Source organism: Macaca mulatta, chromosome 14 (genome assembly GCF_049350105.2).
Source record: "Macaca mulatta isolate MMU2019108-1 chromosome 14, T2T-MMU8v2.0, whole genome shotgun sequence".
Lineage (NCBI taxonomy): Eukaryota > Metazoa > Chordata > Mammalia > Primates > Cercopithecidae > Macaca > Macaca mulatta.
Window position 1 is genome coordinate 123,165,722 of NC_133419.1, and position 72,089 is coordinate 123,237,810.

The window sequence follows — 72,089 nt, forward strand, 5'->3', positions numbered from 1 at the left end:
CCAGCATTCTGGGAGGCGGAGGCAGGGGTATCGCTCGAACCTAGCCTACACAACGTATTGAGACCCCATCTCTACCAAAAAGAAAAGGAAAACCTTAGCTGGGTGTAGTGGTGCATGCCTGTGATTCCAGCTACTCAAGAGGCTGAGGTGGGAAGATCTCTTGAGCCCAAGAGGTTGAGAATGCAGTGAGTCATAATTGCACCACTGCACTCCTGCCTGGGCAACACAGCCAGAATTTATCCCGCCCCCACTCCCCAGTAAACCTGGCCATGTGGAATCTGGCTTAGAAAATTACAAAATAGGCCAGGTGCAGTGGCTCGTGCCTGTAATCCCAGCACTTTGGGAGACTGACAGCATCACTTGAGCTCAGGAGTTCAAGACCAGCCTGGGAAACATGGCAAGACCCCACCTCTACAGAAAATAGAAAAATTAGCTGGGTGTGGTATTGTGTGCCTGTGGTTCCAGCTACTTGAAGAGCTGATGAGGCAGGAGGATCACTTGAGCCTGCATGGTCAAGGCTGCAGTGAGCCATGTTCATGCCACTGCACTCCAGCCTGGGTGGCAAAGTAAGACTTTGTCTCAAAAATAAATAAATAAATAAATAAATAAATAATATGTAAGATCACCATGGAAGAGGTTTTCTCAGTAATTCAGGGAAGAGATGGTGGTGCCCTCTACTAAGACAGTGGCAACGGAAATGAAGAAAAGTGGACAGATTTGAGAGAGTTTTAAAATTTGGAATCATCTGCACTTAGAAATAAGGATAAGGGAAGTGAGAGCAAGGAGTTAATAAAATGGCACTTAGATTTCTAATCTGTGCAACTGAATGGATGGGGCAGTTATTCACAGTAGGAGAGAAGGTTTAGGAGAAAAATAATGAGCTTGTTTATGGACACTGAGTTTGAGATGATTGTGGGATATCAACATGCAGATGTCCAGTTAGTTGCTGGATATGTGGATTGGAAGCTCAGGAGAGAGTTTGTAGCTGGAAACGTACATTTGGGAGCCATCAGCATAAAAATGGTAGCTGAAATCTTGAAGTGGATGAGGTCACTCTGGTACAGTTCAGTGTTCAAAGAGAAGACTCTTGGAGGCAACAGCCTAGAAAGTACGAACATTTAAGGATGACCAAAGACCAGGAGGCGTCAAAGGTGACCAGAAGAATAAACCAAGGGGCAGAGGATTAGGAGCCTAGTCTAAACGGGTGTTGGAAATAAATATTCAAACATGAATTTGGGAATTATAATACTTAGGATAGAAAATGAACAGAGCTCCTCGATATCCTTAGTGAGGGGAATGAGAGGGAGAAAACGGTTAAGAATGACTCCCAGTTTCTCATCTGAGTGACCAGTTGGTGAATCAGAAGGAGGAAGTTAGGTTCTAAGACAATTGTTTGAGTTGCTCATGGGATATCAAGGAAAAGACCTGTAGGCAGTTGGAGCTCGAGAGCATCTAGATAGTGGGCTAGCCTGGGAAGTGTCAACACAAAGGTGGTATCTAACATCAGAGGAGATGAGATGGCCCTGGAGGGGCTGTTAGTTGAGCTCCATTAATACTCTCATTGAAGGAATAGGCAGAGGAAGAACCTAGCAAAGGAGACTGTACAGTGAGAGCAGGGAGAGCTAAGTTTGTCCTCCAGAAGAAAGCCTCCTTACCCACAGTTCACGTAGAAGGGATCTTAGTCCTTGTATGGTTTTCAACCATCAATTTCCTCAGCTACTTTGAGCCTTAAGAGGTCAAATTACCTAATGATTCCATGTGCCTTCTAACTTTATCCCACAGCTTATCACAGGTCCTAGGACCCATAAGGAGTTCTTTATAGTTTCCTACCTTGCCTTTGAATAAAGGACTTTCATGGGTTAAAAAAAAGTGGACCACTTAATTCAGCAATGGCTTGAATTTACTTCCATATTTGGAAATACTTCAGTCATTAGGGTTGAGCAGAAACACACAGCATCCTTCAAACACTGTTCTTCTTTCTTCACATGGCATTGTGAATGGCTCAGCAAGTGGGCCCATCATTTTCTTGCTAATTAATTTAGGTCTAATTGGTTTCAGCCCACACAACAGTGCAGGTTGTAAGAGAGGGCAATCGCAGTCATATTCCACTAAAAGTACCTGCCAGCATCAAAGCCTCTACCATTAAGCAATTCACTACAGAGGGAAGAGCTCTTAAGAGCTAAACAAAGTGAATTAATTCCCCCCCCCACCCCACCAATTAACTTCGGAAAAAATCTCAAAGTGCTCAGAACTCTGTCAAAGCATCAGGAAACATTTCATCTTACTACCACTGTTCTAGCATAACACGGTCTTGCAAGGAGTTACCAAACATTTACCAGCCTGCATGCTGTGTATTGTTTAGAAGGATTTCAAGTTCTCCGGATGACTGTTATCTCCACAGGAGCCACAACCAGGACTAGTTTTAATTATTATTTTATCCCCAGAAGCTAATACAATGCAGATAGATGGTATTCAATTAACATTTGTTACAAGAATTAAAAAATGAGGAGAAAGAAGAAGGAAAGTAGGAAGAAGAAAGGAATAGAGAAAAGGAGGAATTGATCTGTGGTATTAACACCAATTCAAAAAGTCGTAAGAAAAGAGCATTTCATTTAAAGCCAGGGAGATAGTCCCATCACCTCTGAGCTGTGTGGCAATGAACAAGTCATTTAATCTCTCTAAATCACAGTTTCTTCTTTCATTTAATAGCAATGCTGTCTGCGGTGCATACTTTAAAGAGTTATAATGAAGCAAAATATAATTAATGAATTTGAAAGCACTTTGTAAACAGTAAAAGAGAGATGTTGTTGCTATTAAGACTGGGAATCTGGCTGGGTGCAGTGGCTCACGCCTGTAGTCCCAGCACTCTGGGAGGCCGAAGTGGGAGGATCACTTGAGGTCAGGAGTTCAAGACCAGCCTGGCCAACATGGTGAAACCCCATCTCTACTAAAAATACAAAAAAGTAGCCAGGTGTGGTGGTAGGCACCTGTAATTCCAGCAACTCGGGAGGCTGAGGCATGAGAATCGCTTGAAACCAGGAGGCAGAGGTTGCAGTGAGCTGAGATCACACCGCTGCACTCCAATCTGGGTGATACAGCGAAACTCAGTCTCAAACAAACAAGCAAACAAAAAGACTGGGAATCAAACTTTAAATTGTACTTTAGTGTGCCTATAGTTAGATCATGGTTTTGTGCCATATAATGATATTTTAGTCTGACAAAACTTTCGAGACAATTATCGTAGGTTTATGTCCCAAGTGTACAAAGAAAAATGCAACTCAGTCATTATCCTTAAGGAGCTCACAGCTTAGTGGAGGAGACCAACATGAAATTAGAAATTATAATACCAGCAGTATTAACAAGTAATGGAAAACCATATAAATGAGTGGCTGGAAGTCACAAAGGAGGAACAGTTACTCTGCTGAACAAGTCACAGACATGACAGGGGCGTGATATTTGAACTGAGCCATAAAGAATAACAGACATTTCCCATATGAAAACAGAAAAGGCTCTGGGTGCTTAAAAGTTTGCGTAATGCTAAATAATAATTTAAATGTAACTGCACATATTTTTTTCAACTTCCTTTTTACATTCAGTGTTATTTTTTAAATGTACCCACCTAGTTATATGATGGGTCCACAAGTGTCTATGTGTTTTCTAGCTGTTTCCTATGTTTGAAATGGGCCATAATCTAAATTATTTTATTTAAAGAAACAAAGAAAGATGCCTGGCTACCGCAAACGATCTGAGGTGATGGGAGGTGGACTTTGGTAGGTCTGAACCAGATGGAGACAGATGTTATGTGTTGGCATCAGGAATTTGTATTTCATCGTTTGAACAAAAGAAATTAACATTTAATTATTAAATAGGATCAAAATGATTTTTGTTGTCACTGTTGTCAGAAAGCTCAGTCAAGTGGTAGTACAGAATGAATAAATTGGCTGCAACCAGTAAAGACTTGAATCATTCTCACCCTTTGCTTGCTGTTTCCATGAACAATGCCCTCTAGATTCTATAAGTAAACCAGACAAGGAAAGATCATCAGAATCTGTGAGACTAAGCATGCATCTCACATGCTTAGGCTGGTGTCGGTGCTTTCAAGGCCAGTGTACAAAGTGCCAGCCAACATGGTCAAAAGGCCTCTGCCTCATATCAAGGTGGGAGGGGGAGAGAACCAAGCTAGGCATGCAGAAATATTTTTGTATTCACTTTTGTTTTCCCCAGCTTTACCAGTAAGTCATCTTTGCAACACCTTGTACCACATGAGGTCCCAGCCTCAGCCCCAGGATTGAAGGCCAATTGTGTGTTGCTGTGACAGCAAGTATTTAAAATGAAAATAAAGAAGCGACAAGCTGCGACATGCTATCATTAAGCAATCATAATTTCCTCCCCATATTACGACAATAGATGTCACTCTCTCATCTGGAAGGCAGGCCACGTATAGAAACACCATGTCACAAAGCTTTTCAGACAAAGACGGAGTGGGGGTGAGTTCGTTGGGTGCAGAATAGAATATTTTGATGGGTTGCATCCACCCCATTTCCCACCCCCCAACTCCTACATGCTCTGATAAAAGTCAGATCTGTAAAGAACTTCAAAGGCTCCCCAGTCTGACAAACAGTAATAAAACAAGAAATTGAAAAAAAAAAAAAATCTGCCAAAGTGCATGGAGGAAGCGGAGCTGACAAGTGCTATGATGGTTCTGTTTTAGTAATCAGCAGACTAACTGCAGGGCACTTCCTCCTAGCGGGAAGCCGAGTCTGGGCTGTCAACTGTGAAGGAGTACAGAAAGGTCAGGCAGCAAAGGGATTCTAAAGGCCTGGAATAAGCGATTGCACATTCTTTCTGGTGATTTTTCTTCTAGTCCACCTCCCACCCCAAGCCCACAGCCTGCCTCAGCCCAACTGCAATCTCAACTACTCCCTCACCTCCTTCCAAAGAGAAAGATGTGAAAAAGCAAAATCCGTCAGTCTGATCTCACCTTCCCTTCCTCCATTTAAAGGAGGGTTGGGGGTTGGGGAGAGCATGCAACAAGGAAATAGCTCTGGAATCCAGAACATCTGGCTTCTATTCAGACCCAATCACCAACCTTGGGAGCATATTGAAAACATTTGGCTGTCTCAACAGTCTAAAAGAAGCTATTTATTTCAGACTCAACAACCAGCCCAACCATATGCTTCCATTTGGAAACAATTGGAGGTAAGACAGAGTTTCTTTTTCTTTTCCTTTTTTTTTTTAAGGAGGAAGGTGGAAATAACACAGGACTTTGAGTCAGATAACTGACCTGCATTCCACTCACTGATCTGCCACTTGCTTGTGTGTGACTTTATTTGACTCCCTTACTCTCTCTGCAAACTTAGTTACTCAGCTATCAAGCCATGATTAAGCTTCCCTCTCATGGAGTTATTGAAAGGATTAAAAGCACAGGGTATCCTAAGGGTGTAGTATAGTGCCTGGTATATGGTTCCTTCTCTCCTCAGACAAACCACTTACCCATAATTTATTCACTGGGCATCAAAGAGCTTGTCTGTCTTGTCTGTACCTCCCGTGGTACTGCAATAATCCGAGGAACAGGGCACACCTAAGTGTTCGGTAACTGTAAAGTGTCTTGCAGATATCAGGGATTACAGTTGGGATCATTATTACACCAATAATGTCTAATAATGTGTCAAAGCCAAATACTTTGATTCCTAAAACCAATCCAGGAAAAACAGTTAATGAAAACTTTCCAGATGGCCACCAGCCAATTATTTGTCCAGGTTGATGACTAACGCTGGTGAGAATTCTTTCCACCTCTTCACCTCTATGGTTTAGTCCATTCCCTAGGTGCTTTCAATCCCAGGTACATGTAGAACCTGAGGCTCCTTTACTTTGGCAATTAGTGAAGCCCCTTTTGTTTCTATATGCTTGGCCTCATTTCCAGGACATTTCTAAACTATCCGGTCTCACTTCTCTCATTTCTAAGACTAGGAATCTCTAAACCCTAAGAATAAGAGCTATCTACATAGTAATTTATAATTTATGATACTTTCACAAATGTACTCCCACCTGCTCCATACAATCACCCTGTGATTGTGTCTAACATTGCAGATGAGGAACTGAGGCTCAGACACTTAGGTGAGCCCAGAGCTCCTTGCTCAAAATCCTCGATTTCTATCACAGCCTTCAAGCAAGGCAGTATAAGGGAATCCCAGAACAGGAAAGTCACCAGTAGGAACCAATATTAGGTCCTCAGGAACCTTGGAGGACCGGGAACCTTGGAGAACACTAGGAAGCACAGATATTCAGTGAAGACCTCATGTGACCTCAGAAAAACACCCTCCCAACTGAGGATTTTGGCCAGGTGAAATTATTCCCCTGTCCAATCCATACTAAACCTTTCACACAAAACAGAAGATATCGCCTCTTAAAATTGTGGAGGATGAAGCAGTCCTACATAGAAATATCTGGTCTCCAGACTCAGCTGCAGTGCTCCATATTCAACCCCCACATCTCTTCACATTTCTGGTTCTGTCTTCCAGCTTGGGTCTCAACTTGTCCATGACACCAGCGGACCTGTTGACTGACCATGTGCCCCTGAACCAGCTCACGCCTCAGCTAGACAGTTTCAGAGTCTCCTACGAGGTAACCAATCAAGCGTTCTGGAAGGACTTTTAGTGTCACGAAAGTGTCGTTGGAGTCCACTATGACTTTCAGCTAAGTGGAAAAAGCAAAATAAGAAAGTATTTCTCCATCTTAATTTAACTAGATGCTGGCTCCTCTGGGAGGCCTTTTCGGAATGTTCCTCTTCCCCTGCAGTGCCCTCCCAGTCTGTGTTAGATGCCACTCCTATGTCCTCCGTGGTGCTTTTCACTTTCCTCCAAGGCAGCATTCAGTGGGTATTATAATTGTGTACACATTTATCTACCACTGTTTCTAATTTGTGAAACAGGTATTCTCTCTTTTACTGCTAAGTCCATGGTACCTGCTGTAATGTCTTTAACATGATAAGTTTTCAGTAATGAATGAACTAGGTAAAAAATGTATCTGTAAAGACAGAGTCATAATAGGACATAGAAAAATGAAAAGTTCCATACAATGCTGATATTAAGTGATTTTGTTTTCTTTTTGTGATTTGAAATATTATTTATGCTGTTCCAAATAAAAATAAGATACACTTCTAAAAAATTTTTTAAATTAAACTTTTATTTTAAGTTCAGGGGTACATGTGCAGATTTGTTACATAGGTAAACTTGTGTCATGGGGGTTTGTTGTACAGATTATTTCATCACCCAGGTATCAAGTCCAGTACTCATTAGTTATTTTTCCTGATCCCTCCACCCTCTACCCTCTTATAGGCCCCAGTGTGTTGTTCTCCTCTGTGTGTCCATGTGGTCATGTGTTCTCATCATTAGCTCCCATTTATAAGTGAGAACATGTGGTATTTGGTTTTCTGTTCCTGTGTTAGTTTGCTAAGGATTGTAGCCTCCAGCTCTATCCATATTCCCACAAAAGACATGATCTCATTCTTTTTAATGGCTGCAAAGTATTCCATGGTGTGTATGTACCACGTCTTCTTTATCCAGTCTACCATTGATGGGCATTTAGGTTGATTCCATGTATTTGCTATTGTGAATAGTGCTTCAGTGAACATACGTGTGCATGTGTCTGTATTGTAGAATGATTTATATTCCTCTGAGTATATACCCATTAATGGGATTGTTAAGTTGTATGGTATTTATCTTTTTAGGTCTTTGAGGAATTACCACACCATCTTCCACATGGTTGAACTAATTTACAGTCCCACCAACAGTATATAAGCATTACTTTTCCTCAGCAACCTCACCAGAATCTGGTTTTTTTTTGTTTTTTTTTTTACTTTAATAATAGCCATTCTGACTGGCATGAGATGGTATCTCACTGTGGTTTTGATTTACACTTCTCTAATGGTCAGTGATGTGGATCTTTTTTTCATATTATTGTTGACCATATGTATGGCTTCTTTTGAAAAGTGTCTGATCGTGTTCTTCGTCTACTGTTTAGTGGGGTTGTTTGCATTTTTCTTGTATATTTGTTTTAAGTTCCTTAAAGATGCTAGATATTAGATCTTTGTCAGATGCAGTTTGCAAAAATTTTCTCCCATTCTGTAGGTTGTCTGTTCACTCTGTTGATAGTTTCATTTGCTGTGCAGAAGCTCTTTAATTTAATTAGATCCCATTTGTCAATTTTTGCTTTTGTTGCAATTGCTTTTTGCATCTTCATCATGAAATCTTTGCCTGTTCCTAATCCGGAATGGTATTGCCTAAGTCATTTTCCAGGGTTTTTATATTTAAGTCTTTAATCTATCTTTTGTTAATTTTTGTATATGGTGTAAGGAAAGGGTCTGGTTTCAGTCTTCCGCATATGACTAGCCAGTTATCACAGCATCATTTATTGAATAGGGAGTCCTTTCCCCATTGCTTCTTTTTGTCATATTTGTTGAAGATGTGCAGCCTTACTTCTGGGCTCTCTAGTCTGTTCCATTGGTCTATGTGTCTGTTCTTGTATTAGTACCATGCTGTTTTGGTTACTGTAGCCCTGTAGTATAGTTTGAAGCTGGGTACCATGATGCCTCCAGCTTTATTCTTTTGGCTTGGAATTGCCTTGGCTATTGGGCTCTTTTTCGATTCCATATAGATTTTAAAATAGTTTTCTCTAGTTCTGTAAAGAATGTCATTGGTAGTTTAATAGGATTAACATTGAATCTATAAATTGCTTTGAATAGTATAGCCATTTTAATGATATTGATTCTTCCTATTCATGAGCACAGAATGTTTTTCCATTTGTTTGTGTCCTCTCTGATTTCTTTGAGCAAGGTTTTGTAGTTCTCCTTATAAAGATCTTTAACCTCCCTGGTTAGCTGATTCCTAGGTATTTTATTTTATTTTATTTTCATAGCAATTGTGAATGGGATTTTGTTCCTGATTTGGCTCTCATCTTGACTATTGTTGGTGTATAGGAGTACTAGAGATTTTAGCACATTGATTTTGTATCCTAAGACTTTGCTAAAGTTGTTTACCAGTGTAAGGAGCTTTTGGGCAAATAACCTGTTCCTGAATGACTTTGGGTAAATAATCATATTAAGGCAGAAATCAAGAAGTTCTTTGAAATTAATGAGAACGAAGAAACAACATACCAGAATCTCTGGGACACAGCTAAGGCAGTGTTACGAGAAAAGTTTACAGCACTAAATGTCCACATAAAAAAGTTAGAAAGATCTCATTTAACCACGTAATAACACAACTAAAAGAATGAGAGAACCAAGATCAAACCAGTCCCAAAGCAAGAAGAAGACAAGAAATAACCAAAATCGCAGCTGAACTGAGGAGATTGACACACGAAAAACTTGATCAATGAATCAAGGAGCTAGTTTTTTGAAAAAAAAATAATAAAATACATAGACCACTAACTAGACTAGCAAAAATTTTTATAATGTAAGAATAACACTGACACCTGGCAACAGATATAAAACAAAGCTAAAGAAGATTAAATTTTACAATTCTTCTCTAGGAAGGGCTCCTTCCAAAGCCCTGGCCCAAAATTTATACTAGTAATTCACTGTTCTTTTTCTTGGAGTGCCCCCCAAATTATAGAAGCATCAGGCTTCTTAAAACCTAGGTCAGGCCGGGCACAGTGGCTCATGCCTGTGATCTTGGCACTTTGGGAGGCCAAGGCAGATCACCTGAGGTCAGGATTTCAAGACCAGCCTGGCCAACATAGTGAAACCCTGTCTCTACTAAAAATACAAAATTTAGCCAGGTTTGGTGGCACATGCCTGTAGTCCCGGCTGCTTGGGAGACTGAGGCAGGCAAATCACTTCAACCTGGGAGATGGAGGTTGCAGTGAGTCGAGATCACACCACTGCACTCAAGCCTGGGTGACAGACTGAGACTCCATCTCAAAACAAACAAACAAAACCTAGGTCCACCTCTCCTAAAATCAAAACCCAATAAAAATAGCACAAAAATAAGAAAACCACAGTATGATTTTACTTATGAATATCAATACAAATAATCCCCAAAAACTGTCATTAAACAGAACTCAGCAGCATATAAAATATAACACATTATGCCCCAGTGGGTTTTATATTAGGAATTCAAAGATAGATAGAAATTCACTAATATAATTTATCATCATAATAGCTCTAAGAAGAAAAACCACACATCTTCATAGCTGCTGAAATCCATTAGTTAAATATAATAGTCATTTTTTAAATTTTAAAACCCCATTAGGAATAAATGGAGTCTTCCTTAACATGATAAAGGTACATCTAACTATACTAAAAAGTCTGCATTCCACTTGTCTATTACTATGTATCAAATGCATTTTTAAAATAGTGGTTTTACAAAGATATGGAGTCAACCTAAATGGCCATCAATGATAGACTGGATACAGAAAATGGTGTACACATATACCATGGAATACTATGCAGCCATAAAAAAGAGCAAGATCATCATGTCTTTTGTGGGAACATGGATCGAGCAGGAGGCTCCTTTGTAATCCTTAGCAAACTAACACAGGAACAGGCAAACAAATTTCACATGTTCTGTCTTACAAGTGAGAGCTAAAGGATGAGAACACATGGACACATAGAGGGGAACAAGCACACACTAGGGTTTTTTGGAGGGTGGTGGGTAGGAGAAGGGAAAGGGTCAAGAAAAATAACTAATAGGTACTAGGCTTAATGCCTGGGTGATGAAACAATCTGTACAACAAACCCCCATAACACAAGTTTACCTGTGTAAAAACCTGCACTTATACCGCTGAACTTAAAATAAAAGTTAAAAAAATAGTGGCTTTAAAACAATAACAATTATTAATTTTGCTTACAAATCTGGAGGTTGCCTAGGCTTTGCTAGGCAGCTTTTTCCAGGGTCTGTCAGAGTTACTGTCAGACAGTGGCTGTGCTCAGGCCACCTCCAAAGGTTTTTCTCTTCAATGTGTGGTGCCCAGGCGGCAAAGACTGAAACAGCCAGGGTGGCAGCAGTTGAAGTTCTCTGGCATTCCTCTCTATATAAGACCTCCAGGTAGGGACCTCAAGATAGCTAGATTTTTAAAATGACAGCTAAAGGTGCCTGAAGTGAGTGTCTCAGTAGAGAGAAATTGGCATAGTCTTTTCTAACCTTCTGGGAAAGCCAACAGAGCTAACTTTGTTGCACTGTATTTCTTGAGGCAGCCATAAAGCCCTATCCAAGTTCAAGAAGAAGATACATAGATTCCAACTCTTAAAAAGAGACTGTCAAAAATTTGCAAATAGGTTTTAAAAGCCACTGTGGCGTTATACAATGGGGAGACAAAAGAAGCATTCTGATTAAAGTCAAAAACAAAATAAGGATTCCGTTATTAATTATGATTTAGTATTTGATATTATTCTAGAGTAGAAACGGGCAGATGTTTTCTGTAAAAGGCTGGGTAGCAGTTATTCGTAAACCATAATGTCTCTGTCACAACTACTCAACTGTAATGCAAAAGCCATAGATGATACATAAATGAATGGATGTGGTTGTGATCCAATAGAACTTTATTTACAAAAACAGGTGGCAGCCTAGATTTGGTCCATAGGCTGTCATTTGTTGACCTTTTTTTAGAGTTTGTGGCCAACACTAATTCAGGAAAAGAAAGCAAGAAGTATAAAAATTGGAAGGAAGAAGAAAAAATTACTATTGTCTTGTAAATAGTATGATACATATCTATAAAACCCCAAAAAAATCAGCCGTAAATCATATAATAAACAATAAGAAAATTCAGAAAGATAAATGGGTACACAATTGAAATACAAAAATGAATATAACTCGGCAATACAAGTATTAGGCCGCGCACGGTGGCTCACACCTGTAATCCCAGCACTTTGGGAGACTGAGGTGGATGGATCACTTGAGGTCAGGAGTTCGAGACCAGCCTGGCCAACATGGTGAAACCCCATCTCACTAAAAATACAAAAATTAGCTTGGTGTGCTGGTGGGCACCTGTAATCCCAGCTACTCAGGAGGCTGAGGCAGGAGAAGCACTTGAACCCGGGAGGCAGAGGTTGCAGTGAGCCGAGATTGCATCACTGCACTACAGCCTGGGCGACAGAGCAAGACTGTGTCTCAAAAGAAAAGAAAAAAATAAATAAATACAAGCATTAGGAGATATAACAAAGGAGTAGCAAAAAGAAACCTAAAATACCTAGGAGTATAACTTTAATACCCAAGAAGCAAAAATTATGGACAATCTATAATGAAAACTTTAAAATGTTCCAGAAGACCATAATTTGTTCTACATATTTGCTTGTGAACCTGCAAGATAATGAAAATTCAAGGTTATATATTACAGTAGTATTTGAAATCGCAAACCATTGCAAACAACACATCTGACAATAGAGTATGGGTTAAATTATTGTATATGCATCCAATAGAATATTAAGCATCTCTTAAAGATGAATGACGAAGCCTTTTGTGTACTGATGTGAAATGTGTTTCAAGTCATATTGTTGTCGGGCATGGTGGCTCACGCCTGTAAACCCAGCACTTTGGGAGGCCAAGGCGGGTGGATCACCTGAGGTAGGGAGTTCAAGACCAGCCTGGCCAACATGGTGAAACCCTGTCTCTTCTAAAAATACAAAAATTAGCCAGGCATGGTAGTGCATACCTGTAATCCCAGTTACTCAAGAGGCAGAGGCATGAGACTCAGTTGAACCTGGGAGGTGGAAGTTGCTGTGAGCCAAGACCGCACCACTGCACTCCAGCCTGGGCAACAGAGCAAGACTCTGTCTCAAAAAAAAAAAAAGAAAAGAAAAGAAAAAGAAAAACAGAAAAAAAGAGATATAAGAGATATATCATTAACAAAACACACCTGTATAAAATATGAGACATGTACAGTCTTCTACCATTTGTCTGAAAAAGGTTGAAAGAGGGAATATATAAAAATACATACATGTAGGCATTTGCTAAGATGTTTGTGAAAAGATACACAAGTGACTGAGAACATTTCTCCCAGAAAGGGCAAATGGTTGGCTGAGAACAGAAGTGGAGAAAGACTGTGCACCAAATATCCATTCTAGGTTTTGATTCTTGAAACACATAAGCACATTAACTATTCAAAAATAAATACTATTTTTAAAATATTGTTCATACATTAAGTAAAGTCAAGTGTTTTTAAATCCTTTAAACCGTTCGTAGTTATTGTTTACTTTTCCTCACAAGTCTTTATATGCCACAGGCTTTGGAGGCGCACAGATCAGAGCAAGCATAGAGAGTAGTGGTTAAGAATACAGATGCTATAGCTCCAAACCTCCTGCATCTGAATCCCAGCCCTTCCAGTTAGGATCTGTGTGATCCTGAACTAATTAATGAATATCTCTCTGTGCCTCAATCTACGTACCTGTAAAACAGCAATATCAATAACTCCTTCATAAGATAAATGGAATTATCTCTGTTGAGTGTTTTATCCAGTGCCTTGATGGAGTAACTGTGTATTTTAATTATGCTGTAGTGTCTAGACAAACAAAAGATGGAGGAGGAAATAGAAAAGAGAGCATGTTTCTGAGGATATTTATCTTATAGGTTAGTGAACCATAATTTTAACAGGCCTTAAATTTGAGAACACTTCTCCTGCTATAATCTCCTGTCAGAGCTTTGCAATGCAGGATAGAATACCTGTTTGGCTTTGTTAAAATCCACCTGCTAAATGCAGATGTTCCTAAGCTTGTTTGATAATGGTACCTTAGACACACAGAAAACCTATTATTATCTCTCAGGAAACTTTTATTTAGAGCCGAGCTTCTCAAACTTTAATATGCATATGAACCACCTAAATTTATTCTTAAAATGCAGACTCTGATTCAGTAGGTCTGGGGTGGGGACTGAGATCCCTTTTTTCTATTTCCCAGATGAAAGGCTTTTTAGAACCAGCTTGGGAAATGCTGACATGTATCATACTTCTATAGATAACTGGAAACATCTACAAGTTTCCATTCATTTCTCCATTATTCAAGTGCATTACTTGTCAACTTGTATTTAATGCCTTTTCACCCTTTCACAGGACAGATTTTGTTAATTAAATGTGCCAGTTGGCTTATTATGCAGTCAAGAAAAAAAAAAAAAAAAACCTCAACCAGCCCCAATAACAGTGACAGACATCAAAACTTGTAACAGTGCATACATTTTGCTTCAAATGAAAACAGCAACAATAACAAATATGCTATTTTTAAATGACATTAGCATAACATTTGTTAATTGGGTATTGTTTGTATTTTTTAAATCTTAGGATAGTGGACGGAGCCCTGGACTTGTAATTGCTTACTTTTCCGAGCTCTAATTTCTTCATCTATAAAAGGAGAATAATAATTTGCATGTCAGAAAACTAACTAGAGATCAAGTGGCTTAAGCAAGATGGGCAACTAGAGGTACCTAGTGCTAATCTCCCCCTCCGAAAAGGACCAAAACAATAAATAAACAACTACATTTTGACTACAGGGTCTAAAGGAGAGTGCTGGAGTAGAGCAAAGAAGTGGCAGAATCCTTGTGGAAACCTAGAATGGCAGCAAAGGGAGGTGAACAAAGCACTCTGCTTCTGCCACCCCATCTGCCCCATCAGGATGGTCTTGGAGCCTGGGGTGACTTCTTCTTGTAGGGAAAAGATAAGCTGGAGGCTTCTAGCAGACCCTGTTACCACCACAGACACTTGCAGTCACTACTACAAGAGAATCCCACGGTCCTCACAGGCCTTGAGCCCAGGATGGGGAGCTACCTGGAGTTCACAAGGCTGCACTGCTCCAGAGTAGGAGCCTACATTGTGCACCACCCACCCACCCACACATCTCCAACACAGGGTCATCTTGAAGTCAGACCTACTGCCACCGTGTGTCCTGCTCTTGGGCCACTAGCAACTTTGTCTCTCCATCTCTGAGGCTCCACCATTATTTTTCCATGTCTATAACAGGTAGACGCAGTGCTCCTACTCAGAGCCTAGGCCCAGTGGAACAGCTACGACTCTGATAGCTGAGCCTACATGGTGCCCAGTCCTCCACCCTGACCAAGGAATAGGCAGTCCTGCACAGTGGGGAAACCAGTCCAAAACCAGTGGACCTGCCATATGTGCATGCTTTTAGCCTGAGAACCAGCCTGGAGGCCCTGCCTCCAGAGAGCTTGTCCCCTAGTCAGGCAACCCATCATATATGTATGCCCTTGGCCTAAGAAGCAGTCCAGAGGCCCTGGACCCAGTGGGCTTGCCCCCCAACCCAGCTGATCAGCCATGTGCATTCCCCCCTTGGACTGAGAGCCAGCCAAGCACACTGCTCACAGCAAAGTCACATCACTGCTGTTATGGTTTGGATCTGTGTGCCCACCAAAACTCATGTTCAACTGTAATCCCCAATGTTGGAGGTGGGGCCTGGTGGGTCATGGGGGCAGATTTCTCATGAATGGTTTCGCATCATCTCCCTCGGTAGTGTCCTCATGTTAGTGAGTGAGTTCTCATAAGATCTGGTCAATTAAAAGTGTGTGGCACCTCCCCGCCCTCTTGCTCTTGCTCCTGCCATGTGAGACACCTGCTCTCCCTTTGCTTTCTGCCATGATTAGAAGCTTCCTGAGGCCTCCTCAAAAGCAAAAGCCTCTATGCTTCCTGTACAGCCCGAAGAACCATAAGCCAATTAAACCTCTTTTCTTTATAAATTTCCCAGACTCAGGTATTTCTTTATAGCAATGTGAGAATGGACTAACACAGAAAGTTTGTATCAATAATTGGAGCATTGCTCTAAAGATACCCGAAAATGTGGAAGCCACTTTGTAACTGGGTAATGGACAGAAGCTGGAAGAGTATGAAGGGCTCAAAGAAGACAGGAAGATGAGGGAAAGTTTGGAACATATTAGATACTGGCTAAATGGTGACCAAAAAGCTGATAGTGATATGAATAATGAAGTCCAGGCTGAGGAGCTCTCAGGTGGAAATGAAGAACTTATTGGGAACTGAAGCAAAGGTCACTTTTGTTATGCCTTAGCAAAAAATTTGGCTGCATTGTGCCCCTGCCCTAGGGAATCTGTGGAACTTTGAATTTGAGAGTAATGATTTAGGGTATCTGGCAGAAGAAATTTCTAAGCAGCAAAGTGTTCAAGATGTGACCCAGCTGCTTCTAACAGTCTATGCTTATATGCATTTGCAAAGAAATTACCTAAAGTTGGAATTTATATTTAAAGGGGAAACAGAGAGTGAAAGTTCAGAAAATTTGCAGCCTGGCCATATGGTAGAAAGGAAAAGCCCATTTTCAGGGGAGTAATTCAAGCAGGCTGCAGAAATTTGCATAACTAAAAAAGAAGCAAGCGCTTATAGCCAAGACTATGGGGAAAAGGCCTCAGTGACATTTCAGAGATCTTAGAGGCAGCTCCTCCCACCATAGGCCTAGGAGGACAGCATAGTTTTTGTGTGCTAGACCCAGGGCCCTGCTGTCTCACACTACCTCAGAGTGCTGCTCCCTGCATCCTGGCCACTCCAGCCGAGCTGTGACTCAAAGGGACCCAGGAACAGCTCAGGCCACTGCTTCAAAAGGTACAAGACGTAAGCCTTGGCAGCTTCCACATAGTGTTAAGCCTGCTAGTCCACAGAGTGCAAGAGTGAATAAGGTTTGGAAGCCTCCACCTAGATTTCAAAGGATATATGAAAAAGCCTGGGTGTCCAGGCAGAAGCCTGTTGCAGGGACAGAGCCCAGACAGAGAACCTCTACTAGGGTGGAGTGAAGGGGAAAAGTGGGTTAGAGCCCCCATATAGAGTCCCCATTGGGGCACTGCCTAGTGGAGCTGTGAGAAGAAGGCCACTGTCCTCCAGACCTCAGAATGGTAGATCCATGACAGCTTGCACCTTACCTCTGGAAAAGTCACAGGAAGTCAACACCAGCCCATGAGACCAGCCACAGGAGCTGAACCTTACAAAGCCACAGGGGCAGAGCTACCCAAGGCCCAGGGAGCCCACTCCTTGCACCAGTGTGTCCTGGATGTAAGACGTGGGGTCAAAGGATATTACTTTGGAGCTTTAAGATTTCATGACTGCTTTGCTGGCTTTCAGACTTGCATGGGGCTTGTAGCCTTTTTTTATTTTGGCCAATTTATCGCTTTCAAAATGGGAGTGTTTACCCAATGCCTATACCGCCAATGTATCTTAGAAGTAACTCAACTTGTTTTTTATTTTGCAGGCTAATAGGTGGAAGGGACTTGCCTGTCTCAGATGAGACTTTGAACTTTTCAGTTAATGCTGGAATGAGTTAACACTTTGGGGGATTATTGGGAAGGTGTAATTGTATTTTGCAATGTGAGAAGGACATGAGAGTAGGAGGGCCAGAGGCAGAGTTATATGGTTTGGATGTGTGCCTCCAGCAAATCTCATGTCAAATTGTAATCCACAATGTTGGAGGTGGGGCCTGCTGGAAGGTAATTGAATTATGGGGATGGATTTCTCATGAAGAGTTTAGCACCATCCCCCTTGGTACTGTCCTTGTAATAGTGAGTGAGTTTTCATGAGATGTGCTTGGTTAAAAGTGTGTAGCACCTCCCCTCCTCACTTTCTCTTGCTCCTGTTCCTGTCATATGAAATGCCAGCTCCCCCTTACTTTCTGCCATGAATGGAAGCTTCCTGAGGCCTCCCCAAAAGCAGAAGCCACCATGCTTCCTGTATAGCCTTCATAACTGTGAGCCAATTAAACCTCTTTTCTTTATAAATTACCCAGTCTCAGGTATTTCTTTATAGCAATGTAAAAACTAACACAACTGCCACCATGAACTCTCACAGCTAAGCCACTGAGGCACACATAAACATTGCTGACATGAATTACAGCTGAGGAAACTGCTGAGACTACACAACTGCATCCACCAGAATCAAAGCCAACACACCTTACAAAACTGACACCCTAGAACTTATTTGCATTAAAAAGGATTTTCCTTAAAAAGCTACTTTAAAATTGGAAGAGGTGACCGTTCCGTAGATGCACAGATACCAACATAGGGACATGAGACACATGAAGAAACAAGTAAACACAACACCCCCAAATGAACATAATAATTCTCCAGTAACAGATCCAAAAACAACAGAAATTTATGAAATGCCTGAAAAGGAATTCAAAATAATGATGTTAAGGAAAATCAGTGAGATTCAAGAAATACAGATTCAATGAAACTAGAAAGACAATTTATGATATAAATGAAAAATTTAAGAAACAGATATCATTTTAAAAGAAACAAACAGAAATCTTGGAGTTGAAGAATTCAATAAATGAAATTTTAAAAATGAAATTTAAAAATACAATTCAGAGCTTTATCAACAGACTAGACCAAGAAGAAAAAAATTCTGAACTTGAAGGCACATCTTTTGAAAAATCCAGTCAGAGGGGAAACCATAAAATAAAAAAGAATAAAGAAAGCCTATGGGACACCATTAAGCAAACAAATTTTCACATTATTGGATTTACAGAATGAGAAGAGATAGAGAAAGGTAGAGAAAACATATTTAACAAAATAATAGCTAAAAACTTGGGAAAGATACGAGCATCCAGATCCATGAAACTCAAAATTCCTCAAATAGATTTAACCAAAAATTTAACCAAAAATGTGCTCTAAGGCACATTATAACCAGACTGTCAAAAGTAAAAGGCAGAATTCTAAAAGCATCAAGACAAAAAGCATCAAGTCACATATAAAGGAATCCCCATTAGACTATCAGCAGATTTCTCAGCAGAAGACTTGCAGGCTAGAAAAGAATGGAATAATATATTCAAAATGCTAGAAGAAAAAAAAACTGCCATCCAAGAATACTATACCCAAAAAAGGTTTCCTTTAAAGATGGAGGAGAAATAAAATTCTTCCCAGACAAGCAAAAGTTGAGGGAATTCATTGCAGCTAGACTGGCCTTACCAGAAATGCTTAGGGGAGTGCTACAACTAGAAGCAAAAGAATAATTACTGTCATGAAAGCACATGAGATTATAAAATTGACTAGTAACTCTAAATTCATAATCAAACTCAGAATACTCCAGTACTGTAAATGTGAGATGAAAATCTTTCAAACCTCTAATATGAGGGTTAAAAGTCAAAATAACTACAGCTCAAATTAGCTGTAAGAAACATAATATATAAAATATAAATTAAGTCAACACAGATGTAAATGGGGGCAGGGTAAAAGTTTAGAGAAGTTTTATGCAAACAAACATAAGTTGTTATCAGATTAAAATAGTCTAAGATTCTTTATGTTAGCCTCATGGTAAACACAAAGAAAGAAATTGCAGCAGATACACAAATACAAAAGGGAAGAAAAAATAAAAGCTTAGCACCACAGAAAACCACCAAACCACAAAAGTAAACAAGAGATGAAGAAAAAAAACAAAATATCTACAAAACAACCAGAAAACAATTAGCAAAATAGCAGCAGTAAGTTTTTACCCATCAATAATAACTTTGAATGTAAATGGATTAAATTCTTCACTTAAAAGAGATAGAATGGTTGAATGCATAAGAAAAACAAGACCCAACTATATAACGCCTACAATGGACTCACTTTCCCTGTAAGGGCACACAAAGGCTAAAAGTGAAGAGATGGAAATAAAAATATTCCATACAAATAGAAACCAAAAGTAAGCAGGGTATGACCATACTTACATCAGACAAAATTAACTTTAAGTCAAAACTGTAAAAAAGAAAAAAAAGGAAAAGAGGGTCATTATATAGTGATAAAAGGATCTATTCTATCAGAGCATATCACAATTAGAAATGAATATGCACCCAACATTGGAGCACCTAAATATATAATACCAATATTAGAGCTGAAGGAAGAAATAGACTGCAATACTGTAATAGTAGGAGACTTCAACACTCCACTTTCATCAATTGATAGATTATCCACACAGAAAATCAGCAAAGAAACATTGGATTTAAAATGCACTCTAGACCAAATAGACCTAACAGACATGCACAGAACATTCTAATAGCAACAGAATACACATTCTTCACAACTGTACATGAAACATTCTTCAGGGTAGATCATATGTTAGGCCACAAAACAAATCTTAACAAATGTAAGAAGGTAGAGATCATATCAAGTATCTGATCCCAATGGTATGAAACTAGAAATCAATAACAGTATTTACAACTGCTACCAAAAATATAATAAATAAGATACCTATAAATAAATTTAAACAAGGAAGTGAAAGATCTCTTCCCTGAAAACTATGAAACATTAATAAAAGAAATTGAAGAAGACATAAATAACTAAATAAATATACCTTATTTAAGGATTGGAAGAATTACTATAGATAAAAATATCCACATTATTCAAAGTGATCTACAGATTGAATGCAACTTCTGTCAAAATACCATTGACATTCTTCACAGAACTATAAATAACAATCCTAAAATGTAAATGGAATCACAAAACTTTCCAAATAGAAAAAGTAAGTTTGAGCAAAACAAAGCTGGAGACTACACTACCTTACTTCAAAATATGTTACAAAACTATGGGAATCAAATCAGCATAGTACTAGCAAAAAACAGTCCCATAGGCCAATGGAACAAAACAGATAGCCCACTAATAAAATCCACACAGTCAAATGATTTTCACCAAAGATACCAAGAACATACATTAGGAAGAGGACCCAACTCTTCAATAAATGGTGCTGGATAAATCAGATATCCATATATAAAACAATGAACTGAACCACCTATCTTTCACCATACAAAAATAAATCAACTTAAAATGGATTAAATACTTTTTTGTGATTTAAAATTTTGATTTAATTTTTTTCCATAGGTTATTGGGATACAGGTGGTGTTTGGTTAAATGAGTAAGTTCTTTAGTGGTGATTTGTGAGATTTTGGTGCACCCATCACCCAAGCAGTATACACTGCACCCTACTTGTAGTCTTTTATCCATCGCCCCCTCCCACACTTCTCCCCAAGTCCCCAAAGTCCATTGTATCATTCTTATGCCTTTGTGTCCTCATAGCTTAGCTCCCACATATGAGTGAGAACATACAATGTTTGGTTTTTCATTCCTGAGTTACTACACTTAGAATAACAGTCACCAGTCTCATACAGGTAGCTGCAAATGCCATTAATTCATTTCTTTTATGGCTGAGTAGTATTCCATTGTGTATATACATATATATATATGTGTGTGTGTATATATATATATATATATACACACACCACAGTTTCTTTATCCACTCATTGATTGATGGGCATTTGTGTTGGTTCCACGATTTTGCTATTGCAAGTTGTGCTGCTATAAACATGCATGTATGAGTATCTTTTTCGTATAATGACTTCTTTTCTCTGGGTAGATACCAGATAGTGGAATTGCTGGATCAAATGGCAGTTCTACTTTTAGTCTTTTTTGTTGTTTTTTATTTATTTGTTTGTTTTGAGACAGAGTCTCACTCTGTCACCCAGGCTGGAGTGCAGTGGCATGATCTCAGCTCACTACAACCTCCGCCTCCCGGGTTCAAGCAATTCTCCTGCTTCAGCCTCCTAGGTAGCTTGGATTACAGGCGCCCACCACCACGCCTGGCTAATTTTTTGTTTTTTTAGTAGAGCCTGGGTTTCACCATATTGGCCAGGCTGGTCTCAAACTCCTGACCTTGTGATTCACCCGTCTCAGCCTCCCAAAGTGCTAGGCTTACAGGTGTGAACCACCACGCCCAGCCTCTACTTTTAGATTTTTAAGGAATCTCCACACTGTTTTCCATAGTGGTTGTACTAGTTCACATTCCCACCAGCAGTGTAGAAGTGTTCCCTGATCACCATATCCATGCTAACATCTAATGTTTTCTTATTTTTTTTTATTATGGCCATTCTTGCAGAAGTAAGGTGGTATCGCATTGTGGTTTTCATTTGCATTTCCCTGATCATTGCTGATGTTGAGCATTTTTTCATGTTTGTTGGCCATTTGTATGTCTTCTTTTGAGAATTGTCTATTCATGTCCTTAGCCCACTTTTCGATGGGATTGTTTTTTCCTTGATGATTTGTTTGAGTTCATTGTAGATTCTAAATATTAGTCCTTTGTCAGATGTATAGACTATGAAGATTTTCTCACACTCTGTGGGTTGTCTGTTTACTCTGCTGGCTGTTCCTTTTGCCATGCAAAAGTTCTTTAGTTTAATTAAGACACAGCTATTTATCTTTGTTTTTATTGCATTTGCTTTTGAGTACTTGATCATGAAATCCTTGCCTAAGCCAATGTCTAGAAGGGTTTTTCCAACATTATATTCTAGAATTTTTATAGTTTCAGGTCTCAGATTTAAGTCCTTAATCCATCTGGGGTTGATTTTTGTATAAGGTGAGAGATGAAGATCCAGTTTCATTCTCCTACATGTGGCTGGTCAATTATCCCAGCACCATTTGTTTAAACGGGTGTCATTTCCTCACTTTATGTTTTTGTTTGCTTTGTCAAAGATCAGTTGCCTGTAAGTATTTGGTTTTACTTCCAGGTTCTCTATTCTGTTCCATTGTTCTATGTGCCTATTTTTATAGCAGTACAATGCTGTTTTGGTGACTATGGCCTTATAGTATAGTTTGAAATCAGGTAATGTGATGCCTCCAGATTGGTTCCTTTTGCCTAGTCTTGGTTTGGTTATCTAGACTCTTTATGGTTCCCTATGAATTTTAGATTTTTTTTAATTCTGTGAAGAATGATGATGGTATTTTGATGGGAATTGTGTTGAATTTGTAGATTGCTTTTAGCAGTATGGTCATTTTCACAATATTGATTTCACCCATCCAGAACATGAGATGTGTTTCCATTTGTTTGTGTCGTCTATGATTTCACGATTTCTTTCAGCAGTGCTTTGTAGTTTTCCTTGTAGAAGTCTTTCACCTCCTTTTCATTAGGTATATTCCTAAGGTTTTTTTGTTTTTGTTTTTGTTTTGTTTTGTTTGTTTGCATTTATTATAAAAGGGATTGAGTTCTTGATTTGATTCTCCACTTGGTTGCTGTTGGTGTATAGGAGAGCTACTGATTTGTGTACATTAATTCTATATCCAGAGACTTTGCTAAATTATTTTATCAGTTCTAGGAGCTTTCTGGAGGAGTCTTCAGGGTTTTCGACATAAACCATCATATCATCAGCAAACAGTAACAGTTTGACTTCCTCCTTCACCAAATTGGATGCCCTTTATTTCTTTCTCTTGTCTGATTCCTCTGGCTAGGACTTCCAGTACTATACTGAAAAGGAGTGGTGAGAGTGGGCATCCTTTCTTGTTCCAGTTCTCAGAGGGAATGCTTTCAACTTTTCCCTATTCAGTATTATGTTGGCTGTGGGTTTGTCATAGATGGCTGTTATTACGTTGAGGTATGTCCCTTGTATGCCAATTTTGCTGAGAGTTTTAATTGTAAAGAGAGGCTGGATTTTGTCAAATGCTTTTTCTGCATCTATTGAGATGATCATGTGATTTTTGTTTTTAATTCTGTTTATGTGGTATATCACATTTATTGACTTGCATATGTTAAGCCATCCCTGAATCCCTGGTATGAAACCCACTTGATCGTGGTGGGTTATCTTTTTGATATGTTGTTGGAAGCATCTATGTTCATCAGGAATATTGGTCTGTAGCTTTATTTTTTGGTTATGTCCTTTCCTGGTTTTGATAATTAGGGTAACGCAGGCTTCACATATGAATTAGGGAGGGTTCCCTCTTTATCTTGTGGAATAGTCTCAGTAGGATTGGTACCAATTCTTCTTGAATGTCTGATAGAATTATGCTGTGAATCTGCCTGGTCCTGGACTTTTTTATTGTTGGTAACTTTTAAGTCACCATTTCAATCTTGCTGCTTGTTATTGGTCTGTTCAGGGTATCTACTTTTTCCTGATTTAAGCTAGCAGTGTTGTATCTTTCCAGGAATTCTCCATCTCTTCTACATTTTCTAGTTTATGCAGATAAAGGTGTTCATAGTAGCCTTAAATGATCTTTTGTATTTCTGTGGTGTCAGTTGTAATATCTCCCATTTCATTTCTTATTGAGGTGACTTGGATTTTCTCTCTTCTTCTCTTGGTTAACCTTGCTAGTGGTCTATCAATTTTATTTATCTTTTCAAAGAACTACCTTTTTGTTTTATTTATCTTTTGTATTTTTCTGTTTCAATTTCATTTAGTTCTGCTCTGATCTTGGTTATTTCCTTTCTTCTGCTGGGTTCAGGTTTGGTTTGTTCTTCTTTCTCCAGCTCCTTGAGGTGTGATCTTAGATTGTCAGTTTGTGCTCTTTTAGTCTTTTTGATGTAGATGTTTAGGCTATGAACTTTCCTCTTAGCATGCCTTTCCCGTATCCCAGAGGTTTTGATAGATTGTGTCACTGTCATCGTTCAGTTCCAAGAAGTTTTTAATTTCCATTTTGATTTTGTTTTTGACTCAATGATCATTCAGGAGCAGGTTATTTAATTTCCATGTATTTGCATGGTTTTGAAAGTTCCTTTTCAAGTTGATTTCTAGTTTTATTCCACCATGGTCTGAGAGAGTGCTTAATATAACTTCAAATTTCTTAAATTTATGGAGGCTTATTTTGTGGCCTATCATATGGTCTATCTTGGAGAAAGTTCCATGTGCTGTTGAATAAAATGTGTATTCTGTGGTTGTTGGATGGAATGTTCTGTATATATCTGTTAAGTCCATTTGTTTCAAGGTATAGTTTAAATCCATTGTTTCTTTGTTGACCCGGCCTACTAGGTATATATTTAAAGGAAATGAAAACAGTACATTGAAAAGATAACTGTATTGTCATGTTTCTTGCAGCATTATTTACAATAGCCAAGATATAGAATCAAGCTAGGTGTTCAATAACGGATGAATGGTTAAAGAAAATGTGGTATATGGCAGGGTGCGGTGGCTCACGCCTGTCATCCCAGCGCTTTGGGAGGCCAAGGCAAGCGGATCACCTGAGATCAGGAATTTGAGATCAACCGGACCAACATGGACTAAAAAGATAAAATTAGCCGGGTGTGGTGGCACAAGCTTGTAATCCCAGCTACTCAGGCAGCTGAGGCAGAAGAATCTCTTAAACCCAGGAGGTGGAGGTTGCGGTGAGCTGAGATCGTGCCATTGTATCCCAGCCTGGGCAATAAGAGCAAAACTCCGTCTCAAAAAAAAAAAGAAAAGAAAAGAAAAAGAAAATGTGGTATATATACACAATGGAATACTATTCAGCCATAAAAGAGAATGGAATCCTGTCATTTGCAACAACATAGATGAACCTGGAGGGCATTATGTTAAGTGAAATAAGCCAAACACAGAAAGACAAATACAGCATGATGTCACAGGAATCTAGAAAGTTGATCTCATAGAAGTAGTGAATACAACAATGGCTACCAGAGGCAAGGAGGATAGGGGAAAGGGAGAATGGGGAGAAACTGACCAATGAGGAACCTGGATAGTTCAGTTGGTAGAGCATCAGGCCCTTAATCCAAGGGTCCAGGGTTCAAGTACTTGTTTAGGCACCTGCATTCCTTCTTAGGCTGGGTGGAGCGGAGCTTGCCGTGAGCCGAGATCATTGTGCTAAACTCTGTCTAAAAGAAAAAAAAAAAAAGAAGTTGGGCAATGGGTACAAGGTTACAATTAGAAAGGAAGAATAAGTTTTGGTGTTCTATTGCACAGCAGGGTAATAATATGGTCACATATTTTGATGTTCTGTTGCACAGTAGAGTGAGAGTATGGTCAACAATAAAGTATTATATATCAAACTACCTAGAAAAGAGGATTTTGAATGTCCCAACACAAACAAATGATAAATATTTTAAGTGTTGGATATGCTAATTACTCTGATTTGATTATTATGCGATTATATATGTACCAAATCATCACATTTCCCATAAATATGTACAAATAGTATGTGTTTCATTAAAAATCTAAAATAATTTTTAAATTAAAATAAATTAAAATGTTTAAAAGTTTAAGAAGAAAACTAGAAAGGTTCATATACAGAATACATGGCATTTAACAGTTAATCAATACATTTTTAAAATTTTACATTCAGGAGTACATGTGCAGGTTTATTAACATGAGTATATTACATGATGCTGAGGTTTGGGCTTCTAATGATTCCATCACCCACGTAGCTTTTCAATCCTTCCTCCCTCCCCCTTTTCGGAATCTCAGAATTTGAAATCTATTATTCCCATCTTTATGTCTGTGTGTATCCAGTCAATACATTAATTTTTAATTAAAGTAATTCTATATCACATAAGTTAGGATTTCTTTAGAATGATTCTCAAATTGTATTGTGCAGCAGAATTACCTGGAAAGCTCGTTAAAACAAATAGAGAAACAGGCCGAGCGGGGTGGCTCACTCCTGTAATCCCAGCACTTTGGGAGGCCAAGGTGGGTGGATCACCTAGGGTCAGGAGTTCGAGACCAGCCTGGCCAACATGGCGAAACCCTGTCTCTACAAAAACTACAAAAATTATCCGGGCATCGTGGCACACGCCTGTAGTCCCAGCTACTTGGGAGGCTGAGGAGGGATTATTGCTTTAACCTGGGAGCCGGAGGTTGCAGTGAGTGGAGATTGCGCCACTGCACTCCAACCTGGGCAACAGACAGAGACTCCATCTCAGAAAAAAAAAATAAAAAAAATTGGAGAAACCCCCAGAGTTTCTAACTCTGCATTTTTTACAAGTTCTCAGGTGGTGCTGATGCTATGGGTACACGGACCACACTTCGAGAACTCTAGAAGAAAAGAGAAAAAGATGTGAGAAATTTTATACATTTATAGAGAGGCTAATCTGATAAACAGTACTTTGCCATAGTACTAGTGATAGGACTTTGTGATGCAGTATAATTTTTTGGAACAAATTTAATTTCCTCATTCAATTTAGTTTCAGTCCTTTGGATTTAGGTTTCCCGGGCACCTAAAAAAAAAAAACAAGAAACCCAGAAGGGTGCTGATTGACACTTTTTCAATCACATAACTTTCAAAATAAAAATAAAGCCCTATGTTATTCCATAGTATTCTGATATTTATAAATGTTTTAAAATGTATTTTTCCATATGCTACTGATAAATACCTGGGAGGTAGGCAGGGTAAGAATTTGTATCTGAATTTTATAGGGGAAGACCTGAAGAGTATGGGAATCAAATAATTTATGCAAAGACACACAGCTAGTAAGTAAGAGAGCCACAACACAAACCTGAGACCCCTGATTCCCCAGCCTGGGCTGTTTCCACTAAACCCCACTGACTTTAATGAGATAGTATTAAATTATCTCTTCATTTCTATGCATTGTATCCCTTGTTTAAATCTCATTGCTCCATCTTGTTTTGAGTCTTATCAAAGACTTGTTTTAAGTCTTGTTTAAGTCTTTTTTTTTTTTCTTTTGAGACTGAGTTTCACTCCCATCGCCCAGGCTGGAGGGCAGTGGCGCCATCTTGACTCACCACAACCTCCGCCTCCCGGGTTCAAGCGATTCTCCTGCCTCAGTCTTCCTGAGTAGCTGGGATTACAGGCATGCACCACCATGCCCAGCTAATTTTGTATTTTTGGTAGAGGTGGGGTTTCTCCATGTCGATCAGGCTGGTCTCGAACTCCCAACCTCAGATGATCCACCCGCCTCAGCCTCCCAAAGTGTTGGGATTACAGGCGTGAGCCACCGAGCCAGCCTAAGTCTTATTTTAAGTCTTATTGCTCCATAACTCACAGTCAGAAATGTACATAATTAAACCATGGTATTCCTAAACTTCCATCAGGGTTGATTTTCCAGCCACCACTCCTAACCTTGATATTTAATGAGTGCCACCAACTCACTTTCATTCGTGCCAAGTATTGATAACATTAAAAATACATTCCATGTAGAACTGGGAATAAATTCTCATACACTTTGAAATTCCGGTCCTATGGTTGTTTTTGTATGAATAACTAAAATGTATCACCAAGATTCAGGTTGAACAGTAATAATTCATTTTAACAATATATATTCCTCCAAAAAGTTTATAATTATTACATAAGCTCACAATATAATACAGCTCTAATATTTAGTTAGAATGCAATTTATTCAGGGGAATTTTACATATATTATAATTTTGTGCCTTTATCCTCTTTTCTTTATAAACATTCACTCTAAATTATCAATTTCTTACTTAAAAACATTAGTTATACATTTCTCCTCTTGAAATGATATCTGAAAATTGTATCAGTTCTTTTCACAGGTCAAATTATATAGAACCATAAACTCTGAAAAGTTTTGAGGCTCAGCAATATTTTCTTTTCAATGTGGTAAAATATTATGTGGTAGAAAGTAGGAAAATTTTCAGAAAAACATAGAGAAAAATCAAAGAAGGGACATTTACAAGGCTATTTAGAAATACTGACAGAAGGGGGTGAAGGATAAACGAAGACATATTGGATACAGTGTACACTGCTCAGGTGATGGGTTCACTAAAATTTCAGAAATCACCACTAAAGAACTTATCCATGTAACCAAAAACCACATGTGCCCCAAAATTATGAAAATACTAAAAAATCAAAAAAGAAACACTAAAAGGAGGAAATAGTGATAATTCAGAACTAAAACTGGTTCACCAAGAGCATGACATGTCAGACTAACCTTGAGTTTTTCACTGACACGGTCACTGAACTTAAACAGATTTTATCAAAGCATGTAACAATGACTTTCAATGGTATCATGTAGGAAATAAAATATGTTTATGAAAAAATAACTGAAGTGACATCAGAAAGATGATTGACTAGAAATGCCTGGCACTAAGCAGTACTAAGAGGCAAGATTATATAAAAAATGCTTACATCAATAAACTAGAAAAGTTTCAAATAAACAACCTAATCATACATCTCAAAAAACTAAAAAAGGCTGAACGTCGCAGCTTACGTCTGTAATCCCAGCACTTTGGGAGGCCTCCACACAAGAAAGGACTAAGAAAATGAAGAAATGGCTAAGGTTTGGCTGGAGTGTCGAAGGGAGCATGCTGAAGTGCAGTGGGGGAGTGGAGGCACGCCTGTGGTGAGTGGAAGTCCAGGAGGGCAGCATGGAGGCAGCCAGCCTCTGCGGCCCCATCACCCAGGCCCAGATCACATCTGCCCAGAGTCAGAAAGGACTTCCCATTGCGAGGAAAAGATAAGAGGAGATCCCCACCCAGACCCCGTTGCCACTTTACCTGCAGTCCTTACAACAAAAGAATCCTAGAGTCCTCGCAAGCCCTGACCCAGTTTGGAGAGCTGCCAGAATTCACACAGCGAAATTGCCGCAGATTACCTTACCTGCCCACTGTGAGTCAAGCTGCTGCAGCATGGCACCATCTTGAAGCCAAAATCATTGCTGGAGTGTACCTGCTCTAGGGATCAGTAGCTACTGCTCCTCTCCAGCACTGGGCTGAAACAAATTTCTTGAAACAAATGAAAACAGAAACAAGGACAGGTGTGGTGGCTCACGCCTGTAATCCCAGCACTTTGGGAGGTCAAGACGGATCATCTGAGGTCAGGAATGCAAGACCAGCCTGGCCAACAGAGTGAAACCCCATCTCTACTAAAAATACAAAAATCAGCCGGGCATGGTGATGTGCGCCTGTAATCCCAGCTACTTGGGAGGCTGAGGCAGGAGAATTGCTTGAACCCGGGAGGTAGAGGTTGCAGTGAGCCAAGATAGCGCCATTGCACTCTAGCCTGAAGACAAGAGCAAAACTTCATCTCAAAAAAAAAGAAGAAAATAGAAACAAAACATACCAAAACCTATGAGACACAGTAAAAGCAGTACTAAGAGGCAAGATTATATAAATAAATGCCTATGTCAATAAACTAGAAAGGTTTCAAATAAACAACCTAATCATACATCTCAAAAAGTTAGAAAAGGCTGGGTGTAGTGGCTTACACCTGTAATCCCAACACTTTGGGAAGCCGAGGTGGGCAGATCACCTGAGGTGAGGAGGTCGAAAGGCCAACATGACGAAACCCCATCTCTACTAAAAATACAAAACTTAGCCGGGCGTGGTGACAGGTGCCTATAATTCCAGTTACTTGGGAGGCTGAGGTGGGAAAATTGCTTGAACCTGGGAGGTGGAGATTGCAGTGAGCCAAGATAGTGCTATTGCAGTCCAGGCTGGGAGATAGAGTGATACTTCATCAAAAAAAAAAAAAAAAAAAAAAAACCTCGAAAAGTAAGAACAAGCCAAACCCAAATTAGTAGAAGTGAAATAATAAAGATGAGAAAAAAATAAAATTTACACTAAAAAAATACAAAAGACCAATTAAAGAAAAAAATGCTTTTTAAAAAAGTAGAGAAAATCAACAAACTTCTTTCCAACATATAGTCCCCATCAATAAAAAAAGTCAACAAAGCATTAGCTAAACCAAGAAAACAAGAGACGAGATCCAAATAAATAAAATCGGAAACAAGAAGACATCACAACAGATACAATGGGAACAGAAAGGATCATTGGAGACTACTATGAACAACTATATGCAAATAAATATAAAAACCTAGAGGAAATGAATAAATTCCTGGACACATACAACTTACCAAGATGGAAACAAGAGGAAATAGGAAACCTGAACAGACCAATAACAAGTAACAAGATTGAATCATTAGTTTAAAAAAAAAAAGACTTCCATGAGAGAAAAGTCTAAGACAAGAAGACACCGCTGTCGAATTCTGCTGAACACTTAAAGAATAATTAATATCAATTCTTCTCAAACTATTCCAAAAAATTAAAGAAGAGGAAATTTTTTCTAACTCATTCTACAAGGTCAGCATAATGCTGATACCAAAACCAGAAAAGAACATGCACATAAAAGAAGAAAACTATAGGCCAATATCCTTGATGAACATAGAAACAAAAGATTCTCAACACAATAATAGCGAACTGAATCCAACAAAACATCAAACAGATAATATACCACAATCAAGTGGCATTCATCCCAGGAATGCCAGGATGGTTCAACATATGCAAATCAATAAATGTCATACATCATATCAACAGAAAGGAAAAAAACCATATGACAATGTCAGTAGATGCAGAAAAAGCATTTGATAAAATGCAACATCCCTTCATAATAAAATCTCTCAGTAAAATGAGTATAGAAAGAAAGTACCTCAACATAATAAAGGCCATATATAACAAACCCACAGCCAGCCTCATACTGAATGGAGAGAAGCTGAAAGCTTTTTCTAAGAACTGAAACAAAACAAGGATGGCCACTCTCACCACTCTTATTCAACATAGTAGTATATATCCTAGCTGGAGCAATTAGGCAAGAGAAAAAAATAAACGTAATTCAAACTGAAAATAAAGAAGTCGAATAATCTCTGTTTGCAGACAACATGATCTCATATATAGAAAAACCTAAAGACTCCAACAAAAAACTGTTACAACTGATAAATCCATTTAATAAAGTTGGAGGATACAAAATCGATGTACAAAAATCAGTAGCACTTACATATGCCAACAGTAAACAATCTGAAAAAGAAATCCAACTGTTTGATGCAGCAGTCTCATTATTGGGTATGCACCCAAAGTATTATAAATCGTTCTACTATAAAGACACACACATGGGCACAAGGGAACAACAGACAACAGGGCCTCCTTGAGGGTGGAGAATAGGTAAAGGGCGATGATCAAAAACTACCTGTCTATCAGGCACTATGCTTATTACCTGGGTGATGAAATAATTTGTATACCAAACCCTCACAGCATGCAATTTTGCCTATATAACCAACCTGTATATGTATCCCTGAACATAAAATAAAAATTTTAAAAGGAAAAGAAAAAAGGAAAACAATCCCATTCACAATAACTACAAAATGTAGGAAATGCCTAGGAAAGAATCTAACTAAAAAAGTAAAATATTATACAAGAAAAACTATAAAAGTCTGATGAAATAAATTGAAGAGGACACCAAAAAAATAGAAAGGCATTCCATGCTCATAAAGTGGAAGAATTAATGTTGTTAAAATGACAATACTACCCAAAGCAATCTACAGATTAAATGCAATCCCTATCAAAATACCAATGGTATTCATCACAGAAATAGAAAAAAATCTTAAAGTATATGTGGAACCACAAAAGATTCCGAATAGCTAAAGCAATCCTAAACAAAAAGAACAAAGCTGGAGGCCTCACACAGACTTCAAAATTTACTACAAAGCTATAGTAACCAAAACAGCATGGTACTGACATAAAAAAAGAAACATAGACCAACTGAACAGAATGGAGAATCCAGATATAAATCCAAGCATTTATAGCCAACTCATCTTCAACAAAGACACTAATAACATACAATAAGAAAAGAACAGTGTTTCAATAAATGGTGCTGGCTCATGTGTTCATCGCAGCACTATTCACAACAGCAATAACATGAAATCAACTCAGTGCCCATCAATACTGGACTGGATAAAGAAAAAGTGGTACATATACAACATGGAATACTATCCAGCCATAAGAAACAATGAGATCATGTCCTTTGCAACAGCATGGATGGAGCTGGAGGACATTATATTAAGAGAAATAAGCCAGGCACAGAAAGACAAATATCACATGTTCTCATTCATATGTGGGAGCTAAAAATGTAGATCTCATAAAGATAGTAGATTGGTGGTTACCAGAGGCTGGGAAAAGTAGAGTAGTGGAGGAGATGAAGGGAAAAAAAAAGAATATAAATGTAATTATTATGACTGAACTGTGTACTTAAAATGGTAAATTTTATATGTACATTTTACCTCAATAAAAATTAAATTAAAAATAAATTAAAAATTTTAAAAGGCACAGCATTTTGAACCCTTTAAAAAGAAGCAGAAGCACAGGCAATAAAATCCAAAAATAAACAAATGAGATTATATCAAACTAAAAAGCTCCCATGCAGCAAAGGAAACAGTCAACAGAGTGAAAAGACAACCTACAGAATGGGAGAAAATATTTGCACAAACTACCTATCTGACAGAGGATTAATGTTCAGCATATACAAGAAACTCAAACATTTCAACAGAAAACAAAACCCTGATTTTTTTTTATTTAATTTTTTTTTTGCCATTTTAAAACTGGTTCTTACTTTTTTAAATGTTTTATTTCCGTAGGTTTTGGGGGGACAGGAGGTGTTTAGTTTCATGAATAAATTCTTTAGTGATGATTTCTGAGATTTTGGTGCACCCATCACCCAAGCAGTATACCTCAAACAATCTGATTTTAAAATGAACAAATGACCTGAGCAGACATTTCTTAAAAGAAGATATACATATGGCCAACAGGCATATGAAAAAATGCCACAAAGAGGTATCATCTCACCCCAATTAGGATGGCTGTTACCAAAAAGACAAAAAACCAACAAATACTGACAAGAATTCTGAGAGAAGAGAACACTTAAACACTGTTGGTGGGAATGTAAACTAATATAGCCACTAGGGAGAACATAATAGAGGTTCCTCAAAAAAACTACACAAAGAGAACTGCCATATAACCCAGCAATCCCACTAATGGGCATTTATCCAAAGGAAAGAAAATAACTACATTGAAAAGACAACTGTATCCCCACGTTTATTGTAGCACTAGTTACAATAGCCAAGATTTGGAATCAACCTAGGTATTCGAGAACAAATAGGTGGATAAAGAAAATGTGGTATATACACACACAATAGAATACTACTCAACCTTTAAAAATAAGAAAATCTTGTCATTCACAGAAACATGGATGAAACTGGAAGACATTATATTAAACAAAATAACCAGGAACAGCAAGTTAAAGATATGTTCTCACTCATATATGGAAAATTTTTTAAGTTGACCTCATAGAAGCAATAGGTAGAACAGGATACTAGAGACTGGGAAAGGCAGTAGGGAGGGGAGGATTCGGAGATACTTGTTAAAGGATACAAAATTACAGACAGGAGGAACACATTCTAGTGTTCTCTACCATTGTAGGATGCTTATAGTTAACAATAATATGTTTCATAGTTTCAAATTGCTAGAAGGAGGATATTGAATGTTCCCAACCCAAAGAAATGATAAATGTTTGAGATGATAGTTACACTAATTACTGTGATCTGATCAACATACAGTATGTGTGTTGAAATATCACCATGTACCCCTTAAATATGTGCAATTATTATGAGTCAATTTTTTTAAACCCCAGGAATTAAAAAAATAATAATAACTAAGGAAATTAGCATATGGTAGAACAAGAAAAAGGAACACTTATACACTGTTGATGTGAATGTCAATTAGTTCAATTTCTATGAAAAACAGTGTGGAAGTATCTCAAAGAACTAAAAATAGAACTACTGTTTGATCCAGCAATCCCACTACTGGCCATCTACCAAAAGGAAAGGAAAGCATTATATAAAACAGACATCTGCACTCAGACGTTTATTGCAGCACTAAACACAATAGCAAATTCTTGGAACCATCCTAAGTGTCCACCAATGGTTGATTGGATAAAGACAATGTGGTATATATACACCATGGAATATTACACATCCATTAAAAAAGAATGAAATCAGCTGGGCATGGTGGCTCACGCCTGTAATCCTAGCACTTTGGGAGGCCGGGGCGGGCAGATCACGAGGTCAGGAGATCAAGACCATCCTGGCTAACACGGTGAAACCCCGTCTCTACTAAAAATACAAAAAACAAAATTAGTCAGGTGTGGTGGCGGGTGCCTGTAGTCCCAGCTACTCGGCGGGCTGAGGCAGGAGAATGGCGTGAACCCGGGAGGCAAAGCTTGCAGTGAGCTGAGATCGCGCCACTGCACTCCAGCCTGGGCAAGAGAGGGAGACTCCGTTCCCCCCACCAAAAAAAAAGAAAAAGAGAATGAAATCATGTCCTTTTCAGAAACATGGGTGGAGCTGAGGCCATTATCCTAGGTGAACTAATTCAGAAGCAGAAAATCAAATATCACATGTTCTTACTTATAAATGGGAGGTAAACAATGATTACAGGCCAGGTGTGGTGATCCATACCTGTAATCCCAACACTCTGGGAGGCCGAGTGGGAGCATCACTTGAGCCCAGAAGCTTGAGACCAGCCTGGGCAACGTAGTGGAACCCTGTCTCTACAAAAAAATACAAAAATCCGCCAGGGGTGGTAGTGCATGCCTGTAGTCCCAGGTACTCAGAAGGCTGAGGTGAGGACTACTTGAGCCTGGAAGGTTGAGGCTGCAGTGAGCTGTGATGGTGCCACTGCACTCCAACATGGGCAACAGAGTGAGAACCTGTTTCAAAAACAAAACAACGAGTACACATGGACATAAAGATGGAGATAATAGACACCGAGGACTCCAAAACAGGGGAGGTTGGGAGGAAAGTGAGGGTTGAAAAATACCTGTTGGGTACAATATTCAATATTTGGGCGATAGGTGCATTAGAAGCCCAATCCCCACATTACACATGTAATATCCATATAACAAATGTACTCCCTAATATAAAATAAAAATTTGTTTAATGGTAGGACAAATAATCAAATGATTAATTGAATTTAAAAAATTATACATTAGGAGGTTCCTGCTGGTGGATCCTGAGTCAACAAATGCAAATTAGCCTTGGCCGGGTGCAGTGGCTCACACCTGTAATCCCAGTAATTTGTGGGGCTGAGTGGGGAGGATCACTTGAGGCCAGGAGTTTGAGACCTGCTTGGCCAACATGGTGAAACCGCATCTCTACTAAAAATACAAAAATTAGCCAGGCATGTTGGTGGATGCCTGTAATCCCAGCTACTCAAGAGGCTGAGGCATGAGAATCACTTGAACCCAGAAAGCAAAGGTTGCAGTGAGCCGAGATCCTGCTACTGCACCCCAGCCAGGGTGACAGAGCGCGATTTCGTCAGATGGGCAGAGCAAGATTCCAAAAGAAAGAAGGATGGAAGGAAAGAAACAAAGAGCGAGAGACAGAGAGACAGAGAAGGAAGGAAGGAAAGAAGGAAGGAAGGAAGGAAGGAAGGAAGGAAGGAAGGAAGGAAGGAAGGAAGGAAGGAAGGAAGGAAGGAAGGAAGGAAAAAGAAGGGAGGGAGGGAAGGAAGGAAGGAGGAAAGAAAGAAAGGAGAAAGGAAGGAAAGAAAGAAAGAAGCAAGAAAGAAAAAGAAAGAGAAAGAAGAAAGATGAAAGAAAGAGAAGGAGGGAGAAGAAAGAAAGAAAAGAAAAAAGAGAAAGAAAGAGAAGGAAGAAGAAGAAAGAAAGAGAAAGAAAAGAAAAAAAGAGAAAGAAAAGAAAAAGGGAGGGAGGGAGGGAAGGAAGGAAGGAAGGAAGGAAGGAAGGAAGGAAGGAAGGAAGGAAGGAAGGAAGGAAGGAAGGAAGGGAAGGAAGGGAAGGAAATGTTCAAATATTCAACCTCATATGTGGGGAGGTGTCCTATCACAGCACCCCTCTGTTCTTAATCCCTTGATGTTCCCCAACTCCACTGATGTGTTTGCAAATCTCTCACTCTGATATGCCTCATATACACCCAACATTTTAGCCAAATCGGATTGCACACTATTCTCCAAACATATCCCAGACTTCCTTGTCTCTGCTTTTCTTTATGCTACAGCCTCTAAAACGTCTTTTCTCTCTCCCATATCCCTCCTCTGCATGGCAATGAAGCTGGAAATCTACTATCAGTACACTCAGATGTGAGCTTGTTTATTTTATGCCTTACTTATCCAGTGTTCTCACAAGCCCCTACTCGGTGGTTAAGTAGGAAGGAAAATCTGCCTATATTTAGTTGAATTCAGTACAGTAATCTAAATTGTCCTTTAGAACACACTTAGCCTTTATGTGTAAAACTGAATGCCCGTCCCCTCAGAATGGCCATTCTCCCGCCTGCCTCTCCAGCTCTCTGTAGCGACATCTGAGCATGCCGTGGGGAGGCAGGAGGGGAGGCTTGCTGGATCTCTTGGTGGAAGTAAAGACTATGGGATTCTTGAATGTCTCAGCCTCAAGGGGGAGAGAGGAAATGAAAAGGTGAAATCTACCTTTCCCATAGCCCACTCTCTCTCTCCTTTTCCTTTGCATTCCTTCTGTAAGATTCCTAATCTAGGCTGGGTGCGGTGGCTCATGTCTGTAATCCCAGCACTTTGGGAGGCCAAGGTAGGCAGATCACTTGAGGTCAGGAGTTCAAGACCAGCCTGGCCAACATTATGAAACCCCATCTCTACTAAAAATACAAAGATTAGCCTAGTGTGGTGACAGGAGCCTGAGGCAGGAGAATCATTTGAACCCGGGAGGTGGAGGTTGCAGTGAGCCAAGATTGCACCACTGCACTCCAGCCTGGGCAACAGAGCAAGACTCCATCTCAGAAAAAGAAAAAAGAATCCTAATCTACCTCTAGGTAGATGAGTATCTAAGACCAAAAAGAAGATCATGTGCTGAGAGTCCAAAAAAACAAGAACCCAAGCCAAAGCCCCTTCCTAACTCCTGCATTACACTTTTACCATTGGTCATCCTATGTTGCATTGTTTCAGTGTTTCTTGTATCTCTTAAGGAAAGACTTAACAAGATAAAAAGCAAGGGAAAGGAGTGAGCCAGGCCACTCCAGCAGTTACTGAAGCAGGTGTGACAGGATGGGGAGAAGAGAGGAAAGCTGATTGACTAAAACATTCAACAGAAGAAAGGGAAATAACAGATGAAGCAGAAGGCTTCGTCAGAAAGAGCACATCAGGCCAGGTGCAGTGGCTCACGTCTGTAATCCCAGCACTTTGGGAGGCCAAGGGGGGTGGATCACTTGAGGTCAGGAGTTCGAGACCAGCCTGGCCTACATGGTAAAACTCTGTATCTACCAAAAATACAAAAAGTTAGCTGGGTGTGGTGGCAAGCACCCATAATTCCAGCTACTCGGGAGGCTGAGGCAAGAGAATCACCTGAACCTCTGGGACGGAGGTTGCAGTGAGCCAAGATCACACCTTTGCACTCCAGCCAAAGCAACAGAGCAAGACTCTGTCTCAAAGCAAAAAGAAAGAAGTATACCCTCCAGGACAGCTTCTCTGATTCTCTAGCTTTGTGCTGGATGCCTCTCTTACTGTGTTCCCACTGTGGTAAACCAAGAGAGGCTGCACCCCAGGCAGTGAAGTCTAAAGTCATGGAAAATGTTCCTAGGTTCTACAGGTAGGATGGACACAGAAGGGTAGTGGCCCTAAAGGGCCAAATTCATATGGACTCGGGCCACTCAGCAGACAGTGGCTGACAACCATTGACCAGAAGAGCCTCCCCAGTGGTTTAGCACTGGGTGACCTTTGTGCCTTTGTATGTTCTTGGAGACAGGAGCTCTGATAATGACTGAGGTTTAATTTCCTGCCAGCAAATTGGTTATTTTGATTCCGATGCAATTTTTTAAAGGAAATTAAGAAATTTGATATGCTTTGCACACCTGGGTTTGTACACTGTGATCTGTTCCCACTATAATAGCCCAGCTTATCCCAGGGGAATTTGAACCTGGAAGTGAATCTGTGCTTGCAGTCTTTTAGTTTAAGACCTTATGCTCTCCACCCAGTGTCCAGTCAGATTGGTTCAGTCAGCTTGGTCATGTGCCTAGGCCACTCTGACTGTCTCATTATTAATAGGTAATATGAACCCAACATCATGATAAATCACAGAACATTCCCTGATTCTTCTCTTTTAAGCTTCACAATTCATGCTAGGAGATACATAGCATAGTGCATATATGTATAGATATTGTATCTATATATGTATCTATACATGTATAGATATCTGTGTATCTATATATAATCTATGTATATCTATATATGTATCTATACACATATAGATACGTATGTATAGATATTGTATTGTATTCTGTGATGCTATATCTATGTAAAATGTAGATACATTGTGTGATACTACTTTATATCTATCTACCTATCTATCTATAAAATAGTATCACACACTATAATATCTTGCCCATTTCCAACAGTGTTGAAGAATTCATTGAGCTTATCTGTGAGCCATAAGCATCTTCATCAAGTGATTATTCTTTTCTCCCCTAGCCCAACCATCAGGTTCCACGCACCCGTACCCTGATTCAGGTTGCTGAATATAGATGTCAGCCAAATGTGTTCAAAGCTAAAGCCCTCAGAGGTTCCTAAGACTCTAAGCATCCTAAGGCCCTTCCCATTCTGACTTCAAACTACCTTTCAGGTTTTGTCTTCCAGCATCCACTTGCTGTGTGAAGACACACACACACACACACACACGCATACACACACATGCAAATACTACAATTTAGCCATATCCAGCAGCTTCCCTTTTTTGAATGTACCACAGTCATTTACACCTTTGTATCCCTACACATACACACACTATTAATTCTTGGGAATGCCCTCCTGTTTCTGTCCCCCTCCACTTGATTAACACCAACTGAAACATCAAGATGCATCTCAGATGTCCCTCCCTCTCGTGACTCAGGACAAGCTAGAACTCCCTAGTCCCTGGGCTTAGAGTGTTTAGAGAACACTTTGTTACACAGTGCATACACTTTTATAGCAACTGGTTTATCTGCCCAGTCATTAACACATCAGCTCCCACAGCATGTACTGTGTGTGCATCTTTGGATTCCTAGTTGATTGCAGTATCAAGCACAGAGCAAGCACTTGATACATATTTCCTGTATAAATGAATGACTGATAAAGCAATGAGGTAATCAGGAAGTCAAAATGATTACATTACCCACTACAGAAATCAAAGGAATTTGGACGGGATGCTCAATTCAATTCTATTTTAATATACTGCCAAATAAATTTTTTCTTTACATTTTTCTTTTTTAATTAAAAAATTAAACTTAATATAGAGATGAGGTTTTTCCGTGTTGCCCAGGGTGGTCTTGAACTCCTGAGCTCAAGCAGTCCGCCCATGTTGGCCTCCTAAAGTGTTGGGATTATAGGCGTGAGTTACCACCCCCAACCCAAATACATTTTTAAATGGATATTTTTCATCTACTAATGCCATTCTTGGGCCTTATCCTAAAGAAAACATTTTAGATGCATTTAGGTATAGCATAGATTTATTTCATATATCACTCTTGAGCATAGGAAAAAAACAAGAAAATACCTACAAAATTAATCAAGATTTTTTTTTAATTTCTTATTCAGACTGCAACTGTTCAGAATACCTCAGAGTTGTTGATATCTGTATTTTCCCACATACCATTTATGGCATTATATACCATCAATGCCATTAGTCATTAAATGCTTATAAAATGATGGAATAACTTGTACCTGCGTTTTCACTTCTGTGATGTTGCCTGCGTTTTCACTTCTGTGATCTTCAAAATGCTCACTGCACTTGCACTTGGAGAGTGTTCTGACCTCCACATTTTGTAAGCACATGCTGTTCACTTGAAAAACTGGTTATTCTTGGCCATTGCAAGTAAGCAATTTTCTGCTTTGTAGCACCAATAATAATTAGCTTTTTATCTTTCACCACTAAGGAGCCTCATACACTTATCGCAGCCTTTTTGCAAAGAAACAATTTCACAGCTCTCTTTCATTGTGTAGTGAAGAATCCGGTCAGAAGGAATAATATTCATCTTCTCTAATACCAAATCTATGAGTCAGGGTTCTCCAGACAGACAGGAGTAATAGGACATATACATAGATAGATGAAAGAGGGTTTATTAGGGGAATTCATTCATGTGATTATGGTGGCTGAGAAGTCCTATGACAGGCTATTTGCAAGTCAGAGACCCTGGAACAGTGGCAGCATGGCTCGAACCAAGTCCAAAGGCCTCAGAACCAGGGAAGCCAATGGTGTAACTCTTGGTCCAATGATGAAAGTCTCAGTATCCAGGGGTCCCCTGGTGTAAGTCCCTGGGTCCAAAGGCCAGTAAACTTGGACTTCTGATGTCCAAGACAGCACCAGTAAAGTCCTTCCCAGCTCTCAGAGAGAGACAAATTTGCCTTCTGTATTTGTTCCTTCTGGGCCCACAGCCAATTGGATGGTGCCCGCCAGCACTGATGGCAGATCTTCCCCCACCTAATCCACTCAGACCCACACACTAAGCTCCTCTGGAAACACCCTCACAGGCACACCCCAACTCATGCTTGACCAGGTTTCTAGGTATTCCTTTTTCCCGTCAAGTTCACACCTAAAATCCAGTTCAGAAATCCACCCTTCGTCACCTTGGCACTCGTATGCATCTCCTTCAACCATACTTAATTTCCAAGTAAAGACAATAACAGGGTAATAGTCCCACCTACCATAACACAAGTGTGATTTTGGAGATTTTAGACGCTAGAAATTTTAGATTTTATGAATTTTAATTTTTAGGGATTTCAACATTTGGGACTAAGGCATTCGGGACCGTCTTTCGGGATTATGATCCAAACTCAAGCCAGCACATATAAGGAATACGGCAGTGTGAAAAATAATTCATCAACTGTGATTTCATTTGATTCTCATAATATTCCTCTGAGACTTGGTCCTTGTAAAGTTCCTGATGCTGGTGACGGAGCCAGGACTGAGCCACCGTGAACTAGATCACCAGCTTTCCTCTTCCTCATTCCTTCCAATATTAGGCATCATCCAAAGTTCTGGACTGTGGCAGACATTCCTGAGGTGTCCTTGAGATCATTATTCTGACCTTGCTCCAGTTTTCCCTCGCATTTATCCACCTGAGTTTTTTCTGATACTTCAAATCATGGCTATAACAGCTCTTCATCGGCTGCCACCGCTGCCTCCTCTTTCTCCTATTTCTGTTCATGGGCCCAGCTCCCTTCCAGTTAGGTAAGTCAGAGTCTCTGTTCACTTCATTCTGAACCTTCCTTAACATTCAACTCCCTCTCCACACCATGTCTTGTATCCATCTCCATTCTCCTGCTCTGGGGCAAGCTCCTAGGGCCTACGCATACATAGATGAAAGAGGGTTTATTAGGGGAATTGATTCATGTGATTATGGCGGCTGAGAAGTCCCTCTTCCATTACGAGATTGTCCCAACAAACACCCCTCCAACCCATCCTGCCTGCTTGCAGGACCAGACCCATGAAACATCTGGGGGCTCCACATTCTCTACTGAGTATCAATCTGCCCTTTGTCCTAAATCCTCACTGATCTATTTTCTGACGAGTTGTGGTCATGGGCCAAATGCAACCCCCGCCCCCATCCTCTCAAACCTGCTCATACCCAGAGGCCCCTTTCAGAATCTGTGTCTTCGTCAGAGGTCAGCAAACTACAGCCTGTGGGCCAAAGTGGCCTGCTGCCAGAGCTAAGGATGGCTTTTGCATTATTTAATAGCTGAAAAAAATCAAAAGAAGAAAACCATTTTGTGACACATGAGAATTAAGTGAAATTCAAGTTTCACTGTCTATAAACAGGGTTTTATTGGAACACAATTATGCCTGTCTGTTTACCTGCTGCCTATGGCTACTTTCATGCCACAGTGGCAGAGCTGAGGAGTCACCACAGAGAATGCACAGCCCACAAACCCTAAACAGTGACCATCTGGTTCTTTACAGAAAACGTTTGCCAATTTCTAGTCTATGCTATGATCTTTCCAATCTTGATGACTATGCTTGTTTTTAAAGTATTTCTGATACATATTGTAAATGTTTCTCAGTTTGTCTCTTCTGATGTTAATTGCTTAATGTCTATAAGTTTTTACTTTTGTGAGATCAGTTCCATCTTTGTGTGCATTTATGATCTGCCCTTCCTTTTATGCTAGAAAGGTCTTACCTGTGTTGATGACAGTAAAATACTCATATTTTCTTCTAATTTTTCTTTTTTTTTTTTAGAGAGGGGATCTTGCTATGTTGCCCAAACTGGTCTTGAACTCCTAGCCTCAAGTAATCCTCCTACCTCAGCCTCCCAAAGTGCTGGAATTATAGGCGCGAGCCACCGCACCCAGTCCTTCTAATTTTTTAGTGATTTATTTTCAATCTTTTAACTTTTTCACATATATGGGATTTCTATTGGTGAGTGCTATGAATTAAAGAAACTTAGCTTTTATTCAAATCATTATCCAATTGTCCTAGCACCATTTGTTGGATATATTTTCCTGATGATGTGAAAAACTGCCATTAAAATACACTGGGTGCCAAGTGCACTGGTACACACCTATAGTCCCAGCTATTCAGGAGGCTAAGGCAGGAGGATCACTTGAGCCCAGGATCTTTATGTATCTATTCTGGATTTTATTGGGTTTTTGTTTGCCAGTTTGAGTGTTCTCTCGTTTTGTTTTATAATTCATAAAATCTTGATCCAGGTGAGGTGAGGAAAAAATTAAAAATAAAAATGTAAAAATCTTGGGAGCCCTGCAATTCGGTTTGCAAGCTGCAGGTGCCCCTTTGTCCACCAGATGGCAGGGCAGCTCTGCAGGTAACTTCTGGAGCCGCCTCCGGCTGCCTCTGCCTTTGCCCTGAGCAAGCAGCGCCAGTTCATCTTTCAAACAATGTCTCCCTTCCTGTCTTTAGGATTTTCCCCAAAGAATATTTTCAGCAGAAGTATTTTACATCTCAGCCTAGAAATGAACTTCCCCAAGAGTGTTGTGTGTAGGCTTGTAGGGTTTTTTTAAATTTTTATTATTCACTATAAATCTGTATTAAGAAAGATTTAACAAACACCTAGGTACAGAAAGTCGATGTGAGGAAAGAAGACGGAACACACACACACACACACACACAGCTGACGCTCCGACACAGGGCGACACACACACACACACACACACACACACAGCTGACGCTCCGACACAGGGCGACACACACACACACACACACACACACAGCTGACGCTCCGACACAGGGCGACACACACACACACACACACACACACACACACACACACAGAGCTGACGCTCCGACACAGGGCGACACACACACACACACACACACACACACACACACACAGAGCTGACGCTCCGACACAGGGCGACACACACACACACACACACACAGCTGACGCTCCGACACAGGGCGACACACACACACACACACACACAGCTGACGCTCCGACACAGGGCGACACACACACACACACACACACACACACAGAGCTGACGCTCCGACACAGGGCGACACACACACACACACACAGAGCGACACACACACAGCTGACGCTCCGACACAGGGCGACACACACACACACACACACACATACACACACAGAGCTGACGCTCCGACACAGGGCGACACACACACACACACACACACACACACACACACACACACACACACACACACACACACACACACACACACACACACACACACACACACACAGAGCTGACGCTCCGACACAGGGCGCAGGACAGGAAGGAAAGGGTAGTTATAGACTGGCCGGGAGGAACATGGTTCCTTAGTAAGTCTGGAAAATACGGTATTGCCACTTAGGGAAAAACAAAGAGGCGCGCTATACTGCCACCCAGTGGTGTGAACTGTTTCTTTCCAGGCTTCATGCAAACAAACCCCTTTTTTTTATGCTTCTGATGGTGGCTGAGATCTTCTTCTCAAAAAACTACATTACACACTACTGCTTGCGCCTACCAGTACCTGACACGGGTGTCAGGCCCAACCACGTGCTCGGTATATTCATAGACCTTAGTCACTGGAAGCACAGTCTTGTCCGGATGCACAGCATGTGAGGACTTGCTCTCCAAACTTACCATCTTACTGCTCCAGTTAATATCACAGCAGACCATTCATGCGTCTAGGAACGTAAGAATTACCCTAGGACCCTGCTATTATTTGGGCAAGAGACTCATAATGACCTTACTTGACTGGCTGCATAAAAAGTCCCAAATCTTCCTGCCATTCCTTCCTAGTCTTGGCCTCTGGTCCAGGAGCAGAGAGCCTAGGAAAGGACCCGGGGACACCTCTAGGTGCAGAAAAAGGAAATATCGAGGCACTGTTTTTCCTCCTACCACCTCAGCTTGGCCAAAGGAAATTTTCAGAGTAACTGAGCTCAGCTCCAGCATCCTCCTCTTCTCTTCTGATGTGGTTAGGCTTTGTGTCCCCAACCAAATCTCATCTTTTTTTTTTTTTTTTCAGTCACTCAGAGAGATATGTATAACCTCTCTCTTTTTTTAATTTTTATTTTACTTTAAGTTCTGCGATACATGTGCAGAGCATGCAGGTTTGTTACATAGGTATACATGTGCCATGGCGGTTTGCTGCACCTATCAATCCATCATCTAGGTTTTAAGCCCCACATGCATTAGGTATTTGTCCTAATGCTCTCCCTCCCCTTGCCCCCCACCTCCTGACAGGCCTGGGTGTGTGATGTTCCCCTCCCTGTGTCCATGTGTTCTCATTGTTCAACTCCTACTTATGAGTGAGAAAATGCCGTGTTTGGTTTTCTGTTCCTGGATTAGTTTGCTAAGAATGATGGTTTCCAGCTTCATTCATGTCCCTGCAAAGGACATGAACTCATTCTTTTTTATGGCTGCATAGTATTCCATGGTGTATATGTGCCATATTTTCTTTATCCAGTCTATCATTGATGGGCATTTGGGTTGGTTCCAAGTCCTTACTATTGTGAATAGTGCTGCAATAAACATACGTGTGCATGTGTCTTTATAGTAGAATGATTTATAATCCTTTAGGTATATACCCAGTAATGGGATTGCTGGGTCAAAGGGTATTCCTTGTTCTAGACCCTTGAGGAATCACCATGCTGTCTTCCACAATGTTTGAACTAATTTACACTCCCACCAACAGTGTAAAAGCATTCCTATATCTCCATATCCTCACCAGTATCTGTTGTTTCCTGATTTTTTAATGATCGCCATTCTAACTGGCATGAGGTAGTATCTCATTGTGATTTTAATTTACATTTCTCAAATGACCAGTGATGATGAGCTTTTTTCATATGTTTGTTGGCCACATAAATGTCTTCTTTTAAGAATTGTCTGTTCATATCTTTGCCCACTTTTTGATAGGGTTGTTTGTTTTTTTCTTGTAAATTTGTTTAAGTTCCTTGTAGATTCTGGATATTAGACCTTTGTCAGATGGATAGATTGCAAAAATTTTCTCCCATTCTCTAGGCTACTTGTTCTCTCTGATGATAATTTCTTTTGCTGTGTGGAAGGTCTTTAGTTTTATTAGATCCCGTTTGTCAATTGTGGCTTTTGTTGCAATTGTTTTTGGTGTTTTAGTCATGAAGTCTTTGCCCATGCCTATGTCCTGAATGGTATTGCCTAGGTTTTCTTCTAGGGTTTTTATGGTTTTAGGTTTCACATTGAAGTCTTTAATCCATCTTGAGTTAACTTTTGTATAAGGTGTAAGGAAGGGGTCTGTTTTCAGTTTTCTGCATACGGCTAGCCAGTTTTCCCAGCACCATTTATTAAAGAGGTGCTGGGAAAACACCTATTACATCCTTTCCCCATTTCTTGTTTTTGTCAGGTTTGTCAAAGATCAGATGGTTGTAGATGTGTAGTGTTATTTCTGAGGCTTCTGTTCTATTCCACTGTTCTTCCCATTGTCCACATCCGAATCCATAAGCACAAATTTCCTCTCCTCTCCCCATTCTAATTATCCCCATCTCACGTGGGTGGCAGAAAGTTTGCACATTTTCCAGCCTTCATGGCTTAGAACTCCTTAGGGAATGGTTCCAGTCTCTACATCCAAGATAAGTATGGAGTTATTTTGTAAGAACAGGACATTTCTGGAAGAGAGAAACCACGTGAGCAAAGGCAGGCAGGTGTGGAGTGTGCACACCAGTGAATCTAAGATTGTGCAAATGGCATGAATACCAGATGAAAGGAAACAGAGCAGGCCTAAGTTTCAAGTGTGAGAATGGCAAACAACCTGTTACCTGTATCAACAGTTCATTCTTTTTTCTTATTGAGTAATATTCCATTGTAATCACTCACTATAGTTTATCTATAAACCTGTTGAAGAACATGTGAGTAGTTTCCAGTGTTTGACTATGAAGAATAAAATTACTACAAGTATTTGTGTACTGGATTTGTGTATACATGTTTTAATTTTTCTAGGGTAAATATCCAGGAGTGAGAATGATGGTACATATGGTGAGTGTGTAATAATTTACAGCAAATTTTCAAGACAGGGCACAGTGGCTAAGGGCCTGTAATCTCAGCACTGAGAGGAAGAGGTAGGAGGAAGGCTTGAGGCCAGAAGATCAAGATCAGCCTGGGAAACACAGTGAGATCCCTTCTCTACCAAAAAAATTAAAATTAAAGTTAAATAATTTTCCAAACTTTTTCCAGAGTAGTTATATCATTGTTCACTTCTACCAGCAACGTACAGATGTTCCAATAGTTCTACATCCTTCTCAGCACCTAGTATTCTCAATATTTTAATTGTAGCCTCTCTAGCACGTGTGCAGAGGTATGTCACTGTGGTTTTACTTTGCATTTTCTCTTTTTTTTTTTTTTTTTTTTGAGACGAAGTCTTGCTCTGTTGCCCAGGCTGGAGTGCAGTGGCAGAATCTTGGCTCACTGCAGCTGCTAACTTCTGAGTTCAAGCAATTCTCCTGCCTCAGCCTCCTGAGTAGCTGGGATTACAGGTGCATGCCACCATGCCTCACTGATTTTTGTATTTTTAGTAGAGATGGGGTTTCACCATGTTGCCCAGGCTGGTCTGAAACTCCTGACCTCAAGTGATCCACCTGCCTTGGCCTCCCAAAGTGCTGGGATTACAGGCGTGAGCCACCAAAGTAGAAAATGCCTACTTTGCATTTTCTTAATGGTGATGTTGAATAGCTTTTCACGAGCTTATTTGCTACCCATATATCCTCACTGGTGAAACATCTGTTCAAGCTTCTCCCCATTTTTTAATCTGCTTGTCTTACTGATAAGTTTTGAGCGACTTTATATATTCTGGATGCAAGTCTTTTGTCAGATACATGATTTGCAAATATGTCTCCTAGTTTAGAACTTGTCTATCTCTCAACAAGTTCCTTTCTTGTTTAAATTTTACCAAAATAGGCCTGGTGCAGTGGCTCACCCCTGTAATCCCAACCCTTTGGAAGGCTGACGTGAGAGGATTGCATCAGGCCAGGAGTTCAAAGTTGTAGTGAGCTATGATTACACATCTGCACTCCAACCTGAGTGACAGAGTGAGACCCTGTCTCAAAAAAAAAAAAAAAAAAAAAAAAAAAAAAGAAGCTTACTAATATATAAGTCCCTTTACACACACACCTTTGGGTCATACTTATCTTATATATTACATTTACATGCATTGAAACTCCATTAAACAATATTGTGATTTTTGCTTGTACACATCAACACATCGTAAAGAACTCAAAAGGAGAAGAATACGCTTGTATACTTACCTGATATTTGTCATTTCTTCATTTCTATTTCCTCTTCCTTCATTTCTTTGTTTTTTTGTTTTCATTTTTTGAAATGGGGTCTCGCTCTGTCCCCCAGGCTGGAGTGCAGCGGTGCGATCTCGGCTCACCAAAATCTCTGCCTTTCTGGTTCAAGCAATTCTCCTGCCTCAGCCTCCTGAGTAGCTGGGATTACGGGCATGCACCTCCACGCCCAGCTAATTTTTGTATTTTCAGTAGAGACGAGTTTCTCCCTGTTAGCCAGGCTGGTCTCGAACTCCTGGCCTCAAGTGATCTGCCCACCTTGGCCTCTTAAAGTGCTAGTATTACAGGCGTGAGCCACTGTGCCTGGCCCTCTTCCTTCATTTCTGATGATCCCAAAGTTCTTCTGGTTTTTTTATTTGCTTGTTTAATTTTGTTTAGTTTTGCTGTCTAACAAACTTTATTTAGCAATTCTTTTAGTATGGGTCTGCTGGTAATGAATCCTATTCTATTCTATTCTATTCTATTCTATTCTATTCTATTCTATTCTATTCTATTCTATTCTGCTCTATTCTATTCTATTTTTTATCTGAGAATACCTTTACTTCATCTTCATTTCTGAAAGATACTTTTGCTGGATTTGGAACACTGGGTTTACAGTTCTTTCAGCATTTTAAAAATTTGTCATTTCCATCTGTCCCCATGGTTTCTGATGAAAAATCTGTAGTTGTTTAAATTGTTGTTTCTCTGCAGTAATATGTTGTTTTTCTCTGGCTGCTTTCAAAGATTTTTTTGTCTTTTCTTTTCTTTTCTTTTCTTTTTTTTTTTTTTTTTTTTTGAAACTGAGTCTCACTGTATCACCCAGGCTGGAGTGCAATGGCGCTATCTTGGCTCACTGCAACCTCCCCGTCCTGGGTTCAAACGATTCTCATGCCTCAGCCCCCTGAGTAACTGGGATTACAGGTGCCCGCCACCACACCCAGCTAATTTTTGGTATTTTTAGTAGAGACAGGGTTTCACCATGTTGGCAGGCTGGTCTTGAACTCTTGAGCTCAAGTGATCTACCCACCTTGGCCGCCCAAAGTGCTGGGATTACAGGCATGAGCCACCACACTCGTCCAATTATTTTTCTCTTGTCTTTAGTTTTCAGGAGTTTGATCATGGTGTGTCTGGATATGCATTTCTTTGGGTTTATTGTGTTTGAGGCTCTCTGAGTTTCTTCAATCTGTAGATTTACATCTTTCACCAAATTTGGGAAGTTTCCAGCCATTAATAAGTCAAACATTTTTTTCAAGCTATACCTTTTTCTCTTTGTTTCTAAGACACCAATGATGTAAATGTTAGACTGTTTTTGTCCCACAAGCCCCTGAAGCTCTGTTCTTTTTGTTTTTAACGTTTTTCTCTGTTGTTCATATTGTATAATTTCTATTGATCCATCTTCATGTTTATTGTCTCTTTTATTTGCCATCGCCATTCTGCTATTGAATCCATCCAGTGTTTTTTAAATTCATTTATTATATTTTTTGGTTCTAAAATTCCTATCTGTTATGTCTTCTATTTCTTTGCAGAGGGTTTTTATTTTCTTATTCATTTCAAGGATGTCCATGATTGCTGTCAAAGCAATTTTGTAAAAGCTGCTTTAAAGTCTTTGTCAGATAATGCAAACATCTGTGTTCTCAGCATCTCAGCATTGACATCTGTTGTTTGTCTTTTCCTTGTGCATTGAGATTTTCCTGGTTCTTCATATGGCAGGTACTTCTGAATTATATCCTGGACATTTTGGATATTATGTTATCAGGCTCTGAGTCTTGCTTAAATAAAGTGGAGAAAGTTGACATCTTTGTTTTTGTAGGCAATCAAACCAGTTGGGCTCAGGTCACAAGTTCTAATCTGCCCTTTGTGGGCTATGGTTCCTATGTCATTTCTGTTTTCAAAGCCTTTAGTATAATTTGGGCCGCTTTGTGACTGAGACCTGGGCAATGACTTATCTGTCAGTTCAGTTCTCAAAATCTTTGGTATACTAATTGGGATCAAAAGCATGCATGTGCGCCTAGAAGATGAGCCCAGGACCTCATAAATAACGTCACGGGCTCATCTTCCAAAGTTTTCTCTTTCCATGATTTTTCCAGTCCTTTCTGGTTTTCTTGGGCTTTCCTCAGTCACTGATCAGAAAGTCAGCAGTTTAAGCTGGATGTGGTGGCTCACGCCTGTAATCCCAGCACTTTGGGAGACTGAGGTGGGTGGATCACTTGAGGTCAGGAGTTCAAGACCAGCCTGGCCAACATGGTGAAACCCTGTCCCTACTAAAAATACAAGAAATTAGGTGGGCATGGTGGTGGGTGCCTGTAATCCAAGCTACTTGGGAGGCTGAGGCAGGAGAATCACTTGAACCTGGGAGGTGGAAGTCGCAGTCAGCCGAGATCATGCCACTGCACTCCAGCCTGGGTGACAGAGTGAGACGAAAGGAAGGAAGGAAGGAAGGAAGGAAGGAAGGAAGGAAGGAAGGAAGGAAGGAAGGAAGGGAGGGAGGGAGGGAGGGAGGGAGGGAGGGAGGGAGGGAGGGAGGGAGGGAGGGAGGGAAGGAAACAGACAGAAGGAAGGAAGGACAGAGACAGAAAGAGAGAAAGAAAGAGAGAAAGAGAAAAGAAGGAAAGGAAGGAAGGAAGGAAGGAAAGAAGGAAGGAAGGAAGGAAGGAAGGAAGGAAGGAAGGAAGGAAGGAAGGAAGGAAGGAAGGAAGGAAGAGAGGGAGGGAGGGAAAGAAAGAAAGAAAAGTTTAATTACCTAACTCAACTGTGTATTTCTATGGCCGTGCTTACATCTTGGGCAAACAGTAGAAAACAGAGAGGAAAAAAAGGCAATGGGGGTTTGCCTCACCCTCATGGAACCACAACTCCACCAGCCAGAGAAAGTCCTGCTTGCTCAGTGTTTCAGCTCTACAAACTCCTGTTGCTGCTGCTATTTCCAAAACAAGATTACTTGGGGGCTGGAGTTTGAGAGAACAGAGATGAGGAAAAAAAGCAGGGGGGGTGGCCGGGCGCGGTGGCTCAAGCCTGTAATCCCAGCACTTTGGGAGGCCGAGACGGGTGGATCACGAGGTCAGGAGATCGAGACCATCCTGGCTAACACGGTGAAACCCCGTCTCTACTAAAAAATACAAAAAACTAGCCGGGCGAGGTGGCGGGCGCCTGTAGTCCCAGCTATTCCGGAGGCTGAGGCAGGAGAATGGCGTGAACCCGGGAGGCGGAGCTTGCAGTGAGCTGAGATCCGGCCACTGTACTCCAGCCTGGGCGACAGAGCGAGACTCCGTCTCAAAAAAAAAAAAAAAAAAAAAAAAAAAAGCAGGGGGGAATTTCTTCATTCTCTGGTTGTTAAGTTGCCTGCTCCTCAAACCAGAACTAGGACCCTTCCCCTGAAATTCTTTCTGCACTTCTGTGCTCACTTTTGGGCTTGAGGCTGTGTTGGGTTCAGGACAGAGAATACTGGAAGAAAAAAAATAGCAAATTTACTGCAGGTTCAATGGTGCTTCGAATTCTAGTCTTCATCCCCAATTCACCCATCACTACTTACTTTCCAGAGTCCTTAAACAGCCGTTCCATGCATCCTGTCCAAGGTTTTAGACATGTTCAGTAGGGAACGCAGGGTAAAAAATGTTTACCCCATCTTACCCAGAACCAGCACCCCTGGCTGTTATCTAAGCACCAAGTGATATTGATATGCGTTCAGGGTGAAAATTACTGCCTTCCACTGCTCCCTTCATTTTCCTACCTATGCTTACAAATATTGTGCTGATCCTTGGAGGCCAGGCTCAAATATCCCTTCTTCCGAGATGTCTTCTCTGAACTCCTCACCAGAGCCAATCTCTTTCCCTCTTCTGATCTTCCACAGCGTTGACTTGTGCCGACATTACAACATCTGTCCATCTTCTACCTCTAGACTTTTAGTGGCTTCTTAAAATAAAAGATACTGTCCGGACATGGTGGCTCACGCCTGTAATCCCACCACTTTGGGAGCCTGAGGCGGGCGGATCATGAAGTCAAGAAATTGAGCCCATCCTGGCCAACATGGTGAAACCCCGTCTCTATTACAAATACAAAAATTAGCTGGGCGTGGTGGTGCATGGCTGTAATCCCAGCCTCTCAGGAGGCTGAGGCAGGAGAATCACTTGAACCCAGGAGGCAGAGGTTGCAGTGAGCCGAGATCACACCATTGCACTCCAGCCAGCGCAGCAAGAGCGAAACTCCATCTCAAATAAATAAATTAATTTAATTAAATAAAAAATACTTTGTTTTAATCTTTCTTGGCTTGCTCTCAGTCCTAGGCCTGGTGTTTAGAACATAGTAAACAGCTACGAATTACAATAGAATTACTAAAGCACTGGCCAATTTTTTGTGTTTTTTTAAAATGATAAAGGAAATCAGGACTTCTGGTTATAACATAGTCTAAAGATGCATTTCCCTCTTTTCTTCTTAGAAATTATCCAAAGGTAACTAAAGAATGTGAAGTATTTTTAATAAAAGAAAACCTGAAGGCCGGGCGTGGTGGCTCACACCTGTAATCCCAGCACTTTGGGAGGCCGAGGCAGGCGCATCACTGAGGTCAGGAGTTCGAGACCAGCCTGGCCAACATGGTGAAACCCCATCTCTACTAAAAATACAAAAATTAGCTGAGCATGCTTGTAATCCCAGCTACTTGGGAGGCTGAGGTAGGAGAATTGCTTGAACTCAGGAGGCGGAGGTTGCAGTGATCCGAGATCGCACCATTGCACTCCTGCCTGAGCGACAAGAGCGAAACTCCGTCTCAAAAAATAAAAAAGAAAACCTGAAAATATTTGTGTAAAACAGAGGGAAGAGACTCAGTAAACAGCCTTTCAGCTGCTAATCTGTTGATTATGGAAACTTAACATTGAAAGAACCCACTGGAATACAACATGGGGTTCTAAGGAAAACCTGCCTGAAACAGGGCACGCTTCATCTTCCATACAGTTGGTATCGGAATACTTTATCTCATTCAAAGATGACTGATAATTAAAAAGAAGAAAGAAAAAGAAACCGATAGATGCTCTATAAAGATACACTACAAAATAAGGAAAAAAAGAAATGGGAAAATAAATCACAGAAAACACTAATGAGGGGAAAAAACCTATCCTCTTAATTCTTGGGTCGAAGAGGAAACTATAGCTAAATTACAAAACACTTTAAAATAACAATAATGAAAATGTCACATAGGAACAGAAGAAGATATTATTTATAAAAAATGAATGGGTGCTGACGAGTGCAGCACACCAACATGGCACAAGTATACATATGTAACAAACCTGCATGTTATGCACATGTACCCTAGAAATTAAAGTATAATAATAAAAAAAATGAAAGCAAGAATTAATAAATTATAAAATGGGGGAAAATTATAGAATTGATAAATAAACCTAAGACCTGGTTCTTTGAAAAACATGACCACCAAAAACATTTAGCTAACCTGATTTGTTTATTAAGTGAGCAACAAATATACAAAATAAGAAATATCATTGGAGAAAACTCTTCACCCTTACAGAAGAAATTAAAGGTATCATAGAACTACTTTGCTCAGGCCGGGCGCGGTGGCTCAAGCCTATAATCCCAGCACTTTGGAAGGCTGAGGCGGGCGGATCACAAGGTCAGGAGATCGAGACCACAGTGAAACCCCGTCTCTACTAAAAATACAAAAAATTAGCCAGGCGCGGTGGCAGGCGCCTGTAGTCCCAGCTACTCGGGAGGCTGAGGCAGGAGAATGGCGTGAACCCAGGAGGCGGAGCTTGCAGTGAGCCGAGATCGCGCCACTGCACTCCAGCCTGGGCAACAGCGTGAGACTCCGTCTCAAAAAAAAAAAAAAAAAAAAAAAAAAGAACTACTTTGCTCAAGACTATGCATACAATTTTGGGAAACTGTATGAAATGGTTGACATCCTGGGAAAGATTAATTACCTAAATTAGCTTCATAAGAAATGGATCATTGAACAGATCAATTACCATTGAAGGAGTCAAAGTTTTGTTTTTGTTTTTTTTTTTAAGTATGAACCCCATACCTACAGGTTTGACAGAGGACTTCATCAAACATTTATGGAAATCGATGGATCCTATGTAAAAGTGGTATATCAAGTAATAGACAGCTGGGTGCAGTAGCTCACACCTGTAATTCCAACACTTTGGGAGGCCGAGGCAGGTGGATCACTTGAGGCCAGCAGTTTGAGACCATCCTGGCCAACATGGTGAAACCCCATCTCTACTAAAAATGCAATAATAATAATAAGCCAGGTGTGGTGGTGGGCACCTGTAATCCTAGCTACTTGAGAGGCTCAGGCAGGAAAATTGCTTGAACCCAGGAGGTGGAGGTTGCAGTGAGCCGAGATCCTGCCACTGCACTCCAGCCTGGCGACAGAGCAAGACTCCATCTCGAAAAAAAAAAGAAAGAAAGAAAAGAAATACGGATGTGAATGATAGAAAAGCAGTTGAAAGAGTTCAATGAGCTTCTTCCCTGGCGTAGGCAGGACTCTTGGGGAAGGAAGGATAGAAATGGGAGTTGGTCCCTTTTTTCTTTTTCATGTGGGGACTGGTCTTTTTGACACAAGCTTTTTAGAATCATTTGATTTTTTTAAACTACAAATATGTATTACTTTGCTAAAAACAAAAAGTAATTAAATGCTTTAAAAGGTTCGTGTGAAACAGGACAGGTAATTGGATAATTTGTTGGGCTGGGAGCCTAGTGAAACGCTTGGGGAGGTCAGGTCCCCACTGTTTCAGATGAAGCTGACTCTTGTTCGGAGTGTGAATGACTACCCAAATTCCAACAGACACCCCTTTGCCTAGATATTGATGGCACTGGGCTTTCCAGCCCTCCTGACAGCCCTAACGTGGCCTTCATTCTTCTGTCCTCCAGGTTCCCCGCTTCGGCCAAGTTAACATTGTCTCTTTCTGCACTTACTTCTCCTACCCCTGAGTGTCTGACTCATGGGTCTTTCTGAAATACCATCCATGCCCAGAACATTTTCCCCATACAGTTCTCCTATAACAGTATTCATAAACCACTTTACCTAGGTGACTTTCGTTTATCTTCCCTTCTTATCACACTTCTCAGCATCTTGAGGTTGCAAAAGTGAGTATCTCATCTGGGGCTGGATGCATTTCTGCTGTGAACAAAAATGGGATTTATTAGCAGATAAGAAAAGGTAAATGGATATTGCATAGGCAAATAATACGGTCTGCAGTAGAGGGTAATGGAAGGAGTAGGAGAAATCCACCCTTTCTCCCAGAAGGACAATTCAAGGTTCATATGCACTTAGATGTATGGGCAGAAATTCAAATGTCTAAGCACAGCTGCGACAGAGGAATAAAGATTTGAGAGCGAGACATAAGAAGCAATTGTGGGGTAAAGGGTTTATCATCGTAGGATGAAAATCTCTCAGGAATTACTCAGCTGGGAAGTTCTTTCTTTGCCAAAATTCAAACATTCTAAAAATCTCACTTCACAACCTCAGGGGGTATTAACATGAAGCTGGAACAAACCTATTTGCTTCTAAGCAGAGTATGCAATCAGAACAGAAACTGCTAGGGAAATGCAAATCTGGGGGTGAACTTGAACTTGAAGCAGTTTCAGGATGAAAAACCAAGAACCCTTTGCAATTAGTATGCCAGAAGTGATAGTAAGAGGGAAATGGGTACTGTTGGAGAACACAGGAGATAATCAGAGAATGTCCACAAAAGGGGAGGTGGGAGCGGAAGACCTTAACTAGAATCAAAACAGGTTATTTCCCAGTCATTCCTGATAAGAATTTCACGAATGAAATGGGTATTTGTATAAATGAATGACAAGCAGGTATGGACCAGAATCAGTTCATTACTATTGCTGTGTTCAGTAATTGTTATTGAGCACATTCGATGACCAGAATGAGAATGGCATGCTTTATTCTCACAGTAATTTTGCACATAAATATTATTTTTCACCAATATGCCAATAAAAAGAATAACATTAAGAAAGGCTTAGAAACGTGCCCAAACCCAATTTAGTAGTAAGTGGCAGAGGCAGGATTCTGACTAAAGCCTGTACGTCGCCAAAGCCCAAGCATTTCCACTCCTCCACAAAGCCATCTTTGGTCACTATGACACAAGCAAACTGTATTAATAATTATTTTCTTATCTGCAGTTTGTTGAATATATTTTAACTGCTTAGTAAATTCAGTTCAATCTCGTCTTGAACACTTTACCATGGGATCATTTTACTTTTTAGTTGAAAACACTCTAATGGCATAAGAACTTATTAGAGCCCCTAAGTCAGATCCTAAAGAACCTTATAGACAGGTTTTAATCAGATGATTGACAGATATTATGCACTGTTGTGGTCTGAATGTTTGTATCCCCCATCATCCTGCAAATTCCTAAGTTGAAATCCGAATCCTCAAGATGATGGTCTCAGAAGGCAGGGCCTTTGGGAGGTGATGAGGTCATGAGGACTGTGCCCTCGTGTACCCTTGTAAAAGAGCTGCTCTTGGCCCAGCGCATTGGCTCACGCCTGTAATCCCAGCACTTTGGGAGGCCGAGGCAGGCAGATCACCTGGTCAGGAGCTCAAGACCAGCCTGACCAACATGGAGAAACCCTGTCTCCACTAAAAATACAAAATTAGCCGGGTGTGGTGGCACATGCCTGTAATCCTAGCTACTCGGGAGGCTGAGGCAGGAGAATCACTTGAACCTGGCAGGAGGAGGTTGTGGTGAGCGGAGATCACGCCATTGCACTCCAGCCTGGGCAACAAAGAACGAAACTCTGTCTCAAAAAAAAAAGAAAAAAAAGCTTCTTTCCCCTTTCTCTTATGTGAGGTTACAGCGAGAAAACACCATCTTTGAACCAGGAAACACGTCTTCACCCGGCACTGAATCAGTCAGTGCCTTGATCTTGGACGTCTCAGCCTCTAGAACTGTGAGGAATAAATGTCTGTGGTTTATAAGCTACACGGTTTAGGGCAATTTGTTCTAGCAGCCCAACAGACTAAGACACCCATCGTCTTGGTTACTAAGATCCCTGACCAAAGTTTTGGTTGCTATGGCTCTTTGGGGACCTTGGGATGAGTTAAAAGACTAAAATTATTTAGTCAGAAGAATTATGATATTGTGTTGGTATGACTTTCTGTGCAAATTAGGTAAGATTTCCATTTCAGCCTGAATCACATAGTTTCCAAAAGATTTTACATTAACTCCCCAGTGCTCTCCCTTATGGCGCCCCCTGTCTCCACGGAAGGGGGAAACCTTGGAGATCAAGTGATACCACCGGGTAACAGTTCTTCGTTCTCGTGAGAATCGGGCAAGATGAACAGACTCGGACAATTGTCTGTTGTTCTTAAGGAGAGTACTGGAAGGATCTGTGTGTGATTTTCCGAAAGAGAAGTTGTATATTTGCTGCAAAGGAAAGAACATACTATGTTTTCAAATTTCCTGTGAAAAGGTCATCTTTGCCCAGAAATGATATTTATTTGTTTTCTGGATATTTTATTAAAGAATATAGAGAGAAAGTTTCTCAGTGTCCAAATGAGATTTTTAAAAAGCAAGTTGGGATGGGATGTCTCTATAAAATTTGTTCCAAATTATGTAAGAGACTTATATTTAAATAATACAATTATCCTGCAACTTCTGCACTGAGGAAGACAGTAAAAGGGGTTAGAATACTTTAAGGTGGCTGGGCGTGGTGGCTCACATATGTAATCCCAGCACTTTGGGAGGCCAGGGAAGGCCGATCACTCGAGGCCAGGAGTTTGAGACCAGCCTGATCAAAATGGTGAAACCCCGTCTCTACCAAAAATACAAGAATCAGCCAGGCATAGTGGCCGGCACCTGTAATCCCAGCTACTTGGGAAGCTGAGGCAGGAGAACTACTTGAATCCGGGAGGTAGGGGTTGCAGGAAGCAGAGCTCGCACCACTGCACTCCAGCCTGGGCAACAACAGAAGGAGACTCCATTTCAAAAAATAAAGAAAGAAAGAATACCTTAAGGTGAACACCTGGTTTGGCAGCCATCCCCTCCGTCACCTGCTTTCAAAGACCAAGTAAATTGAACTTATTCCACAGTCCTGAACCACATGGATGATCAAAGACATTCACCTTCAGAAACAAGGCAGAAACCATGTATATAGTATAGAAGTTTTTTTTTTTGTTTGTTTGTTTGTTTTTTTTGAGACAGAGTCTCACGCTTTCACTTGGGCTAGAGTGCAGTGGCGCCATCTCTGCTCACTTCGACCTCCACCTCCTGGGTTCAAGCGATTCTCCTGCCTCAGCCTCCCTAGCTGGGAATACAGGCGCCTGCCACCACGTCCAGGTAATTTATTGTGTTTTTAGTAGAGTTGGAGTTTCATCATGTTGGCCAGGCTGGGCTTGAACTCCTGACCTCAAGTGATCTGCCTGCCTCAGCTTCCCAAAGTGCTGAGATTACAGGAGGGAGCCACTGCACCCGGCCAGAAGTATTTCTTGACACTACATTTTGATGTCCTGACATTTTCAACTCATTCAGAGTAAAATAATCAAATTATGATTTGGACTAAACAAAGGAGGTGTCATGTTTTGGGAGACCCTAACACAAGCCCATATAAAAAAGAGGTGGAAACAGAGGTACTTATTACTGTTTTGTCTAGGAGTCTTGTCTTGCTCTTCCAAGATTTATGAAGTGACCAATAAATTCATTTTTTAAAAAACCCAGTTCCTCTACATTATTACAGATGAAGCTGTTTATTTATTTAAAAAAAAAATTGGAGGGAAAAAAGTAATATATAGAGACAAAAAAGTACCTTGAAGAACAATAGAAAGTATATCATGTAAATGTCTAGTCATGGATATCCTTTTTTCTGGAGGAGTTCAGTGGCAAACAGGGTCTGAAGGAAGGTGTAAAAGCTTTCTGCTCTGATGACTTATCAAGGTTCTTTATTAATTATTGGATATATTCTAAGCATTAATATTGCTCAATACTAACATAATGCAACTCAGAATCACAGAATATTAGAATTGCAAAGGTTCTCTCAGTCTAGTATTTTTCAAATTTTATTTAGCTATAAAGCCCATAATTTTTAATAAAGGAAGGGAGGGAGGGAGGGAAGGAGGAAGAAAGGAAAGGAAGGAGGAGGGAAGGGAGGGAGGGACGGAGGAAGGGAGGGAAGGAAAGAAAAAGAGAGCAGCCGCTACGTAATATGTAAAGCAGATAAAACAGGAGTAGCTTTGCCCAAAGAAATGAAGAGGGGGGCTTACTAGCTTCCACTTTCTTCTCCATAGAGTCCTTCAAAACTTCTAGAGAAGTCCTTAGTCTTCTGGAATACAGATTTTAAATCAATCATTCTAGTCCAAACTTCTTTTACAGAGGAAAAAAATGAGGTCCCATTGGGGGAAATCATTGTGCAAAGCCATAGCTAGAATTCAGATCTTGCGGCATCAAATCCAAGACTTAGAGAAAGAAACTGTCCTCCTTCCAACAGCTGTGATGGAAAGATGAGCCCCGAACACGTCTCTGCTGAGCCATGTTAGTTTCCTAATAGAAAACATGAAGTGAAATCCAAGCCTAGAAGCCATCAGGAAATTGATCTTCATAACAAGATAATGAGCCTGAGAAAGTGTGGTTACACTTTGCTGACAGCTCCACGTGCTGTTGCCAGAGTAAGCTCCAGAACCAAAGTGGCAGTGGGCCCATCCGCCCCCCTTGAGTGTAAGTCATATATGATGCTGTTCACAGTTCAATCTAACACACCCTGCAATTACAGAGAAAATTTTTCCTTTTTTTTGTTTTTTTGAGACAGAGTCTTGCTCTATCGCCCAGGCTGGAGTACAATGGCATGATCTCAGCTCACTGCAGTCTCTGCCTCCTGGGTTCAAGCGATTCTCCTACCTCAGCCTCCCAAGAAGCTGGGATTACAGGCATGCACCACCACGTCTGGTTAATTTTTGTATTTTTAGTAGAGATGGGGTTTCACCATGTTGTCCAGGCTGGTCTCGAACTCCTGGCCTCAGGTAATCCGTCCGCCTCCGCCTCCCAAAGTGCTAGGATTACAGGTGTGAGCCACCACATCTGGCCACATTTTTCTTTCTTTCGAAGGAACAGTATTAACCTATAAAAACACAAGCAGTGTTAGCACAGAAAAAATCGTGGCTAGACTCCTGGCCTTCTGTGCCTTGTTTTTATGTTTGAGAAACTCACAACGATACACCACGTTTAGTCAAAATATCTCCACTGTGATTTGTTTAAAAGGAAAATATTTGGAAGCTCAGCTGAAGACCATGGGAACGCATGGAAACTTGTGGAGGGGAACCACTGCAGGTTTGCAGGGAACGGGGCTGGTGGTGAACTCCACCCATGGAACAAGAACTGCTTACGGTGGTCACACACCAAGTGCCCACTTTGAGCAAGACCCTCTAAAGGCACTTTACATTGAGTGTTTCTAATGGTCACTACACACCCCCAACATGAAGGGTGTATTGTTATCCTCATTTTTCATATTAAAAAATAGGCCAGGCGCAGTGGCTCACACCTGTAATCCCAGCACTCTGGGGGGCCAAGGCGGGTGGATCACCTGAGGTCAGGAGTTCAAGACCAGCCTGGCCAACATAGTGAAACCCCATCTCTACTAAAGATACAAAAAATTAGCTGGGCGTGGTGGCAGTCACCTGTAATCCCAGCTACTCGGGAGGCTGAGGCCAGAGAATCGCTTGAACCCAGGAGGTGGAGGTTGCAGTGAGCCGAGATCGAGCCATTGCACTCTAGCTTGGGCAACAAGAGTGAAACTCCATCTCAAAATAAAAATAGCTGGAGCTCTGAGAAGGTTAGGAACCCAGCTAAGTTTATTTACAGGTAAGCTGGAAAACCAGTATTCATTCATTGAACAAATGTGGCGTCAGCACCTACAGCATGGTAGGTGCTGGAGAGTCAGTGGGGAATGAAGAAGAACAGCAATATCCACATTCATGGGGCTTACAGTCCAGGGAGGACACAGAGAAGGGAGCAGCCACACTGGAGTTGGTGAAGCGCTGTCCTGGTGGAGGCACAGAGCATGTGTGAGTCATAGGGGAGCAACCAACCCGGACGTGGGGGCTGACTGCTTGGCTTCTCAGCCTCCCATTCTTATTGACACTGAACCTGTCATGAAGAAAGCCAGTGTGACCTCAGATAATCTCACCAGAGCACCTCATAGCCTTCTCTCTGAGCCTGTCTGCAGAAGAGCTTCAAGTTCAAGTTGTCTAAGCCTTCAAGTAGAAAGAAGCAATTTTGTCTCTAGTTCTGGGCAACACAAGTGCCTGGGGAAGGGCATAGTTAAGTCCACTGAATGCTTAAACTTTTATGTATCTACTAATATGGTGATAAATTGTACCTGGCATATAAATTTCACTTGGGGAATTTATGCAATGTGGCAGAAGGATTCCCTTCTCTTAATTACAAAGAGTGAGTCCTCCAGCACAGAAACATCCCTCAGGGGATGCCCACAGCAATGGATATTTTTACCTCTCCACACCCACATCCCACCATATTGCTCAGGGATGCTGCTCCCCTCCTAATCCTTCCCACCACCTTCTATGGCATCACATGTCCTTTAGCTGAGAAGGCAAAAGCACCCTTTTACAACAAACCCCTGTGAAGTTCTCCCCTTCCTTTTTTCCCTCCCTAGGTTTCCCCCCATCACCCCCTTCTCTTTTATACCTTCCCTAATCCTAACCACCTTCCTCATTTTGCTTTCTCTGGCTTGTGCTCTTTGTAGCTTTTTTTTTTTCTCTCTCTCTTCTTCATCTTCTTCAATAAAATCAATCCAAAGGGGAGGTAAAAGATAGGCTGAAGATACCGTTCTGCTTCGCTTATGAGCAAGGGGCCGGTCTTCCATCCCAATGAATCACAAACTTGCTGCACATTGAGATCACCTGGATCTTCAGGAAACCCATGTCCTGACTCCCACCCCAGACTTTCTGGTCTCATGGGAAGGAGTGCAGCCTGGACATCAGGAATTCTAAGAGCTCCTAGGGTGATTTTAATGTGCACCAAATATGGGGGACTACTATGCAATTCTGCTTCTCACGTGGGCACCCACAATAAATATGGCCTTCTGAATGGCAGACCTGGGCATTTGGGGTCAGTGGAGGTCCATTTTTAAGATTCCCAGCCAGGCTGATCCGTTCAGAACAGAGCCCTTGTCCCTTTTGCCGGTCTCTAATTCAGACTGTCATCCTGCAGAGAATATAAAAACAAGCATGGTTAAGTCAAAGCTAGAAAGAGCACTGAGCTGCTCAGCAAAAAAAAAAAAAAAAAAAAAAAAAAAAGACCTTAACTAATGATTACATTACAATCTTGAAGCCAATGTATTATATATGCAGGAGATGTCGACTTCAGACAAAACTCTATCGTTCTCTCTAACAGCTCCTCTTCTGGGAGGCAGAAGTGGAATCTATACTCTAAGAGTGATCAAACTGGAGCCCAGGAAGGTGGAAGCCTTGTCCTAGGGTCATACGGTCAATTTGTGGTGGACCCAAACCAAGGAGAATTCAGGTGATCTATGAAAATGGTTAGGGCCAAGCATGGTGGTTCATATCTATAATTCCAGCACTTTGAGAGGCCAAGGCGGGAGGAGTTTGAGACCAGCCTGGGCAACATAATGAGATGCCGTCTCTACAAAAAAAATAAAATAAATAAAAATTAGCTGGGCCTGGTGGCATGTGTCTGTAGTCGTAGCTACTCAGGAGACTGAGGCAGGAGGATCACTTGAGCCTGGGAGGTCAAGGCTGCAGTGAGCTATGATTGTGTCACTGTACTCCAGCCTGGGTGACATAGTAAGACCTGGTCTCAGAAAAAAAAGAAAGAGAGAGAAAAAAGAAAAAAGAAGGAAGGAAGGGAAAGAAGGAAGGAAGGAAGGAAAGAAGGAAGGAAGGAAGGAAGGATGGACTTAGGCAAATCAAAATTGACATCAAATTCTACTAACATTATTAGTACCATATTAATAAATCATAATTACCACTAATTTTACAGTCATAATTTCATTTGGCTCTAATGCTGCCCATAAACAAGAAAATGATGATGACTTCTAGATAGCATCTCTCCATGCTTGTATTAACCTCCTCCATCTCTACCGTGGTCCCTGGAGTATCTGACTGGGTTTCCTGATGATGATACCGCAAGCTTTTTGCTGAAAAGTATTGTATTAGCCTGAGTGACTGGGTGGTCCTTGAGAATAGCCACGAGGGTATGCAAGGTCACTTGGTTTCAAGCACAGTCAGCTGCCCAGAGGGAAAAAAGCTTGTGCTGCATGTTACCTCAAGTTCCTAAACAGTGATTGACAACCTGGTGTAGAGGAAGGCACTGGGTCAGGGATCCCAAGCCACGAGTCCCTGTCCTGGCTCTCTACTGACGGGCAGGGTGGTCTCGGACAGCCACACTGTTCCTATTTGGGAAAAAAAAAAAACCTTGGGCTGAACCATCTCAAAAGTCCCTTCCAACTCTCAGATCCATGGATTTCATGATCTGACTCACAGAACAGCAATGCAACAAGCTGCAGAGCCAGGCATACGTGGAAATTTGCAGCTCCCTGGAGTTCCATAACCTTAACTGAATAAGCTTCTTGGAGTGAACTCAAAGTTGTGGGAATTATATGCCTCTTTTATATTATGTAAATATATATATTATATATATTATATCATATGACAGAGAAATCTGTGTGCGAGCAGACAGGTAGCATAATTATATAGAGAGAGAAACCAAAAGTTAAGACTTTCTAAGACATTTCACATTTTAACTGTTTAGTCATCCCCATAAACACATTTTAGTTGTGCAACTATAGTCCCTGATAGTTGGACAAGAAAACACAGTCTCTATTGACAGAAATCTTTTAGACCTTCAACAAACACCAGATTCTGCAATTCATCCTTGGCTTCCAACAGAGCATATGCACATTTCTTGTTCTTTGGTTTTATTCTGGAGAGGTACAACATTTATGTCTTTTGTCTCAAAATGATGCTACTTTATAGAGCACTTTGCCGTGTATTATCTTTTTTTTTTTTTTTTGAGACAGAGTCTTACTCTGTCGCCCAGGCTGGAGTGCAGTGGCGCGATCTTGGCTCACTGCAATTTCCACCTCCCAGGTTCAAGTGATTCTCCTGCCTCAGCCTCCCAAGTAGCTGGGATTATAGGCACGTGCCACCATGCCTGGCTAGTTTTTGTATTTTTAGTAGAGATGGGGTTTCACTATGTTGGCCAGGCTTTGAACTCCTGACCTCAGGTGATCTGCCCACCTTGGCCTCCCAAAGTGCTGGGATTACAGGTGTGAGCCACCTCACCTAGCCCATGTATTATCTTTATTTATGGATTTGGGGTCCTTATCCATCAATCCTTCAAGATAGGTGGCATGGCACATTGCCCTATCTTACAGATGATAAAACTGAGGCCCAGGGGAATTAAATATTTTGCTAGTAAATGTCAGCATCTCTGCTGATTCAACTCTAATCTTCCAACTTCATTTCTTGTTCATTTTTAGTTCAGAATGGTAATAGTCTCTACCCTGAGGAAACTTAGGGTAGACACTGATTTGGGTTTACCCAAACTTACAGTAAAAACTGATTAGGGGTTTGCCACTTGATTTGGGGTCTGGGATTTGTCAGTTATGAAATAGGCTTATTTGGCCCATTGTGATGGCTCACGCCTGTAATCCCAGCATTTTGGGAAGTAGAGGAGGGCAGATTGCTTGAGGTCAGGAGTTCAAGGCCAGCCTGGCCAACATAATGAAACCTCGTCTCTACTAAAAAAAAAAAAAAAAAAAATACAAAAATTTGCCGGGTGCGGTGGCATGCGCCTGTAATCCTAGCTACTCGGGAGGCTGAGGCAGAAGAATAGCTTGAACCCAGGAGGCAGAGGCTGCAGTAAGCCAAGATCGCACCACTGCACTCCACCCTGGGCGACAGAGTGAGACTCTGTCTGAAATAATTAATTAATTAATTTTAAAAAAGAAATAGTCTTACTAGTATGAGACAAGGATCAATACTGGCTCATGGTCACAGTCAATGTCTATAGACTACACTGGAAGGCTCAGAGTCCAACTCTGGACTGGGCAAGCAGGCCCAGTGCACAAAATAAGCCCTGGGTCCACAGATGCTTAACTTTATGAACCTCTAACACGTTATTAAACAACTAAACATCGCTATCAATAAAAGAAGACGGCATCATGTTGGAAGCAGTAGTGTTTGAGACTGACTCAGATGGCGTTGGTCTATATTCTTACTGCCCAACTGGGATACAGCAGCATAAGTGTCACCTGAGAGCTTGTTAACATGCAGAATCAAAGCCAGGTGTGGTGGATCATGCCTATAATTCTAGTACTTTGGGAGGCCAAAGCAGGAGGATCACCTGAGGCCAGGAGTTTAAGACCAGCCTGGGCAACATACTGAGACCCCTGTCTCTACAAAACAATAGAAGTAAAAATGAGTTTAGCATGATGGTGTGCACCTGCAGTCCTAGCTACTCAGGAGGCTGAGGAAGGAGAATCACTTGAGCCCAGGAGTTCAAGGCTGCAGTGAGCTATGATAGCACCACTGCACTCAAGCCTGGGTAACAGTGCAAGACTCTGTCTCAAATAAATACATAAATAAATAAAATGCAGAATCTCCACTCCCTCAGATGCACTGAATCAGAATCTGCATTTTAACAAAGGCACCAGGTGTTTCATATACACACTATGGCTGAGAAGAACTTCTCTGAACTTCCTACATTCTCCAGGTTCTAAAGACAATTATTTTATAAGTGCAGCTTCTAGTTCATGCTGGCAAGTGGGGTAGTTACAGCAAGCCCATGGCTGGAATCCTGAACATCAAGTGTTCACATATATGGGTCAAAAAAAAGCAGTTATAACAACTGCAGCAGCTGAGGTGGTGGTTCATACCTGTAATCCCACATTTTGGGGGGCCAAGGCGGGTGGATCACTTGAGGTTAGGAGTTCGAGACCAGCCTGGCCAACATGGTATAACCCCGTCTCTACTAAAATTACAAAAATTAGCCAGGGGTGGTGGCAGGCGCCTGTAGTCCCAGCTACTCGGGAGGCTGAGGCAGGAGAATTGATTGAACCCGGGAGGTGGAGGTTGCAGTGAGCCGAGATCAGGCCACTGCACTCCAGCCTGGGCAACAGAGCAAAACGCTGTCTCAAAAAAATAAATAAATAAAAATAAAAAATAACAACTGCAGAGCATTTAGCATCATGCAAGGAGCCACTTAGAAAGTTGCTTGTTGGCCGGACACGGTGGCTCACGCCTGTAATCCAGCACTTTGGGAGGCCGAGGTGGGCGGTTCAGGAGGTCAGGAAATTGAGACCATCCTGGCGAACACGGTGAAACCCCGTCTCTACTAAAAATACAAAAATTAGCCGGGCGTGGAGGCGGACACCTGAGTAGTCCCAGCTACTCGGGAGGCTGAGGCAGGAGAATGGCGGGAACCCGAGAGGCGGAGCTTGCAGTGAGCCGAGATCGCGCCACCGCACTCCAGCCTGGGCGACAGAGCCAGACTCGTCTCAAAAAAAAAAAAAAAAGAAAAGAAAAGAAAATTGCTTGTTGGTCCATTTTATGGGAAGGATTGTGAGATTACCAGGCCTCTCACTTTCCTCAATTCGAACTTAAGAAGGTGAGAGTTGAGATTTCAAAAACTGATGTCGCTGTCCTTCCTTCTCACCACCCGGTTCAGAGAAGAAAGCTGGTTTTCTCCCTCTGCCCTCTCATTGACTTGTCTCTGCCTCTCCCTCGCTCTCCTTGTTTCTCTTTCTTCCTCGATGCACTCCCCTGCCCCCAACACACCCCCCCACACGAACAGTTGTATCTTCAAAGTTGAAGAAACGTGAAGATCCATCTCTTTTGATTAGGGCCCGGGAGAGAAGTTTCTGCAAAGACATTTGCATTAATTACCACATTAATTTCTTGTCCCAGGGCAAACTCAGCAAACCCAAAAGGCTTCCTGCAGGCAAACACCTGCAAGACCCGGCAGTGGGCTGGGGGTTCAGGGTTAGCGAGGTGGCAATGGCAGTGCTGGAAAGGAGCCTGCTAATGGCTTCCGCACAGGTGTTCAGCCTCATAGGGTGTTAATTGGGTAACAGGTGGAGGCACAGAGGGTGGAGTGAGCAGCAGAGTGAACAGGGCAGAAGCTGACTGCCATAGCCTAATTTCATACAGAATGGAATTTTCCTTCTCCTTACTGCAGGTTTGACTTAGAAAGCTCAGCCACATTAGAACTGAACAGCACATCATCATGTACCACAACTAATATTTATTGCTGCTTTCTAAGTGCCCAACACTGAGCTAAGTACATTACTTGCTTTATCCCTAATCTGCAAAGCGATTCTACAGAATAGGTATGAGAATCTTGGCCTTAAGAATGCCGAAGCCAAGGCTCAGAAGAAGATGAATAATTGCTCAAAGGCACACAGCTAGTATGTTGCAGAGCTAGTATTCTCTGCTGCTAAATCATCTGTGTACCATCTTCTATATCGTTGATCTTCTTATGAGAGGCAACAAGCCTGTTAGATGCATATTGGTCACCCTCATCTGGAGTGTCGTCCTCCAGAACAATCCTCTCAACTGATGAAAACCTAGAAACCATGTGAGAACTGGCTAAATCCGAGATCGTCTAACTACCGCCCAAATCCAAGCCTAGCCCGTTGTTGTAAATAAAGTTTTATTGCAATACAGCTAATATTTAAATGCTGTCTGTGGTTCCTTTCATGTGACAATTGCAGAATTGAGTGGTTACAGCAGAGACTGTATGGCCCACAAAGCCTCATGTATTTTATAGTATGTGGACATTTACAGAAAAAGACTGCCCACCACTGAGCTACATAAATCATTGCCCTTGAGCATAATTACAGAGACTCTGTTCTGAATCACCACTCAGCACTGCCAAAGAAATTGGAGGTGTTTGGCCCGAAACAATGAAAACTCAAGGCACATACTTGACATCATGTAGAAGTGGATTTGTTTGCAAGCCAATGGGTGGAAATTTCCAAGACGTGGTTTTTGGCCCAACCTAAAGACCTAATGTCTTTCCTGTTCCTAATGTTTATAAATTAACTTATAGGGCAATAAGTTCTTCATTGCTATTAGTATTTAAATAGTCAGATGAGCATCCTTCAGAAATGTCATACAGGTTGTCCTTCATGACCTCTATGGTCCTTTGCAACTCCTGTGATCTTATGACTTTGTGAGTTTCGATATGGCTAACGAACCATGGGAACTTTTTTTTTCCTGAGTCTCTGTGCCCCAGTCTACTAGATTAGATCCCAGCTATTCGGCAGGCTGAGGCAGGAGAATGGCTTGAACCCGGAAGGCGGAGGTTGCAGTGAGCCAAGATTGCGCCACTGCACTCCAGCCTGGGCAACAGAGTGAGACTCTGTCTCAAAAAATAAAATATAAATAAATAAGAAGAACTATGGTAGAGGCTTGAACTTTGGTAAAGAATAGGCATGGTTAAACAATGACCTATCATTTCGTAGCCTGCTTTTCCAGAAGTTGTTTGCTGCTCCACAGTCACATAACTGGGAAGGTCAGAAGATTTATAACTTCTGCAACTACTGCTATAGATAACATCACTATTGTGAAATAAAGAACTGGTCTTTGAGATATTTTTCAGATTTAACATTTCAGCAGACCAAGAGACGCTATTGATCCTGAGACCCCGTCCCAGGAACTGAGTCAACTACACAAAGACAGTTTAGACACCCTTGTGATTTCATCTCCAGACAATCAATTATTTCAGTTCCTGAGCTCCCTGCTTATCAAAGTACCCTGAAAACCTCTAGCCTCCAAAATCTCGGAGAGGCAGATTTGGGAAATGCCTCCTATCCTTGGGCTTGGCTGGCCCTGCAGTTATTAAACTCTTTCTTTGCCACAATACCTGCTGTTCTCAGTGTATTGATTTTTGTGGGCAGTGGACAAAAAAAGAACCCATCAGGTGCGACAGTGCTGGAATTACAGGCGTGAGCCACTGTGCCCAGCCTGTATGAAATGTTTTAACTATGTACAAGATAACATATGGCCAAGTACCAATGAAAACGGCACAAGGTATAAGTGGCTTAAAAGAATTTAAAAGACAATAGAAAATATTTAAAATTTTATCAAAGCTTCCCATTTAAAAAGCAGTAGATGAGTGAGAATGTAAATTAGTATAGCCTTTAAGCTATATGCAGATTCCTCAAAAAACACAGAGTTACCAAATGATCCAGTCATCCCACTTTTGGGTGTTTACCCAAAAGATTTGTTATCAGTTTGCCTGCATTCCCATAGTCATTGCATTGCTGGGTACGGTGGCTCACACCTGTAATTCTAACACTTCAGGAGGCCCAGGCGGGCGGATTGCTTGAGCCCAGGAGTTTGAGATCAGCCTGGGGAACATAGTAAAACCCTCTCTCTACAGAAAAATACAAAAATGAGCCTAGCATAGTGGCATATGCCTGTAGTCCCAGCTACTCGGGAGGCTGAGGTGGGAGGATGACTTGAGGCCAAGAGGTGGAGGTTGCAGTGAGCCAAGATTGCGCCACCACACTCCAGCCTGGGTGACAGAGAGTGACTCTAGACACTATAGCAAAAAAAAAACCACACACACAAACACACACACACACACACACACACACACAAAGAGAAACAAAAACAAAACATGTTCATTGCAGCACTATTCACAATAGCCAAGTTTTGGGATCAAACTTAGTGTCCCATCAATAGATAAATGGATAAAGAAAATGCAGATATGTACACAATGGAAAACTACTTGGACTTTAAAAAAAGGGAATCCGGTTACTTGAGACAACATGGATAGAATTAGAGAACCTTGTGCTGGGCCGGGCGCGGTGGCTCAAGCCTGTAATCCCAGCACTTTGGGAGGCCGAGGCGGGCGGATCACGAGGTCAGGAGATCGAGACCATCCTGGCGAACACGGTGAAACCCCGTCTCTACTAAAAAATACAAAAAAAAACTAGCCGGGCGAGGTGGCGGGCGCCTGTAGTCCCAGCTACTCGGGAGGCCGAGGCAGGAGAATGGCATAAACCCGGGAGGCAGAGCTTGCAGTAAGCTGAGATCCGGCCACTGCACTCTAGCCTGGGCGACAGAGCAAGACTCCGTCTCAAAAAAAAAAAAAAAAAAAAAAGAGAACCTTGCGCTATGTGAAGTGAGTCAGGCACAGAAAAAAAATACCACATGTTCTCACTTATATGGAACCTAAAACAATCAAACTCAAAGAAGCAGAGAGTAGAATGGTGGTTATAGAGGCTGGGGTATGTGAGGAATGGGGAGATGACGGCCAAAGGGTACAAAATCTCAGGAAGAATAAGGATTTTTTTTTTTAGATCTATTGCACAGCATGGTGAATATAGTTAATAATAGTGTAATTGCACACTTCAAAATTGCTGAGAGAGTAAATTTCAAATATTCTCACCACAAAAAAGGGATAACAACTTGAGGTGATGTATATGTTAGCTTGAGTTAATGATCCCACATTGTATTTATAAATCATAACATCACTCTATACCTCAAAAAATATATATACCTCTGCCAGGCATGGTGGCTCATGCCTGTAATCCCAACACTTTGGGAGGCCGAGTTGGGGAGATCACCTTGAGGTCAGCAGTTCAAGACCAGACTTGTCAACATGGTGAAACCCCATCTCTACTAAAAATACAAAAATTAGCCAGGCATGGTGGCAGGTGCCTGTAGTCCCAGCTACTCGGGAGGCTGAGGCAGGAAAATTGCTTGAACCCAGGAGGCGAAGGTTGCAGTGAGCCAAGATGACACCATTGCACTCCAGCCTGGGCGACAGAGCAAGACTCCATCTCAAAAAAAAAAAAAAAAGAAAAAAGAAAGAAAGAAAGAGAAAAGGGGCCGGGCGCGGTGGCTCAAGCCTGTAATCCCAGCACTTTGGGAGGCCGAGACAGGCGGATCACGAGGTCAGGAGATCGAGACCATCCTGGCTAACACGGTGAAACCCCCGTCTCTACTAAAAAATACAAAAAACTAGCCGGGCGAGGTGGCGGGCGCCTGTAGTCCCAGCTACTCGGGAGGCTGAGGCCGGAGAATGGCGTGAACCCGGGAGGTGGAGCTTGCAGTGAGCTGAGATCCGGCCACTGCACTCCAGCCTGGGCAACAGAGTGAGACTCCATCTCAAAAAAAAAAAAAAAAAAAAAAAGAAAGAGAAAAGAAAAAGAAACAGAGAGAAGTCGGGGCGCAGTGGCTCACGCCTCTAATCCCAGCACTTTAGGAGGCTGAGGTGGGCGAATCATCTGAGGTCAGGAGTTTGAAATCAGCCTGGCCAACATGACAAAACCCCATCTCTACTAACTAAAAATACAAAAATTAGCCAGGAATAGTGGTGGGTGCCTGTAATTCTAGCTACTCAGGAGACTGAGGCAGGAGAATTGCTTGAACCAGTCAGGTGGAGGTTGCAGCGAGCTAAGATTGTACCACTGCACTCCAGCCTGGGTGACCAAGCGAGACTGAAAAAAAAGGAAAGAAGGAAGGAAGAAAGGAAGGAAGGAAGGAAGGAAGGAAGGAAGGAAGGAAGGAAGGAAGGAAAGAAAGAAGGAAGGAAGGAAGGAGGGAAGGAGGGAGGGGGGAGGGAGGAAGGGAGGGAGGGAAGGGGGAGGGAGGAAGGAAGGGAGGGAGGGAGGAAGGAAGGAAGGAAGGAAGGAAGGAAGGAAGGAAGGAAGGAAGGAAGGAAGGAAAGAAAGAAAGAGAAGTTTGGGTAGAAATGTCCTAAACTGAAATGCAGTTAAGGGAAGTTTCAACAAGACCATCCGGAGGACTTGAGACAATAAGCAGACAAAAGAACCCCAGGTCTTCCCGAAAGGGATTTGCTTTAGTTAGCATCTCCCAACACTCACGTCAGTGGTGAGAGAGTTTCACACATATATGGCAATGGGGTTTCAAGGGCAGCAACTGAAAACGTGGGTCTCTTACACTGCTCCTCGCAAGAGGAGGCCAGCAGGTACCTGTG